The following is a 72089-nucleotide window of genomic DNA, read 5'->3' as shown; positions in this document are numbered from 1 at the left end:
GCTCTGTGGATCAGGACCTCCCTCCAGGCGCCTCCTATCCACACCCTCCAGAGTCCCCTAGACCATGAACTCCAATGAAGGCAGGGACCACATCTATTTTATTCATCCTTTGATACATAAAATCTGAGCCCAGATTCTGACAGTTGGAGATCCCAAGTAACTACATGCTGAGTAAATAAATAAGTGAATCCTATCCAGAAGCCAATGGAGAGCTGCTAAAGGAAGTTATTTAAAGTAGTGACATGATCGTTCCTTCCCTTACTACTCCATCTGGAAACATACTTCTGGTAGCAGTGGGGATGTGGCTCTAAGAAGGTGATATAGGAGGGTGTTACAATCGTTCAAGTAAGGAGCAATGAGAGGATGAAATAGGGTGATGCCAAGGATACTGGGCGAGGGGGGTAGCTTTGATAATTGACTGAATAATGGTGGTGGTGGTGAAGAAGTAAAATAAGTTGAAAATTATTTTCTGAGTTCTGGTTTTGTATTTTTCCAAATAAGGCACATGGGAAGAAGAGCAATTTCTAGAGGCAGACCATGGCTCAATTTTGGACATGTTGCACCAAATGTGACTGTGGGCAGTAAGACAGGGAGAGGCTCACTGGGCGTTTATCAGACTAGGTCTGGAGCTGATATTGCAGACATTGTTGTTAACTCCCCAGCCCCCATTCCACTCCTTTCTTAAAATGATTTAGGAAATTGACCTCATCTCAAAGGTAGAGCTGGTTGATCTAAAAGTGTTGATCCCAAAATGATCCTACTTGCCAGAAATTGGCTCAGCAATAGGCATATGATCTAATTCCCATCAGTGAGAACCAAGGAGATGTTTGCAGGAGGCTTCTGGGAAAGGCACAGGAAACCAGGCTTTCTCTCCCAGTGGATGTGGATGAGGAACCCTACAGCCCTGGTGCTCCTGACAGCTTTCCTGCAGCCACAAAGGTACCAAGCCGCAGGATGAGGCCAACACTGACGAATGCAGAGTAGAGAGAGAGAACTCATTTCCTGGACAACATTGTTGAATCTGTGTATCAGCCACCTTGGAAGCTTATTCTACTTCTGGATGGCCCCTCATGTGAGCACTTTCATATCTTTTATGAGAATCTTGCTAATGGCAGTTACAAGCACCCTAACTGAAACACTTGGTGGTCACCAGCCACTGACTGACAGCTAAAGCTGGGGATGTTAGAAGAGATTACCTGGGAGAAGCTGGCTGAGAATGGCGTTCTGGGCACTTTACAATTACGGTTGCATCCAATTCTGATTCTAACCTGTGACTCAAGATTTTTTTTAGTCAAACTCAATGTCCCAAGTCTGTCCGCCAGAAAGTAGCCCTGTGGCTCAGAACAGTCTACAAATCACTTAGCCTTTCTGTGTTTCAATGAGCTGAATGGTGAATTGGGGGAATGCAGTCACTCTACACACCTATATGAACAGGTTCAGGCTTTGTAGAGCTTGAAGCATATACAGTTTTGAGCTGCCCTCTTAAAAACTGGGTACAGAGTTGAAAGGAAGCAGAGTAGATGGGAGGCCCTAAAGCTTCAAGATACATCTTCATCTGCTTAACTTTTCAGGTTGTTGTGTGAAATGAGTGAGATAAAGCATCTGACATGCTTAGCACATGGTAACTGTTCAGTAAAGGCTGGCTGGCGTGATTAGGAATAATTTAACACATAATTTAGATCTAGACTATGGTGATGCACAAACATATGTATTTGTTTAATTATTATATTGCTAAGTTAAACTCTTCCCCTCACTTCTGAGCAGAGTGCTTCCTAACTCCCTCTCCCTCACCCTCTCTGTAGGGCACACTTTTCCATGAAGCACAGGGGAAAGGCACCTTGGGCCCATAATAATTTCAGGAACACACAGAAAGTTTTTATTTCTTTTAAAGTCAGAGGAGAAAAATGAACTTTAAAAGGTTAAAGAAAATATTTTAAGACACAATATAAATATATTCATCTTTATTCCAATGCTCTAGTAAAATCTAATTAAAACAAAATTTTCTTTTTAACGGAGAAAGAAGCCTGCAGAGGCAAAAGTTTCCAAGGCCCCCAAAAGTCAGAATGCAGCCTTGCTATCTGCTTCTCCCCCTTTGTCACCTTTTTTCTCTTTCCCATTATTTTCTACACCTTCACCTCTTCCTTGCTTCTCCCCACTTTTTACCATTTGAATTCTTACAATTCTTCTAGCATCTTCTGGCCTATATCCATATGACTCTCTTGTGCAAAATGAAAAAATAAAAGCAAGCATTTTCCTTGTGTTAGCTTTTCTTTACTGTCTCAGCCTTTTAAATTCCTTGGGTTATCGGCTCTCAGAATGAAGACACACAATCCCTTTTAGAATGAGGACTCAGAAGGTGTGGAGACACACCTTCTGAAACTGCAGCCTCTTGAGAGTCTGATTCCCGGCAAAGAGTGTTGCTTCTCTGCATTTCACACTGGAACGCAGTGCAGACGATGCACAGTACTCAGGATTACAGAGCCGTGGAGGCTTACCGCGCTGCGACAGCTCGCAAGAAAGAGAACGCCACGTCTTTTTCTGGATGCAATTCTGAGTGTCATGTATGTATTAATTCTTGGGCTCAAGCCAAGTTACCTTGGGGGTGAGATGCAATCTATTATTTTTAGGTCATATTGGGGAGGGATGTAGGCTATTATTTTAGGTTAGTAAGAAGATAGTTTGGGTTAATTTTAGATGATCAGGTTTCCTATTATGAACCGTCCTTCAAAAAACTAATTTTGGAATGTTATCATGTATAGTTCATGCTTATGGAGGACTTAATGTTGGAAGCATTCCTTAGTTCAAGGGGATTTCACGCCTGGGTAGTTTTCAAGTTTCATTGTTTTCCAGTTTACTTGCCTGACTTAGAATCCTTACTGCTTCTTAAATTTCACAAATAAATGAGTTCAAGAAAAAAGCATACACACCAAAAACAAACCAGTACTTAACTCCTTCTTCCAACAACCCCACTGTCCTGAGGGAGAGATACATAAAGTAAGAAGTAAAGTGGCGAGTTTCCTGTTTCATAAATGCCTTGAATTCTAATTATTCCTTGAAGACAGATTTAAAACAAAGGCTTTTATGAATAATGTACAGATCATTAAGATTGTAATCTCTAAACTCTGGCACATAAGTCTCGGATTTACCATATAAGTTCACACTGATTATGCAGAATGATTTCCAGATGTTTACTCTCTGCATATAATTAAATTTTGGTAAAAATTACAACTTACTCAGTTGCTTAAAAAAAAAAAGAAAAAGAACTGTCAACAGAAGCATGAAAGAAGTTTTCACTGAGATATTTTTCCCCTCACAGTAGTCACTCCTTTCATGACAGAAATCTTCTTAAAAAATCTCTGGCTCACTTCAACCCACTCCCAATTTTAACAGAGAAGAGAAAGTTGCTCTAGGAAATGTGATGGATTGATCACGTCAAGTCCATCATTTGGGATGAAAATGCCACAGAATTTGTATGACAAAATAGAAAATTGGCACAATTATTGAGTCTATATTCACAGACGTAAATGAGAATAGAAAAATATTACAATGGGCAGTAAAGTTAAATCTTTCGGGAAAATCAAAGTATTTTGGAAAAACAGGTTATGAGCATTGTTTTTGTATGCATTGGGAACTGAAATGATAAGTTGGGGAAAATCTGCCCAGTGTATCAGCTAGAATGGGGGTATCATGCACAACAGCAAACGAAGAGACAGATGCTGCGTGATGGAAAAGGAACAAAAGTCAGGCAAGAAAATAGTTCAAAGGTACATATCATGTAGAAATCATTTAAATATATTAAAAAGAAGGAGATGGTAAAATAATCAAATACAGAGTAATAAAGCAGAGGGGAAACACGGAGAGAAGACGAAGGAGGCAAAATAATTTGACAAGAGAGGAAGGATGAAGGAGTAGAATGAGAGCCAGCACCAGGCACTGGTTCTGTAATGACCTGTTTCTCATGAAAAATGCATTATCCTAGAAGGGAATGATTTTTCTCCTCCCTCACGCTACTCTGATTTGTGTGTCTACAACCCACCAAGCCCACTGGGATGCAGCCGATGGATTCAGAGCTTCCAGAATGATCAACAAGAGACTGCCATCCCTGACACCAAATGCAGTGTAAATAATTAAATATCAATGAAAGTCAACTAACATTTATGGAGTGTGTACCCCCAGGATGAAGCAGGCATCAACAATGTGATGGGTCTTGACAGAAATGCAAAAACCCAAATGAACTACAATGGTGATTCAGGGGGAGGGAGACTAAAAAAGGGTAAATGTAACTTAGCCCAGAAGTTCTTAACCTTTTTCCTTTTTTTTTTTTTTCAAATTTAGTGGAAGTACTGGGGATTGAACCCAGAACCTCATGCATGCTAAGCATGTGCTCTACCACTGAGCTATACTCACCCTCTTAATGTTTTTTGGAATAACACACTTTGCATATTTAATGAAAGCCTCAAGCTTTTACCCACAAAAATACACATTTTTGTGTACAAACAAAACTGTGCTTATGTCAGGAGGTTTATAGATCTCCTGAGGTCTGTGTTCCCTCTGGTTTAAGATCTTAGAGTTCTGAATTTAATAGAAATATAATTTTTAATAGGCCACTATTTACTTACTGATTCACTTCAGTTATAACCTTAGGAATGATTGTAATTACTGAATTTAACTAAAGAGTGAGGCACAGATTTTGTCCCTCTGTGAAATCTTTATTCAAACAATGACTTGCTTAGTCTTCTAGCAGAATTGAAACTTTTGGTTTGTTTATATATTTCTTATACCTTGCTGAATTCTAGAAAAAATTTTGACTTGTAAAGTGCATATAATACAAATAATAAAATAAGTACTTGGAGGAATCAGGGTGAAATAAAAACCTAGTTTAAAAAAAATATCCAAAATCCAGAGACAAAAATTAGCAGAGTATACAGTTTTGTGGTACACAAAAATGACAATTTTGTGACAAACCTAAGACAGAGACAGGCTTAACTACAAGACTTATAACAATCTATAAAACAAAAACTAATATGGTTGTTGGATATTGGTTAGGGTATATTAGGCTTCAAGTAACAGAATGCACAACTAATAATGCTTTACATGAATCTGTGGATTTTCTCTCACTTAATAAGAAATCCAGAGGTGGGCAGTTGTTCGGTCATGTTAACAGAGACTCGGGCCTTTTCTATCTGTCTTCTCTACTATGTTTAGGGTGTTGATTTTTTTACCATTCTTATTGCTTCATTGCCTCAAGTGAGCTGCTGCAACCCCAGACATCACATCCATGACCAAGGTAGGGAGAAGAGGTAAAGGATAGTCTAAGAGCTCTCCTCCCACATGTATTTTTCAGCAGGAAAGTAACTGCCATCCAAGAGGCTTCTTTGTAGACTTCTTTCTATGTTTGATAGCCACAACTGGATCATATGAATCCCTCCTCACTACAAGGCTGGGAAAGCGAGCATCTGCCTTGGCCTTTACAGGGACAGCAGGGCAGGCGAGAGCCTTGGGAATGGCTTTGGGTTAGTGTCTTCTCTACACAATATGAACTGTTTTTCCTGATCTTGAGGAACTTCACTTCTGGGTATCCTCAAAAGGAGTCACTGTGTGATTCCTTAGACTGTACCCAAAACATCAATGCCTGCTGTAAACACAGCAGCAAGCACCATCGTGTTCCATGGGACTGTCCCCATAGGCTGACGGCTTAGGCTAAGGCACACATTTGGAAAAGGGTGGTCTACAAGGAATCAAAACTCAAGTTCACAGCCCTGTTATGATCTCATTTAATCCTAGGGTAACAGTTAGCCTATCCAGGGTAATGTATGGACATCAATGCCCTTGAACCACTCCTTTGTAAATAGTATTTCCCACAACTGGACTTTGAATAAGAATGAGACCACAGGGAACTACAAGCTGTAATCTCCAGCGCAAACCTACCTGGAACATAAAAGCCTGCACTGCTGATAAGAGCAGATATAGGTGCTTTAACAACCGACTAGTGAGAGAGGAGGGTTAAGTGCTCCTTATACAAAGTCAGAAGCATAAGCAAGACGTATGCCTGATGGATGAATGTTCAGTGGCTGGTGGAGATGAGCCCCACAAGACGTAGCCTTTCTTTCCACTATATTCCCCTGGCACTGTGTCTCTGTCTCGATGATAGCATGTACAGCCCAGATTTATGCAGCTCTATTGCTGGTTATGAGCCTACTCATTTTGTAGCCCCAGACCATGTTATGTCTCATATAATAGACTTAGGTGTGTTCTTAGAAATATCTAGAAGAAGTATTTTTTTATTGAACAGTGGGTGGCAGTTGCTTAGGTAATATTTGGACGATCAACGTAGCACAAAGAAATCAATAGCAACTTTATGCTATTTTTAGTAGTAATTACTTGCAATAAGCATTATTTGAATTCTTCCTGCTTAAAGACTGGAATACTAAGTACAATGGGCTAGACACTAGACGATTAAGGCTTAAGAGAAGGAACATGTCCTTTTCCTTGAAAAAACTCTCAACTAGGTATAAGGAGGGGCACATATAACATGATCTGAGAAAGGAAACCAGAACATTTATAAACGCTGCTATTTTAATATAGGGTAAATTTTACATTGGGCAGAAAAACTTAACTGTAATGCTTTTGTGTCTAATTCCATGTTTAAGGACTTTGCTTGATAGAAAAGATTAGGGTCTATGACTTGCTTTACAATTGGAAGTGTTCCATAAATTAAAAAAGTTGAAGAGAGTTACCTGATATGGAATTTTAAAATATACCCGTGAAATATACTCTTCATCGTGTATAATCAAGCTGCATCTTTTGCATTAATTGTGGGTTTAGATTAGAAGCACAGAAACACCATCTGCTAATCGTTTTTTTTAATTGCCATAGACATTAAAGAGGCATTCCCATCTTATTTGGGGTCTAGGAACAAATGGAAAAAGACATATAAATTACACACTAAGTTGCAAGAGTAACAGGAAATGAAAGATGAAAAGCCATGTGGGGAGAATGAAAAAGCTTATTTATTATCACTGGAAGTTAAAGAATTAAGTGATCGGATGTCAGGGATGTCACTTAGCTGGGGAAAGAACTTCAGATTTCATATGCTACAAAGCAGAGAGTGAAGGTACTTAAAAATCTGACTACTGGATCATAAAATCTTGAGAGTAGTAACTGCCTTCCAGGTATACATTTATTCACTCAATAAACATTCTGGCATGGTGGCAGATCAAAAATAAATAAGAAATAATCCTTGTTCCTTGATGGCCCATAGTCTACTAGAGAAGAAATGATGTTTATACAAAAAGCCGTAATACAAGGTAGATTGTTTTAAATGTCATGGCAGGAATACAGGTCAAGTTCCAGGGATTTTGATTAGAAGGAGATCCAGCTGTACGGCATCAAGAATGGCTTCCTAGAGGAGGTGACATTTGAACTGGACGCTAAGAAATTAGCAGCACTTTGACATAGAGCGATGGGAAGAAAACATTCCAGGGAGGAAAAACAGTGTAGCTGAAGTGTTGGTGGCAGAAAAGAGAGGCATATGTATTGAGAATAGAAGGCAATCCAGTTTTTCTGGTCCATCAGAGCTCATTAAGTAGAAAAATGATAGATAGGGTTGAAAACAAGAGTAGAGGTCAGATTCTAGAGAGTCTATTAGATTTAAATGAAGGCACTTGGACTCTATTTGGTAGATAATGAGGAGCTAGCAATGGTTTTTGAGTATCCAACAGACACTGAACATATGCTTTGGAAGAGGCATCAGATAATAGGGACCAAGCTATCACTCTGTTCATGCTGAAGTGCCTAACACAGCGTTGGCATGTAATAAACATACGACAGTATTTTTAATTGTCTATTAGAGAAATATATGAGCAAGGAAGCCATCTAAGAAAGTTATTGAGAACGTCAGACATCTCCAGGGGAACCGACAAGGGATGGACTAGGCATGCTCTGTTGGCACTCAGTATTCGTATCCATCTCCTGTTGCAAACTCCCTGTATTGCTGGGGCTGGAAGGCTAACAGCGACATTTCTCAGGTTGCTGCCAAGGTTTAAGATGCCTCCTGTGAGATTTGGAAGGGGAAATGTAGGAGGTCATTTTTATTTCTGCAGCAGTGGCAAGTTCTGGCAGAAATGAGTTTTTGCTGTGGACAGACTTCTCATCCCCCTGTCTCGTGACCAGCTTCACAGATGTGGAGTAACTGAAACTACCAGCGGTTCCTTGACCTCTCAGTGCTGACAGTGATTTCCTGACCTCTGGTTCAGAGCTACAGGGTTATAACCTCAAAACCTAGCAGGGACATGAACTTCCCATCTAAAGGGATCTTCTCATATTTCAGCTCTTTCAATGATTCTGTAGCACTCAATTCCCTGGATTAAATTCCTTTCTACTTGAGGTTCCTAAAATGGTTTCTGTTTCCCCCGAACTCTGACAGGAACAGGAGATGAGGAGACTTGCACAGCAGAGAGAAATAGCCACTCAGGACAAGTCATTGTGGGATGGAAGAAAAGAAATTGAAGACGGAGGTCCTCTGGCACTACAAAGGGCATCAGTGCGACTTTCTGCCTCAGTGTGGGCCTTGTTCTCAGTCCTCTCTTCTTCTGCCTTAAAAACAAACACTCTTTCTCAATTATAAAAATAAAATAATATATATTCATTGTAGAAATCTTGGGAAATACAGAACACTATAAAGAAGGAAATAAAACTCAGCCATAACTGTACCAGAAATTACTCCTTGAATCAGTAAGGATGAGGTCTGAGATTCAGCTGTAAGTGACAGAAAACTCAATATGGCAGTAGCTTAAGTGAAGAAGACATATTTCTTCCTCTCTCATAAACAAAATTTCTGGGTATGCAATCCAGGGATGGTTAGGTGGCCCCACCAGGAACCCAGGCTCCTTCTCTCTTGTAGTTCTGCTATTTTTTACGCATGCTTCCATTTCATTGTCCAGCATCACCGCTCTGTCGTATCTGCATTCCGGCCAGTAGGAAGGGAGAAAGAAAAATAAGAGCTTGTCCCCTCTTTTTAGGGAAATCACGTGTGACATTTTGCTTATGTGTCTTTGCTCCCGATGGTGACATCTCTTTTAAGAGGAATGTGAGCAATGTAATCTTTATTCTGCACAGCTGTGTACTCAGCTAAAAATGGGGAGTTCCATTAAGGAAGGGGGCAAGGAAGGATGCGAGAGGACAGTTAGCACTCTCAGTCACATCACTGTGACCATCCACTCGTCCTTCATACGGAGGCTGGCAGTTTTCCTTGTCTTGGCCTCTCAGGTCCCAACACCACCCCCACCCAAGGTGATAAATGCTACTGCAGATGTCATTTTTTGTCACTTTATCTTCTCCTCTGTGACTGCAATATTTTGCTTCGAGTACTTCTTGTAGCATTACTTTATTTTAAAATACTTTCTCTATCAGCCTACCTACAACCACCTAAATTTCCCTTCATATGTCCACCTGAAAATGGATCACCCCACTGGACCCCTCAGGCCAAACTTCTATAATGCCTTCTTTTAAAGTCTCCTTGGCCAGGCATCTAGGTCCTTTTCCAAGAAGGGCTTCAGGTTGTATTGCCCTTCTCCTGACCCACCATGCTACTTATTCTTCTGAAAGTCCAGTAGTTCTTGAAACATCTTCCTCGAAGCTTTTCTGGACTAATTGCAGCCCTCTGTGCACCTCATATGAAGCTCCAACTAATGTCCCTTCTCCTCTCCCTTACCAGGGTGGAAAACTATTTTCTATAATGTAAACTGCATCTCTTCCAATTTTTAGCTAGTATTCTTTCAGAGTTCTTTTCAGTCTGAGTTTTCTCCAACCATATTTTTCCTTTTCCCCTTTTTTCCCAGTCTTAAAAGCTGCTCAGGGATTGAAGCCCTCTGACAGCAGAAATATATGAAAAGAGACATTTAACTCATGTATTCTGTTGATGAAGTTTCTCTCTTGGCTCTCGTTGAGCTAAGTGAGGCACAATGAACATCTTCCTTGTCTCCTGGGACCTATCATGGCTCCTATCTGCAACACCTTGAGCTTCCCAAGCTTAAGGCTGAGTTAGAGATGCAACCATAGACAATCGACTTGCAATGCCACCCCCTAGAGAAATTCTCTGGTTAGGAAAATGCCTATTACCTAAATAAAGTGAGGATGCTTTCCCAGGGGAGTTGAGGATCAGTTCAGTACAATTCAATATCTAATCCCCACGTGAAAGGACATGGAAAGGAGAGTCTTCTGGGCCTTCAGCAATTATAATAGTCCAGGTTATGTTGCTGTAACAAACAATCTTCATATATTAGTAACTTTAAGCCAAAAGGGTTGATTTCTTGCTCATGCTACTTGTCCCTTGTGGGCTGGCAGGGGACTCTGACATTATAGACATTTAAAGACTCAGGGTGATGGAGAAGCTACCATCTCAAATACTGGTCATTCCCATTCCACAGAGGAAAGAGAGCTCCAGAGAAGCTTTTTCTTTTTTTTTAATGGAGGTACTGGGAATTGAACCCAGGACCCCATGCATGCTAAGCATGCACCCCACCACTGAGCTATACCTACTCTCCCAGGGAGTTTTGCATCAGTAATTTAATACTCTGTCCAAGAAGAGACCCATGTCACTTTTATCATTGGTGAGAACTAGTCACATGGTCCTGTCCAACTACAAGGAGACCAAGAAGTGCAACTCACTTTGTGCTTGAAAGAGCAGAGAAATGGAAATATTTAGAGAACAGCACTGATGATAGCCATACAACCTAAGAAAAGCCCAGTCAGTTGTGATTATTAACTTTCACAAGTCACTGTTTGACCCAGAATAACACGGCAATTGCAATCCACATTTCTAAACCTCTTGGTATTTCAAGCAAAGGAAATCACTTGCAATATTTTGCTCCTAATTACTCTATACTCCTCTCAAATTGTTTCTACTTCAAGGTAAAATGTTTTGAGAGCTCTGGTATAAACTCCCAGGTCTGTCTCAGCTTCCTTGCTGACATACTCAGCACTTGGCCCCTCCTTGAGCATCCTCTGCACCCCTACCGCCAGCCCCAGCCTCCCCTCTGCATTGGCCCGTCACCCTGGGAGCTGTTTGCATGCATCACTGTTTCAGTGGATGGCAGCAATACACAAGGGCACCTCACTGTTGGAAAGGAACTGCCTTCTGCCTGCCAAGGACAAATGCAGATACACAAAGCAATATCAAGCAAGACTTCACATCAAAAGGAACCCTGCCTGGGTTTGCCAAGAGCAGGGCTGCCTCTGAGCCTCTTCCTTCAGCCTTCTCAGTGTTCTTTGGGCCCATGGGGCCCAGGGTGTTCCAGTCAGCCCCCCTCATTCACCTGGCACTCCTTTTCACTCTGACACCTGAGGTTCAGACCTTCCTGAATCTGGCCTTGACCACTTGAACAGAGCAGAATGCCAAGTGTTGAAAAATGCTGTGTGATTAGGAAGGAAAATCCATGAGAAATATTTACTCTGTGAACTCTGTTTGAGTAGGAGAACAGAATACTTTGCTCATCTGGTTCAGTACTGCAACACGTAGAGAGCTAAGATGCCCTGCCTAGAGCTGCAGAGGAAAAGCACAGAAGGGACTTACCTATCGAGGAAGAAAGGATGCTCTATGAGCAGAGGCTGAGGAACATCAGAACCAGCGCTGAGACAGAGACTGGCTGTCCTAGGCATTCAGAGCTGGTGGGGAGAAGTGGTTTCCCAAGAAACTCCCAGTTCCACTTCAGAGTCAACACGAGTCTGGTTCTGTTGCTTTAAGGAAAAGAAAAAGTCTCTGTTTTAGAAGAAGGATGAGGGAAAAATGGAAAAAGGGACTGACAGTGACAGATAAAGGGACAGAATTTTCTTTTAGAAAACAGGTAAGGCTTTCTGTTCTGCATGCTAAAGAACTCTTTTGGAAAGCTACATTAATCATCAAAATACAATGAAAGTTTTAAAGCCAAATATTGTAAGAGCTGGAAGGGGAACTTAGAGATTGTTTTTTCCAAATTATTTTTTTCCGCGTTAAGAAAATCTGAAGCTCAGGAGTGTCAAGGTGTTTTTTCACAGTCACACGCTGGTTAGTTACAAAGCCATAGCTAGAACCCTGAGCTCCTGGCTCCCAGGCTTGGTGGAGCAGTCTTAAACATGGCATGTGACCAGAGTGCAGGACTGCAACTTCGTCAAGTACAGTATTTTTAACACATGGCTTCAACCCTTTGACTAAGATCTTCCATTGTGGCCAACCCTACTGCCCTGTTCCAACAGCTTCCCAGAACGGTAGTAATTAGAGCAAAAAAAAAAAAAAAAATGGACAGGGCCCAGAGAAAATGTCACAGTTCTAGACGTGGGAGGAGGTAGAGATAATGCCTTTACATAATTTCCTACTTTCAGAACACTTCATGTGGCCATGGGGCCAGGGAGACAACGCAGGCATTCCATGATGGGGAAAAAAATAAATTACATCTTTTACTAACCTCCCATTGAAAGGCAGCATTTCCTTCATTATGAATGTAGGCAACAAATGAGGATGGTATTTGCAGAACTTGAACTTTCTCACTAACAGAAATGATAAATATTTTCATAGTTGGTAGATACCTTGGAATATCTTTATCTTTATTACTATTTTGCAATTATAGCAGTTGTTAGATCTGCCACCAGATCTTGTTATTTAGTGCTTAACAGCACATATATGGCTATGTTACAGATTTTTATAAATCTTTTGAAAGCAAAATTTCAATGTAATTAGATTTCTTTATAATTCTCTGTATTTCATTTTATGCAGTGGAAGGCATTATCCTGAGAAGGATCTGTAGACTTCATCTGACTGTCAAAGGGTCCTTGGCATAAAGATTGGGAACCTCTGACATATGAGGGGTGAATGAGTATCAGGTTGCTGATGGGTATCCACGTCACACAGTCCCACGTCCCTGTTCCATCATCCCGTGGGCTCAGAGTGACAGAGATGCTCACTTGTCATTCTGGATTGGAGAGCTGCCAGTGTCTCTTGCCAGACTGTGCTCGTAATTCAGGGTGTGCTAGGCTTTGAAAGCTGGTGTGACTATATTAACAAACGTGACAGGGAAGACCCCATTGTTTGGCATTATTATTAAAATGAAGGCTGATAGTGACTTTGTGACATTTATATTAAGAGAGTTATTTTCACATGTCCCATGGAAGTTTTTTCCCCAGGGAGTCAGCAGTCTTAAATCCACTCAAAAGGAAATCAGGTTTTTCAAAGATGGCAAAAGTTGGTTTGGCGTAACAAATACATGTTTAGAAAAAAAAAAGAAATTTTAAAATATCGAGGCACAATTTTCCACCTCTCAAAAAAGAAAAGAGTTTTAAAGATGATAATTCTCAGGAGTGGTGGGTGTACCGAAATGTGTGTTTTCATAAGTTGCCCACAAGACCAAGAGTTGGCATAACTTTTCTCGATGTAGCTTGGGCTCTATGTTTTAAATGCTTTTCACCCAGTAATTTCACTTCTAGGAATTTATCCCATGAGTAAAACATTACAAGATATTCTTTCAAGGATATTCATCAAAATATTATTTGTAACAGTAAAAACTGGAAACAACATGAATGCCAGCAACATGAGGTTGGTTAAATAAACTATGCTACATCTGTTGGACAAACTATTATGTAGCTAATTTTAAAGAATTACCATTCTGAGAATATTTAATTATATGGGCAATGTGTAAATATAATTTTAGGCTAAAAAATGCAAGACATAAAACTGCATGTGTAAAATAATCCTGTTTTGGGGTTTCAAAATATTCGTTGTACTAGTTTGCAATCTAACTTGTATGCATATGCATGTAGAATATATATGTGTTTAAAAAAACCCTGGGAAGAAATGTATCAAAGTGTTAATTAGTATTGGCAGTCTTGGGGTAGCTGTATTTTAATATCTTTATTGACTTCTTTTTACTTTGCTTGGTATATTCTGACATTAGTTAAAGCAGTAAGACATTGTGTTTTAAACGATGAGCTGGTGCCACATGGGCTGATCTCTGTTTGCAGTGCCTCCTTGTTGCTCCAGACAAAAGTTTGTTTTGCTGGTTGCTACTGAGTGTTATTTTTCTCCTAACCTTTGCTCTCTTTCCCCACCATTGGCTTCCAGATGTTCGATTTAACCAAGTTCAGGGCATTCGACTCGTATGCATTTTCCCCCTCCAGCTTGGACAGAAAATTTAGAAACTACATTAAGGCTGCTAATCTGAGAGAGTCAGCATCGGCATGAATGTCAACCAGAAACCTCTAGGCATAATGAGAACTAGTTCAATGGGGGAATCTGAAGCTTTTGTAAACAAAACTGAGCATGGAGCTTAAAATAGGGTGAGAATTTGAGGAGGCATCCAACCCTCTTCTCTTTTCACCTCTGATTGTTTCTGCCTAGCTGTGCTTTGTGCATGTCGAAAGCCAGGCCGGGAGACGAAAGAGAATTCTTCTAGGGCCACTTAACCTTTTGCTGATATTTGCTTGAAAGTGATACATTTTCAACTTTAAGTGATTATTTAGCAGGTAGTGTATAAATTGGCTGGAAAAAAAAAGTGTTTGGCTGGATGAAGACATTGTCTATTGATTTTACCTTGAAAGTGAGAATTATGAAGCAGTTTTCTGTCTGTGAATGCTTGTTTTAAGGTTCATTATTTGCAAAGCCATTTAGAATTTTGAAAACACTATATTCCCTTCCTCCTCTGTTTCTTAAACTTGGATCGATTTTTCTCCTGGGTGAAGTTTAAAATAATAAAAACCGAGAAACCATTTACTCAATGCCTCCTGTTGCATAGCAATCTAAACAAACAAGCCCCTTTCCTCTCTTAAGAACTTCCAATGAAACAAATCACAAAGGTTGTGTTTTAAAAAGATGATTTCCAAGCCTCCTTGTTTTTTGTTTTTTTAAAGAAGCTTCCTTAAAAAATATATATATATATATATATATATATATATATAGAGAGAGAGAGAGAGAGAGAGAGAGAGAGAGAGAGAGAGAGAGAGGCCAAAGATTGCAGGCAAAATACTCAATTGACTTTTTAGTGAGTCACTTCTCAGGCTACTGCAGGGATTTGAAAACTCTTTCGTTTGTGGTGAGGCCAGAGGGGCTGAGCTGGACACACGAATACCAAGCCAACCAAAACAGAAACAACAATAAGAAATAATAATAACCATCAAGTGTTCAGTATCCTCTGTGTGCCCGGCGCCATACCATGTAAATTACCTAGTCTCATAACAAACCTCTTGTGATGGATGTGTCCCAACCACGTCCAGGTCTGCGCTCTGCTCTTCTCCAACCTGTTCTCTGGAAGCTTGACCTGTAAGGACTGCGACAAAGGGCTCCCTTGCCCAAGGGCACTGGCAGGAGAGAGGAGGGAGGAGGCAAGGATGGGGTGTTTATTTTTCTGGCTCCTTTCCTGTTGGTTACGGCAGGTTGGCTGTGTCCCTCCGCCCAGAGTTCCCGCCTCGCGCCAGGCAGCCCTCCCTATACGACTCCCAAATCCAGGAATTGCTCCTCTCCCTCTGCCCCTTGCCTCCTAGTGGTAAGAGCTCCTTGCTGTGGCTAGATCTAGAGGATGACCCCTACTCCTGATGGTAGAGTCCAGCCCAACCGGACCTCTGCAAAAAGGCTCTTTGTTAACCCTCTTCGGTAACCCCATTTTGTGGGTGCCATCTGTTTCCTGCTTACCTGTTACCCCTGCCACCACCCTCAGTGGACACTGATAGTTCTTGCTAAGAGGACTGCAACAGCCCCTTAACTGACTCTGACTTTCCAGGTTATTTTATGTACTCTTGCAAAGCGAATCTTTCTAAAACACTGCTAAAACCCTCAATGTGCCCCCATCGCCCATAGGGAAGTATTCAAACATGCCATCTCTAGACTTTGAAGAGTTCTTAGCTTTGATCAACCAGTTGGTGCTCCATCTCTGGAGAGATGGTGCAGTTTTCTCCTTCTGTCTGATTGTTCACACGGTCAACAGGCCTTTGCTACCGGCTTCCAAATTGCACTCATCCCTCAAGATTCTCCTCCAGCCTCATGTTTTCCAGTTGGTCTTTCCTCCATGACGCTCTTGTTGGAATGTTTTTCTGTCCAAGTTATGGGGAGATCAGTGAGTTAACACCTTGCCATAGATACTCAAGTATTTTGGAAACATTATTTACATTTTAAATCATTTGGCTTTTCAAAATTATGGGCTTTGGCACTGGGTAGCTTTGGCCTTGACTGTGAGCTCTGTCAACATTGGAAACTTGCACAAGTTATTAACCTAGCAGAGCTTCCTTTGACTCAAAAATGAAGGGGTATTAGTAATACCTGCCTTACATGATATTGTGAGGATGTGTAAAACCCTTATAGGATACAGTGAAAAAATATTATTTTACTTCTCTTGTTTTCTCTTTCCTTTGACTAGGGCTCAAAGCTGCCTAACATGTATTAAATGCTTACCATGTGTCATGTACTATTCTAAGCATTTTGTCCACATTAATTTAATTACAGCAATCCTACTTACTATTACTTCCCCTATTTTACAGATGGAGAAACCGAGGTAGAGAAAGTTTAAGAAACTTGCCCAAGGTTTACCAGGTCTAAGGTGGGAGCATTAATTCACAAGTAGATTGTAGAGTTTTTGAGACAAAGATCCATCTTTATACCAGACTACTTTCTGTCTTTCACAGGGCCAAGTATGATGTCTTACATATAGCCGGCGTTCAATAAAGGTTGACTTCATTCCAAGAGGCAAAGGCAATTAAGCTAGTGTCGCAATAGGCAGGGGGCTGGAAATGCACATGGTCAAAAGCAGCAGCTGCTTCCAGGAACCATGTGCAGCTGAGAAAGAGCTGGGATGCAAGGTCCTGGCAACTGAGGAATGCGGCTGCTGCAGGAAGTCAGCGTGAAGCCAGCTGGGGGGAGGCAAGAAAGAGGAGACCTGAGCGGGGAGGCCAGCAATGGTGGAAAGCTGCACCAGTGGAGCCGGAACTCCTCTCCAGCAATCCTCTCGGGCCCCGAGGAGACAGTAAATCTCACTCCATCCCGTGGTTATACCGCTGAAGTGTCTTTAAAAACACTTAGCCCCAAACTGATGGGCCCTTTCCTGCTGCCTGTCTTACCTGAGCCAGCAACCTCAGAGCTTTCTGGGATTTCTGTTAAAAACACCCAGATCCCAGGATTCATTTCTCCACCAACACAACTGTCGCTCATGCCAAGCATGGGACATATGGCTGAGCATCTGGGAGGGGGCAGACCGGCCAGGAGTGCTGGCGGGCGGCACAGGCTTTCATTAGAATGGCTGTGTCACAGTAAATCATTTTGTGAATGTTCCCTCCCCTTCTCTCTGCATAGCGAAACATAAAGGAAGACGAATTATCCGAGGCTCCATAATGCTGTTGGAATATGCCAAAGCTTGTGCCTGAGACACTTCCTGACATTTCCTTAAATATCTTTTTAATATCTTGGCCAGGTCAGGCATACCAATGGCATTACAGAGCTTGCAAATCAATGCCCCAGCTGTTTTGGTTTTTTAATAAAACTGAATGTGATCTCTTTTAAATGATTGCCTCCCCTCCCCCACCCTGCCCCTAGTTTTCTACAGGGCTTTCAGAGAGTAGGACTGTGGGCAGCTCTGAAGTCAGGACTTGGCTCTGAAAGAATAGTTGTTCCTTTGGGGTGGGGGTGGGGTGGGGTAGAAATCAAACATTTGCGGGATTACTGTCATCATTTTTCCCCTAGTCTCTGGCCTCACAAATCTGGTGATCGACATAATTCACCAAACAAATTTGTGGTTTTCTGCTGTTTTAAAAAATGAATTTACCAAAATGTTGCCGAAGAATCTAATGGTTTCAGCTTCTAAAAATTACATGGGTTTCTCCATCTGGGATCAGTCCAAGTGATTTATTCATAATTTTATTAGAGATCTTTTTTCCCAGGGAAATTCTTTGTATCTGCTTATCAACATAATGAAAATTGAAAGAGCCCCCACCAAGAATTCAACCATATGCATGTGACTTTTGCCCCCTGAAAAAAATGGGATAAGTAAAACTGTCATCAACAGGGACCATCTTGGCTGCTGGACATCTGTGGTCCCCAGTTACAACAAGAATTCCTCATGCAAGTAGGGAGGTGGTCCTGTCAAATCTGGGGTCCCAGTAGGAGGAAACATCCAGTGTAAGTGCCTATAAATCAGAGTTTTATAATGACATTAGTTGACTGCTACTTTTGTGGGTCATAAATGTGACACAACCATAAACAGTCTGGTTGCTTTGAGGGTGTATTTGAAGGACTCTTTTATTGGTTTTGAGATAGTTTGGTACCTTCATCGGGAAGGTCTCATCTGCTTTTACAATTTATTGCCTTTATTTTCTATAGTTTGACCAAAATGTCTAAGCTTTTTTCCTTCCAACATTCTGCCTGGGTATTACATTAGTGGAAGTCTGTGTTTTCCCTGGGCCTTCGGAACCACAAGCCAAATTAAGACAAATGGGGAGTTGGAGCCTCAGCTGGGCCCCTGGAGAGGCCTCCTCCCACTGCCTTCCCGCCCCTGACTTCTCACAAACCAGCTTCGAAGCAACTAAAATTACCCCCCCCCCCCTTTATTTTTTCTGACCACAGGCAAAGTCCTGTCTCCTCGGTTCTCTGAAAGTTATCCATTCCTGAATTTTACCCTTAACCACACTGGAGGAAAGGGAATAACTGAGGTCAGGAAATATGGAAAGAATGTTAACAATTTACCACTAAAATATACATTAAGAATATTTCCAGCAAGTATAATCTCCACGTTGAACTTCTAAATCTGGAATTCGCCTGTCATGTGACCATCTTCACATTTACGTGTGTCCCCTTCGGCCTCAATTCAGCCCTTCCTGAATGAACTCTCTGTAAAAAGGGGGACTGATTAAAAATAGACAAGCCAGGTCGCCAAGTTTCCCTCCTTATTCAACATTTGGCTGCACTGATTGTAAATGCTAACGTGGTTAGGTTAAAATTCTTGTCTTTCTCATGAACTGGTGCAGGAATATCATCAGAGATTTGAACAGACATGAAAATAGAAGTAAAAATACACTCACAGGTAATGCCTTCAAGTTCTGTTACTAGAAATCTAAAGTCGTAAATTCTTTTGCTTTAAGATTGTCACAGAATGTTAGCATTAGAAAGGGACTTAGAGAGCCTTTTATTCAATCTCTTATTTTATACGGGACACCAGCTACAATAATTACCATTGCGAGTGTATAAATGTATCACCCTATTTAATCCTAACAGCCCTAGGGTGCGTCATCCCCCTTTGGCAGATGGGGAAACTGAGGCAGAGACAGGTGAAGTAGCTTGCTCAAGGGGAAGTCATAGAGGCTGGATTCAAACTCAGGTTCCTATTAATTCAAACCTCAGGTTAGAGAACCTCCAACAATTGGCCTCGTTAGCCTGCCCTGGGTCAAGTGGATGGCTGCTACCTGCCTGGCTTTATCCACTCCTTCCTTGTGACATGTCTCCCCCTCACACTGGTCTCAGGTTGTCCTGGAGTGGCTGTCGTGATCCAAGATGAATCTGCCTTGGTCCCAAAGGGCTGCAGCCAGGGCCTCCCCAGACATGCATGCTGGGCTGCATCTGTCGCTAATGGGATTTCCAGATTTCTGCCTCTTGATGAGGCCCCTACTTGGCAGCCTTACATATCTGTGAATCTAATGTATGTAGTCATGCTCCTCAGCTGTTCCAACCTGGTAAAAAAGCGATGATGTCTGTGGTCAGGTTAGCTCTGAGGGCAGACTCACTGTAGAAGAAATGTCCCGCTTAGCAAGGCTTGGCTTATCTGAGTCTGTCTTTGCAGGGCTGAAGCCACCTTGAGAATGCAGCATGTAATATGATAATAGTGCCTCTGGACACACCCAACTCTCATATTCCTTAGTTCCAAGCACTTCCTACATTATTTCTTCATACTTGAACTTCCTTAGGGGTATCTTTTCCCTTTTCCCCTCTTTTCTCTTAAGTGACATATAGTAACAGGTCACTGTCCTGTTCAACTTTGTTTTCTTTGTATGTTACCTAGCATAGGGCATTAAACTTTGAAAATCAACCAATAATTATCAAATGCAAATAGGAATAACCTGTACCAAAGCCCTTTTGTCTCCTCGGCCCATGTAGTGGACTTTGGCATTTCTCAGCTACCCACACCCATTCTGTATCCCAACACACCCACTTGCCCTTTTTGAGGATTCTCTCTCCCTCCTGGTGTGAGATCTTAGTAATCAATAAGTCCAAGCACCCACTTCCTCTGGGGGAAATCTCGATCTCACAGAGCTGTGGTGTGTATTTAATGAGTTAATTCAGAGTAGCATCTAAAACATGCAGTAACTGCCCAGCAAGTATTAGCACTTCCACCTGCTGTTATTGTTCTTCTTCGTCTCGTTCTTGTTTGCCTTCTCATTTTTTGTTGTTATTATTAGATTGCTATCCTCCCATGGCAGCCAGGATAAGGGCATTGGACCTGAACTTGGCCACTCAGACGCTTTCTCCTGGCATGTTGAATGCTGTATGGTTGACACAGGACAGAAGATAGAATTGTTTCTTTTTTTAAAATTGTGAAATACAACGACCCTTATGGAAGAGTAAATAAAACCACATGAAAGATTTACAAATAATGGAAAACGTGCCCATGTAGCACCACTGTCAAGATGATCAGCCTTCTATAGTCTCCTCTGTGTCCTTCACCAATTGAAACCCTCTCCTTCCCACAGGGATGGCTTCATGGGTATGTGACCTGTGCACAGGGCTCCATGCTCAGAGGTGTCCCATGCTTGGTTTAATGCTTCACGGTTGCCGTCTTGAAATCCCTTATAATCTCTGAACAAGCAGTCCTGCATTTTCCTTTTGCATTGGGTCCTGCAATGATGTAGCTGGTCCTATCTTCACTTCTTAGGTAACTATTAGCCTGAATTTTATGAAGATGATTTTTCTGCCTTTAAAAAAATAATTTCACCACGTACGTGTGCATCTGGAGCTCTTCATCTTCGTGGTATTCTCCGACATCCTTTTTCTACTAGAAAGCCTACCAATCCTGCAATTCCTGTTTCACAGCCTTCGGAGATGCCCTGTTTATTTCCTTTCAATATTCTCCCAATACATTTTATTTCGCTTAGGTTTGCCAGCTTTGATTTCTGTCGCTTGCAATCAAAGCAACATGATGGGCACAGTCTGCTACTAAAAGACTCTTGATAGAGAAAAAGACAGTGTTTAATAGATTTTTGTTTTGCTTCTTTCTGCACATACCCCAAAGTTTGATGGGCGTTCTACAGATCTGAGATTTATCTAAAAAAAAAAAAACCAACTAACATCTAACTTGACAAATTCTTGTTCTCTAGCAGAAGAAATTGAAACTTGAAGTTGTGAAAGCAGTTACATATATTTAGAAGAATTTCTTCAGGACAGGCCATGAAGCCCAAAGTACCTGCCAATGACACACCTTTTTTTTTTTTTTTTTTCTTTCCCCAAATGGTTGCTTTGAGTAGCTAATGGAGCACTATGCTTTGGAGAACTCCTCCCCTGACATGTGGTTGCATTAGGAACCCCCCACCACCACCACCACAACCCCAGCTGCGTGTGTATTCCTATCCTCCTAACCACAGTGAGTAGTGTAGGGATAGACATGTGACCCAGAAGGAACCTGTAATAATCCTCCCTAGGAGTTTTCTGCTTTAGCTATCGGGGGGAGGATTGCTGGTCCTTGGGGATCCTGGAGTGACACAGGCTAGGGCGGCCAAGGTGTGGGGAGAACTTTCCTACAGCAGTGGAGACTGGGGCCACCATATAAATGGTGGTAAGCAGGAGCCATGAGGCACGCAGGGTGTTGATAATTGATGGTGGCATAAAAGCAGAGGCAGAGAAATACTGGCTACCAGATTGTTTTGAGCCTCCTTGGTGGCTGTGGTGTCTTGAGGAACATTTCAGTGCTTCATGAAGCTTGCTTTTATCACTGTCAAGATGGTTCCCTCTGCTTCCTTGTTTCCCTGTGTGTCCTAAGACAAACTTCCAACACCTGTCTCAGCCTCTCCCATCAGAATTGGTGCCTATAATGAAACACATTTACAAATCCTGCACTTGGTAATTTGATCTGAGACCCTAAAAAGGAACCTTCTGCAGACTCACTGTGCTTAACCAACCATTATTCTTACTAACTGTGGAGTTTCTCTAAGTCTCAGTGCCTGCAGCACAGTGGTGAGTGAAGACAGCTCAAAGCCAGCATCAAAACGGTAACCCAAAGAAGGGGATCAGCAAGAACTGCCTGCAACATTGGAATACTGACCTGGGGAGTCTTGAAGTCTTTTTTCTTCATCTCCACTCTCCCTATTTATGTCAGGCTGCTAGACCCCTCAGCCTGAATTGAGGCTGGTCTCCCTGCTTGCAATCTTTGTTCCTCTCAACTCCATTCTTCACAGAGCAATGGAAACAAAAATTATAAAATTAATATTAAAGTGGCCATCCATTGCTCTCGGAATATGGCTGCAAATTCTTAGTGTGCATTTGAGATTGTTTACGACTGTGGCCCTTGTTTACTTCTCCAGCCTTGTTCTCACTACCTCTCCCCCACCTCCATCCCATTGCTTACACGCCCTGCTCCAGAGCCACACCTTCTCCCCTGAACTCACTCTTTTGCCTTCTCACTTTTTACATGAATTTCCTCACCCCTACCCCTTACTGTTTCCTACTCTTTCTTAAGGGTTTAGTTTTAATGTCTTTTCCTCCAAGAGATTTTCCCTGAGCCCCAAAGACTGTGGTTCACAATCATGCGCTGTAGATGCCTTTATTTTAAACTGTAGACTTCTTTAAGTTGAATGACTCTTTAATTTGTCTGTTTCTAACTTGGCTGTAAGTTTCTTGAGGGTGACTGGTACACGGTTGGTGCACAAATGAATGTAGATTAGAAGAAACAGTGGAACACATCTACTTCTGTAGCCAGAGCCCAAGGCTATGGTGTGGGTAAAGAGAGATCAGAAAATTGGACAAGAATCTGGGACAAAATGTGGGCCAGGGCCCCAACCACTAGTCTAACAAGACCACTAAGAACCATTAATTACTTGGTAAACTACCACCTTAATCCGACAAATCCACCCATTTTCTTTTCTTGCATATTTTAACTGCATTAGAAGAAATTAATAGTCCATCCCAGTCTGTCAATACTTACATGTCAGACAAATTGCCTGTTTCATCATTTCTTAAACAAACAAACAAAAATTAATCCAAATCACAGTCAAGCTTGGATGTCTGTTGAGTTGTATGAGATGTACTAGAATCTTGGCTTGGGATTCCATTAATTGAAATTGAACTGGTGGAAGAACAAAGTGCAAATAGTTAAGCAGATTCCTTAAATTCTGCTAAAACAGGAGTAAAAATAAAAAAATCAGAAACGTCACCTCCATCCTGGCCAACGTGGGAAGCACAAATAGGTAGATGACAGTATATTTTGAATTTATAAAAGAATGTTGGTTTGTTTTCTCTTTTCATTTGAAAAGACTTCCTTTCTTCAGGAAACCCTAACTCAATAAGGAGACCCTGATATAAGCAAGTGGAATGCGGTTGAAAGAGCATTGAACTGACAGTGGGATTCTGGGTAAGCCACTTGACCTCTTGAAGTCCCAGTTTCATCTGTGAAATGGGCATAATGATAAGAACTGAGCCTTCCCTGCCTACTGAGAGACACTACAGGAGAGAGTGTTTCAGAAACAGCTTTGCAAAAGCCAAAGCCTTCTGCAAATGCAAGGCAGCATTAACCCTACCTAGCATGACCTACAGAAAACAAAGCCAGGGAAACTGAGTCAGTAAGCATCAGATTTGGGAGAAGTGTTTCTGAGCAGAAATCATGAGGTCAAATTTATGATACTAATAAGCAGTAGGGAAGCACAGGAATCACGTTTTCTTTGATCAAATTAATTATTTTGAGTGAATTCCCCTTCATCAATTGTGCTGTAATGTTTTGGGGTATCTCAGGCAGTTTTGTACAATCTCGTGTTGTGTTTATTGCTCATCATTAAATTGTTCACCAATTAAATCAATAAATTAGTGATGTAGTTGCAGGAACTGAGGTTTCCCTTTCTCTTCAGCACAGAGAGGGGACACAGAAAGAATGTTCAAGAATGTTTCTGTCTAGGTCTCAAGTAAAGGTGGCCGTAGTTCCAGTTAGTGATGGACTCAAGAAAATCACGGGGCAGGCACGTAGCTACAACCCTTTACTGCAGCAGACATCAGCAATCCATCACAGCACCTTTCCCCTCAAGCCTGGAGATGGCCTCAGAACCCTTCCCAGTACAATGGTAACTTGATCAGATCGGGGTGAAATCCATTTGTCATGCCTGGTCTAGGCATTGATCAGAGATGTGACTCTTCAAAATTCAGCTGTTAAGCTGCTATTAGGTGATGCCCTAATGTCCTACGGAGAAAATAAACCAGCAACTTACGGGTTTGTGGCTTATCCTTTCATTTTCAGAACACTTCTTGGTTGTACTTAATTCAAAGCAAAGTGAACAGGGTAGCAGAGTTAAACCAACACGCCGGGTTGTAATCCCATAGAAGTTCCTCTCTCTTCTTCCAGGCACACAGGATATTTGATCCTTCTAATGCCATTAGCTGTTGGCTTCAAACAACTGTGAAGAAGAGGAGGAAACCTGACACTTTAGTTGGATGGTGTTTATACAGATGTAGCTTCTTCCTTAGCATATTTGGTTAAGAGGAGCCCTAGGAGCTGGGGGCTGAATCTCAGGAATGTGTAAATAAAGTGACATTGACACAGACCTTTAGGACCATTTGCAAGCCCCATTCTAACCCCACTTAGAGCAGAGGTTCTTAATCTTTATTGGGCATGGGCCCCTTTGGCAGTCTGCTGAAGTTTATGAACCTTGCTTAGAATATTGTCTTTAAAGGAAATATAAGAAAACATACTTGATTATAAAGCAATCTGATTATATTGAAATACAGTAACTGGAATTTTTTTTAAATCTGTGATATAGTAATTAATATATGTGCTTCTTTATTAAGCATGAAGTATCTAACTGCAGCTCAAATACCTACCATGATTTTGGAGTAAAGATGAGAGCAAATACTTTGAGATATCTGGGACAACTGTAATGTTCTATAGAATTATCAGTGATTCTTACCAGTGACAAAGTCCCAGGTATGGATTGAATATTACTACTGTGGTTTGTGAGCACATTTAAAACAGGAAAATTGCTAAGTTTCAGAAAGAGATTAGTAAAAATAAAGACAGAATTTTTTCCTGTATCCAGCTAGTCAGTTCATGAACCCTCTGAAATGGTGTCCTGGAATCCCAGTTACAAACCTTGGACTTAGACAAACTTGGACACAGGGAATCTCTGGCTATCGGGGCAACATCACTACCTCTAGCTTCTCATTTGGAGAATATCTTTCACAAAAAAAAAGGGGGGGGGAGTGGTCCTCTACAGATTGCTTTGCTTTGTTGTGAGACCACCATGCTCTTCTCTAGGGTCAGAGCTTTCCCTCGAGAGTGGCTCACAGCTTAAACACATTCTCCGGCATAGAAACTGTGCATCCATTGTAGATGTGAGGAAATGAGAGCCTAAGTAGGTTAAGTGACCTGAACTCCAGAGCCAGACAGAAGGAAAGGCCATCAAACACTGCAGCCTCTGATTTCTAGAGCTGGAAGAAAGTTCTGTTATTTATGGTCATTTTCTTTTCTTTGTTTGTTTGTTTGTTAAGTATAGTTGATTTACAGTGTTGTGTTAGTTTTAGGTGTGTGGCAAAGTGATTCAATTATACATATATGTATATATATTATATATATACTCTTTTTCAGATTCTTTTACATTATAGGTTATTACAAGATAGTGAATGTAATTCCCTGTGCTATAGAGTAGGTCCTTGTTGTTTATCTATTTTATGTATAATACTGTATTTATGTTAATCCCAAACTCCTAATTTAGCCCTCCCCCTTTCCCCTTTGGTAATCATAGTTTGTTTTCTATGTCTGTGAGTCTATTTCTGGTTTGTAAATAAGTTCATTTGTATCTTTTTTTTTTTTAGATTCCACATATAAGTGATATGATATTTGTTTTTCTCTGTCTGACTTACTTAACGTGATAATCTAGGTCCATCCATGTTGCTGCAAATGGCATGATTTCATTCTTCTTTATGGCTGAGTAATATTCCATTTTGTGTGTGTATGTGTGTATATATATATATATCTCACATCTTCTCTATCCAGTCATCTGTTGATGGACATTTAGGTTGCTTCCATGTCTTGGCTATTGTAAATAGTGCTGCTATGAACACTGAGGTGCATGTATCTTTTCAAATTAGAGTCTTCTCCAGATATATGGCCAGGAATAGGATTGCTGGATCTCATGGTAACTCTGTTTTCAGTTTTTTAAGGAATCTCCATACTGTAATTTTCTATCCCTGGCAAGTTGAAGGGTTAAGAAGGCTGGAAGCTCTCTCTAAATCTGACTTGAACCAGAGGTCCAGGAAAAGATTCTCAAGTATAATCAGGGACTCCTCACCAAGTGAGGTGGATGGGACAGAGCACCAAACCTAGAACTTTTCTATAGGGGAAACTCTAAAGAACTAGATGACACCCTAAGCTCATCTAGTATTGGTGTGACGTCTCTAACACGGTATCGCTGAAGCGCTGTTAGTGCTAGATATTTCTGTTTTGTGGTTGGTTTTGTGCTGGATCAAATGAAATCACAGATGTGTGGGTGGAGGTGGGAGCTGAGTAAGAGGAACTGTTTCATAAAACACTACCCTTGGGTACGAGCCTCTGACACAACATTATAATTTAAACTCACATTAGAATTGATATTATATTCTCTATGACAGCATTAAAGTTGATAAATGATTTATTTTAATGGCAATTTCAGTTATTTATTTGTAGGTAATCACAAAAGGGCTCCCCAGAATTACTTAATACTAGAAAAATAACCCTGGGAGAAAAGCAAATTAACCACTCTCTTCTAACAATGAGGGAGCCAGCAAACAAGCCTGGTACTCCTAGTCCACTGACTCACTTTGGCTTTTTCATTTTTGTGTTATTCATGGTGACAGTTGCAGGGTTGGGCTTCTGGGGCATCTTGGTTTCCCCTGGAGTTAGGTGAGTGTCCAGAATGCAGGAATGTGGGAATGAAGACTATGAACAAAGAGTTTAGAGCACCCCTCTGAAGAACTTTGTCTTTCTATTTGATTGCTTTCCCCTCTATTGGAAAAATAATTACCAAAGTACTACATGCTCAGGTAAAAATGTGAAAAAAAAAGTAAGTAAAAAATAAAGTGGGTTTAATAAGAAGTGAAAGTCCCTCTTCCTTTGCCATCTTCCCTCCCCCAGAAGTTGAATATCTTTCTAGAACTTTTTCTGTGTGTTTATGCATGTGTATGTATGTAAATACACAGAAAACACATAAAGACCCAATAATATATATTTCTTTACAAAAATGGGAACATATTATACATATTTTCCTATGACACTTTTTTACTTAACAAAATTGCTTAGGTATCTGTTTGCGCATATAGAGCTAGCTTATTCTTTTTAATGACTACATAATATTCCATAATATAGATGGATGTACCATATTTGTTTAACAATTTCCATCCTGCGCATGGATAGTCAGGTTGTTTGCAGGTTGAGTTTTTATTGGTTGGTTTTGTTGCTATCAAAGACAGTATTCCAATATTGTATCTTCTTTAAACTGCAGAAAAAATCCTACCCCAAGATTTTTTTTTCTTTCTCCCTGCAGAGATCAGAGTGCAGGTGAGTAGGAGAGGACAGGGAGAGGATGTAATCTTTTTTCTTTTGCATGATCACCTCCTTCCCATCTCCCACCTGAGTTCCCAACCACAGTCTACAAAAAGAGAGCGCCCTCTGCTGGGAGTGCTCTTCCCTTCCTCCCTTTCACCCTAGTAACTTCATTCTGCAAGTCACATCTCACATTTTATCTCCCCAAGGCCCCACCGTACTACCAAGGGAGGTGAAGGGACCTTCATCTGTGCTCCTATGACCCTCTCTGCATCTCCTATCATTTTAAAGTGACCTGTCTATACACCTGGCCCCTGAGGTGAGGGAAGGAACTCACTGTGTTCACCGTGTATTCTGAGCCCCTAGTACCATGATTAGCACATATCAGGGGCCCAGTGACACAACTGGAGCCCTGAACTGAAGGACCTCCAGGTGAGCAGCTCCTGACATAGTGCACACTTGGTCTGGTTACCTTGCAGTCAGTGTGGAAGTAGATTATGAATCACCTGGACAGCATCTGAGCATGGAACAAGATGTACGGACCTGAGTAGCATTGTGGAAAGGTTACAACAACACAAATCTCACCGCATTCACCAGCCCCTCCTCCTCAGAGCCTTCCCGCACACTCATCACATCCACGGAGATGGCTTTGATCTGGCGGTAGGCTCCAGTACACTGAAAAAAAAGCAAAGACCTGTTCTGCAGGTTCTATTTTTAATTTTTATTAAAACTGTTACCTGTGCCCTGCCCGAGAGCTCTCAGGCAGGTTGCTCTCATACCACTGGTGGAGTTCTGCCCTTTCCCCCGCCGCTGCCCTGCCCATCCCAACTCCTCTGCTAAGACTGGTGGGAGCTGACAGGCTTTCCGATGCCTCCACACTCCCTCCTATTTAAGACAGGGAGGGCCCCAGCAGGCCCCTGCTGGGACAGAAAAGGAGGGAAGATAAGGCGCACAGAAGGGCTAGACAGAGTCCATCTGAAGCAGCCAGTGGGTCAGGGTTGAGGCTGACATTTTGGATCCTGAAACTCTAGCCTGTAAGGTATCTCAGGGAATCAGCTAGATAGTATCGGAGACAGAGAGGGTGTGGGGAAATGGATCCCATCTTATGTAAAGCACAGCACACGCCAGTCCCACCCTTCACCAGATTGCTACCCCCTAACTTGATCTATATAGAAATTCTGGAGTAAACTGGGAATAGGCCACGATTTGTCACTTTGGCTCACACAGCTGACCAATAAACTCTGATACTGACACAGCTGGTCCCAACAGTGAGGGAGAAGGAAGAGGGGAGAGCAGAGGAGATGGAGAAGGGATGATGTGATCGCATCTTCTTCTTATTTGTCATGTTCCAGAGGAGCCAACTGATGCCCAAAAGGTGAAGGGTCAGGCTCAAGGCACTGTGCTGGAGAGCCAGCCTCTGAGGAGAGCTCAGATCTCTGCCATGCTGGTCTCGGCACTTTTCTGTGGGGCAGATAGAACAGGCATCTGCCTCGTCGCTGGTATAACCCATGTTTAGTGGAGGGAGGGGTGTACTCTGGCTGAAATGCCGCCTCATCCGACTTGCCAGTTCCCTGTTTATATCAGTTGTACTCTTTGACCTCAAGGTTGGTTCTTCTATAAACGCAAATACCCTGCAGAGAGACAACACAATCTCACTGGGAACAACTTCATTAAATCCCTTCTGTAAAGCAGATTGAGCAAAGTTTCAGGCTGATAAGGGCCCGGGGAAGTGTGTGATATGTGTGTGTGTGTGTGTGTGTGTGTGTGTTCAGGTTTCCAACTCTCCAGAGGGAATATGGTGCCAAAAAGGAAGAGATGGCTCTGGGTTTACTTTTTGCCTAGAGACCGGGATGACATCAGGGACTGTTCCTTTCAAAGTCTTCCTGGTCACTCTGGCCACAGAAGTGAGATATGGAGTCACCATAGTTCACATCCTGGGCTGGCGGCTCCTACAGCTGTAAACTCCCACTGACCCAGATTCTTCTTGGCAGCCCACAGGAAGATGAGTCTACGCTGATCAGCAGATTAGTTCTTTAAAGTGGAAAACTGCCAGGGAGATGTGTCAGCAGCTCTCTTTGGCAGTAGAAGGTAGCAGAGCCTGCCTGTCGGGCAAGGTGTATCCTGGGTCAATAGATCATTTCTGGGCTCCCAACGCCACTGCTGGCTCCCATGCATTAAGTAAGTTCCTCCCTTACAGGTGGGTCCCCAAGATCATTGTCTCACTCCAAAAGCAAGGGTGCCTCTAAACCCTGACAACTGGCCCCATTCCGGTGGCTCTACCTCTAGGTGTTATTCTAGGTTCCTTCTAAGCCTTGTCAAGTCTTCACGTTTCTCCTGGAATGGAGATGAGGGAGCACAGCGCTGCAGCAGCTGAGCATGCCGGGAGGACTGTCTGAAGCACTCTGACCGCCTCCTTCTCTTCGTGTCCCTTGTGAGGATGAATAAAAGAAAGCAATGCCTCTGAAGCTCTCTGAGCTCCTAGGGGAGAGGGGTTACGAATGCCCAGACTCTGTGGTTTATACAGGGCATTTAATAATACCACGAACAGTTAGACTTTCCCCTCCCTGACAGAATTTGATTACATGAATCTCCCAAAGGTCTTCTCTGACACAGAATTTTCTAAAAGTCAACAAAAGTGGAAAACAGTGCAGTCTTCCAACAATGACTGACCCCAGGCAAGGTTCTGCGAAACCTGGGGGAGGGGCTGCATGTCCTGTGGGACCAGCAGAATTCTTCCTCTCTGGAAAGTCTCAAAGACAGAGCGGTAATGGGAAACACAAGAGTGAGTTTGACTACTGAGATTTAATAAGGGCTGACATTTCTATGCCTAATCCTCATCTATATTCCATTATGTGATTTTTCAAGACAGATCACTAAAACAAGACCCTCTTATGTACATGAGAGGGGGGCAGAAAGCAAAGGGAGGAAGGAGTGACTATAATCATTATAATAATAAGAGCAATCACGAATAATCCCAGCAAAACTTCTGGAAAAACCAGCCCCTGGTTTCTACTTCTCAGGAAATGCTCTCTTTGAATTATCTGCTAGGCTCCAGGGAAATCCTAAACTAAGTTCTTTATGTGCTTAAAATATGAAATCTAATGTAGAAGTAAACGTTTTAGAAACAGATACACGAAATGACACTGTGGAAAGCTGGGAGAAAAAAGGTTTGGTAAGTCAGCTCTCTCTAAAATATTTCAGTCTGCCTGGATCTAGACAAGGAAGGAATTTAGAACCCAGCTGCCTGGCTTCTCTCTGTGGCTGCTCAGACCGTCTTCAGTGGCCCTGGTGATTAAAAAACAAAACAAAACTTATAACTTGCTTCAGAAAGACAAGCACCTCCCATTCATGACTTGTAGAACTCACTGAAAATCGAGGCTAAATTCCTAAGGGCCCAATCAGTGAGAGACTGCGTATTTCATGTAAAGGCTGCGGGACCATCCACCCTCCGATAGAATGAATAATTTTGTGCTATTTTTGGATGGTGTGGTTCTTTAAAACATAGTGATAAATTAAAGCGGCCTAAGTAACGCAACAAAAATGTTAAGCTGTTTTAAGGCGAATGGAAAATGTGGTCTTCGTGTACACAGAAAGAGTCAGCAAATGGAAAGGTTTGGAGTCAGCTCTTGACTGAGTTCAAATGAATTTCAGCCGATCAGTCAGTCTGGTATCGAACTTCGGAAACCACTGTGCCCAGTGTTGTATCTGGGCATGAAGAATTATTACACAGAGTTTTTTGTTTGTTTGTCTCTAATCCCCAGTTAATAGAGAATCTCTTGCTGTAAGAAGGCACATGGTTTGTTTTTCCATAACACGACCTTACTCGGCCAAGTTCACGTCCCACCTTCTGCAGTTCTCCCAGGCTACTCCAAATGGCCTATTTTGAGTCACCTCTCCCTAGTGCTCTCCAAGTCCAGGCCCTATTCCTCCACATTTCCCTTAATTAAATCCTACATCCCACACATCCTTCAAGGTCCAGCATGAACCTCCCCCCACCCCGTTGTTCCTTAATGACTTCAGCCTGTGCTGGTGGCTCCATTTCCTCCTCTCCTATTGCACTTGGGGTCGGACCACACAGATATGTTTAGTTGAGCAGCAGGGAGAAGGGAGACATCCCAGGAACTGCATGGGCAAAGGCAGATTGAGTGCACCCCAGTGGTGCTGGGGGAGGGGGAGAGTGGGAGAGAATGGGGGGAGCAGGGAGGAGGAAGATGGTGGGTCCATGTTCAAATCCAGGTCCCTCCACTCCTGAGCTCAGTGATAGTGGGCAAACCATGTCATGTCTGGAAGCCTCGGTTACTCTAGTCTCAAAGACCTCGCTCGAAAAGTTTTGGGAGTCACTGCCCGTAGTATCTGTAAAACGAATGAATTTGTGCTAAACCCATCTAACCTAAATCAGAGTTGATCACTGGGATGAGGAGGCAATGAGGAAAGGCAGTTTTGGGAAGGCCTTCTGAATTAGGTCTCCCCAGCCATCCCTCCCATGGTTCCAAGTTCTTTTTTGTTGTCCTTGCCCTATATCACTTTAAGCTTGGGGAGGTGTATGTATGTGCGGGTGTCTGGTTCCCTCACACACTGCGTGTTCCCATGACAGGGACATGGTCTTTTCATTTACTGTTGTGTCTCCAGGGCTGAGCCCAGTGCCTCTGTAAGTATGTGTGGGATAAATGAATGAGCTCACCCTCAATGCGCTGGTAGCATTTTCAAAAGTACTTAAGAAAGAGTGTTCTGGTAATGGTGTGCTGCATAGATTAGATGGGGTGAGGCTCAGAACCAGAGCTTCAGTCACATCTGAACTGGGGAAATTTCTGGGATTTGTGGTGGGCACATGTTCTGTTTTGCTGGTGAAGACAACCTTCTTCTCAACCCTAGCAATAGTTTCTACACAGAGGCTCTCCACCAAAGAGCTTCTGAGGAAGCCCTGCATGTAGCAGCAGCTAGCTTCAGCATGTTTGATTAGACATGATGTGTCTTAATGTCGAGATTTATTGAGTGCTTAGTATGTGCTAGACACTGTCTTAAGAAGGTGACGTGTATTAGTCAGAGTTGTCCAGAGAAACAGAAACAATAGGAGATATACATGCATATGTGTAAAGACATTTATTATAAGAGGTTGGAAGGTGTGATTACAGAGGCTCAGAAATCCTGAGACCTGCAGTCAGCCAGCTGGAGACCCAGGAGGACTGAGGGTGCAGTTCTAGTTCAAGTCCAAGTCTGGAGGCAGGAGAAGACAGCTGTCCTAGTTTGAAGACAGGCAGAGAGAGAGAGAGAGAGAAAGAGATAGAATTCTCCCTTACTCACCTTTTTTTGTACTGTTCAGGCTTTCAGTGAATTGGACTAGGCTCACCCACCTTGGGGAGGGTGAGTTGCTTACTCAGTGGGCCAATTCATAAGTTAATCTCATCAAGGGACACCTTCACAGACATGCCTAGAATAATGTTTCATCCAATGTCCCATGGCCCAGTCAAGTTGATACATAACGTTAAACATCAAACATGTGTCAATTTAATTAACTGTCACAACAATTCGGCAAGGAGGCAACACTATTATTCTTAATATTTGGGTGAGCCAGGATTTCAGCCAGTCTGACTTCAGAGCCAATAGGTCTAGCCAGTACACTGCTCCACCCTGCCTTGGAAAACCATCCCAGGGCTTCCCTTCGCATTTGCAAGTGATTTTTTACTTTCTTTTGCTGAATGAGATAACTTAGAAACATCAAATAAAATTTTAAAAAATAGCTTGTGTGTTACTTTCTGGTCCTTATTCATTTTTACTTATAACTTCACAAAGGGTCCTGGTCTGCTTCAATTTTATATGCAAACTTAGAAGTGATATTGATATAAGGAGTGTTACTGTCACCTGGTCCTGGTTGGTTGTTGAGTAACAATAATAATGGTAATAATCCTAACATGAAATTATTATTGCCAATTAATTTAATTAATTAATTATTATTTAATGAATTTTAATTGTATCACATTCTTCTGGGTTGTGGCTTACTCTCTTGAACATGACCAAAAAACCCAACCCCCCCCCCAAAAAAAAACCAAATCTACTACTTATTAAAGAAGACATTTACAGCAAATTTCTTTTATGACAAGGAAGTACAACAAGATGTCAAATGTTGGATCTGAGTGAGACTGATATAGGCAATTTTCTTTTGGTCTCTTTTTTCTGTCCTTTAAAATATATTGCAGCAGAAAAATATATAAATCACCTTTTTTTTTTTTTTTTAAAGTCTGTACAGTTGTAACACTAATTAAAACAAGACAAAACAGGGCCAACCTGCCCATAAGAAACACTTTCTGTGGCTACTGGGGCCTCGGGGCTGGTCCATATGCCACTCTGACGTCCAAAGACCCTTCAGCAGCCTTCCTGTCACACCTCAAACCGTAACAGACACCAGGACATCGTATTACCGAACGAACTCGGGTCTGCATGCCTGACGCACAGCAAAGCCAATCTACTGACACCAGCTTATGGTGAAGGAAAGTACTGAGTTTATTGCAGGGCACCAAGCAAGGAGAATGGGCAGCTCAGCTTGGGCTCAAAAAACCCAAACTCTCCCATGACTCTTGGGGAGGGGTTTTTAAAAGGTAATGTTAGGAGCGAAGGTCCCAGGGTGATCGGCTCATGGACATTTTTCTGATAGGTTGGTGGTGAGGTAGCAGGGTGATGGTTCAGGAAGCTTAATCATCAGCCTTTTGGTTCTAACCAGTCTGGGGGTCTCTGCACTTGTGGTCAGCGTGTAGTCACCATCCTCCTCCTGGTGGAGGTCTTCATTACTGCAGAACAACTCAAAGATGCATCAGATTGTTATGTATATCCCTTCAGGAGTAGCTAGGAGTCCATTATTCTAATCATTAACTGCTTCAGTTTGCTCTTCGGAGCTCAGGAAAGGTCAAACAAGATGTGGGGCTGGGGTGGGATACGGAGGGGATTGCACTTGGGAAGGTCTTGCAGGGTCCTGTTCAGTTTCAGTCCCCTTTTTCTTTGATACTCCTCAGTCCAGAGGGAAACAGGAGTGAGACAAGAAAGGGAATAAAGTTTTGGATGGGGAAGGTAATCATAAACTCAGTGTGGAAACTCAGTTTTAGGGGAACTCGGGTTCAGTAGGGATCCCAACCTGTTGTTGATTTCCTCCAGGATGATTAGTTATTTAGTGCCTGACTAAAGAACAGAAAGAACCCAGACTTCCTGATTCCCTGCTGTCTTATCCAAATGAGCCAGCTTCCTGAAATTTTCTAAGATTTCATCACATGCATTTTCACACTTTGTATCAGGCTCATGGGCTCGTGGCTGTAGGAACCTAAATGTACTGGGTACAGGTTTTTGAGTAACAAAAACATGGTGTACCCTTCCCCGTTCCAGCCTCCTCCTCAGCCATGACAGACATCATTAATGGATCAGAGAACGCTCTTCCCTGAGCTCAGCCTTAGTTCAGTTCCTTCCCAGCATGTTGCTCTGGCAGCTGCTACAAAGAGTTGGCTCTGAGGACGAACCTACTTGCTCTCCCTGAATGGAGTAATGATGTCAACATCAATCCTTCCGTTCCCTTCCTTAGTATCTGGCCTTGGTTCTATATGATTATGGCTCCAACATTTTACTTCTTTTTCCCTCTGCTTGAGAGAACATGGTCTGAAAATGGGTACTCAGGCTGGAAGCTACTTTCATTCCCAGTTTCCCAAAACACAAGACCTGGTGTAATCACACTGAACCTGTTTGTTTTGCATGCTTAGAAACCCCCGAGTGATTGGCTCAAGCTTACACAGCTGTGCTCGTGACGGAGCAGAGACCAGTCCCAGGCTCACTGACTCTTTGTCCAGTGCTCTTTTCACCACTCTGCCCATCTGTCTCTGGGCTTTATCAGTCAGGACAGAGAAAATGTTCCTGGGACCTGACATGTGTAAACACTCCTCCATCACCCTGGCCACGGCAGCTTGCCAAGACAGGAACGAGGCCAAACTTAGTGGGTCCTTCAGCCCGGTGACCCCGGTGGAAACAATCTCCTGATATAGAACAGAGAGAGCCAGAGAAAAATGTGCTGTCCTCCAAAGAACAAAGCCTGGGATGATTCATCCTCCTGGTCCTGGTGATTTATCGCTGGATGTGGTCACTCATACGTAGCTGTCAGCAACTTTGTGGGAATTCTAATCTGGATGCTCGACCCGAACACACAACTCCCTAGTTACTTCCTATGGTTCCGAACTGTTCAGAAGTTTCCTGGGCATGCTCTCCTGGCTGCCCCCCTTTGTATGCAAGAGACCCTTTAAAAATGCCTAATAGTCTGGGGGCTTTGGGTAACTCTAGCTTCTCTGGACCTCAGCTTTCTCATCCTTCAAAACAGGAATTGAACGAGCTGGTCTTGAAAATCCCTTCTGGTCCTAAAATCCTATGACAAGGCATATTTAGGAAGGCCTCTTAAATAGGAAAAATATATTTGATTTTCTATACCTTACAGATTGGCTGGTTGCCCACGCACTGATGGGACCAGGTGAGGAGGGTGGGGCAGGGCCTGGCAGAATGTGTAGCCTCTCAGGAGGGACCCATCAAGCTTCCAGTCCACTGTGGTTCATCCCCCACTGCACCACGGAGACTCCTCTCACTCAGGTCACTAATGATTTATTTGTTCCCAAATTCAGCAGATACTTATAAAGTAAAAGATAACTGTACAAGCACTATGAACGTAGTTTACAGAAAATCAACAAAGCAGAAGATGTATATATACGAAGTCATATGTACAGATGTAAATATTTATAAATATGCCATTTCTAAGGGGACTTATTCTAGCTGTATTTAGTTTTAGTTTTACAGAAATGGGATCAGATGGAACACATTCCTTTGTGACATGCTTTTTCTCACTTAGTATGTCCTAGAGCTCTTAACCGTATCAGACCATGTAGTCTTCCCCTTTTTTTTAAAAACTGCAGGTGGAGGGTTCCTATATCATGTTTTAACAACTTCTTTTTGTTAACCATTTCTCCATTGATGGACATTTGGTCTGCTTCTAGGATGTTGCTATTTCAAAAAGTACTGCAGTAATCTAATATTCTTGTCCAAGCATTTGACTATTTCTCTAAGACAGGCATATCTAGGAAAAAGCCATTTAGTTTACAGAAATGCACATTTTAAATTTTGAAGAATTTGGCCAACTGATCCTTCAATATGGTAGTACCAATGGGAATACCCGTTTCCCCATGTTCTCACTGAGCTTTCATTGCTTTTTTATCTTTGCCTTTTCTTCATTACTAGCAAATTTGAGCACATGTATGTATTTTTTTTTGCCATGTGTATTTCTTTCATAAATTGTCTATTTATACCCTTTGCTTATTTTTCAGGTAGGTTGCCCTTTTCCTTATCAATTTGCAGGAATGTTTAAAAAGTTTTTTGGATGAACTCATGTATGTATCATCTAGTTTTGATATTATCAGTTCATGGCCAATATATTCTCCCATCCCCATGGAAGGATTATATTGAGGCAAATCCCCAACATCATACCATTTCATTTGTTAATATTTTAGTTGGTAAATCTAAAAAAAAAATCAAAGCTCTTAAAAATATTCATATTATCATTGTCTCTAACAAGAAAAATAATTCCCTATATCGTCAAATATCCAGTGTTCATAGTTCCTCCATTAGCTCTTGTATCTTTAAAAATAATTACCACAATGTCATCAAATATCCAGTAAGTATTGAAATTTCCTCCAGTATCTCATAAATCTTTTTTTTTAAACGATCTGTTTAAATCCAGATCCAAAGAATATCTATGAATTTTAATTGGTTAATGCACCTTTTAATTCTCTTTTAATTTATAGGTTCTTTCCCTCATTTGTTGAAGAATCCTGGTTATTTTTCCCGCAGAGTTTCCCACAGCCTGGATTCTGCTGATTGCCTCTGATGGTATCTTTAACATGTTCCTGTGTCTTGTATATTTTTTGAATGCTTGTAGTCAGATCTAAGGCTTGATGAGACTGAGGTTTTGACAAGAATACTTACAGGTGTGTTGTGTAGTTCCAACAAGACAACGTAATTCTGGCCGTCTCTTTGTGAGGTTAGCAGCCATTCATGGCTGTGTTAGTCTTGGTCCACTCAGGAAACAGAAACCACACAGTAATGAAAATAAGGGGCATTTAATATAAAGAATTATTAAATATGATAGGAAAGTAACTATGAAGATGTAAAGACACCTCTACTGGGTATCCTATATCCAAGGGAGAATAGTCAGGGAGAGACCAGCTTGGCAAAGGGAGACGTCGCCAGCCTGGGGCTCAGACTCAGGGAGGAGGCCCGGCTGAGCACTAGATGACGGCGCTCAAGTTCCCTGGGCTGCTGGGTCAGAGTCACAGTCACCCGGCACGCAAGGAAGAATCCACGGGTGCCGGGGAGCTGAGGCTGGTGGGTACCGCCGTGGACAGAAGGCCCGGTGTGTGGCATTCACGGTGGGAGGGCGGTGGGCAATAGCATCTCGGGGTGCAGGCCAGCTGACACTGGAGCCCGGTGCACAGGGGGAGGTGGGGCTCCAGGGCAGCTGGAAGCCTGGAGAGCAGTGTCCCCGTCACAAGGGCTGAGGCAAGGTGGTCATGGGACGCAGGCGGGGGCTCTGAAGTCTCTTGGACTGCACATTCTAGGCATGTGGCTGGGGCGGGATAGACACTGGCGACAGACCGTGCAGCCAGTGCGAGGGGAAAAAACAAAAACAAAAACAAAACCACCTCAGTATACTGGGACCAAGAAGAAAACCCCCCTTTGACCTGCGATGTCCCTCTAGCGCCCCCTACTGATCCAGCTGGACATTGCGCTCATTGTGATAAAGTCCAATCCATTATCTCAGGGCACTGAAGGGTGGATTAGGGGTTGAGAAGCAATAAATTGATAACGGACACAATGCTCAGTGTCTAGGCGCATTATGTCATTAGGGGTTGTGAGTCTAGCTATATTCATACAGTAGCTGGAATGACCCCAGAGTGAGACCCTTCCCCCATCTCTTTGGCTGCCCTGAGACACAGAGGGTATCAGAACATGGCTCTTTCCCCACAGCCACGGTTTCCCCTCTTCTCACACAGTTGACGTCCTTAGGGTCACAGCACTTTTTGCTCATTCATCGGGTCTAATCTGAGCTCTCTCTACTTTTGGTGTCCTGACATCTCCTTTTCTCTTTGGTCCAAGAGCTAACTTCAGATCAAAGCTGCTTCTTACCACCTCCAGAATCTTGACTCTGCCCATAATCCCTGCACAGAATGTTTGGGAAGTGAAACGTTTCATTCACACCTCACATAATCCTCAACTTATGAAATGCATGTCATTGTCCTGGTTTAACAGATGGGGAACCTGAGGCTTAAGAGGTGTGAAGCAAGTACTTCCAGAAGCAAGTACCAACTGGTGATGGGCAGCACTGGGATTAGACACAGAGTCTGCTTAACTCTGCACCATGACAGCTTGCCAGCCCAGGAGCACTCACAGCCTTCTGCTGATTTCTCTTCTGGTAACTTCAAACTCACTTGTCCATGGCCTCTCACCAGCTCTGTTCTCTTCTGAATTTCCAGGTCATTAAAAATGTGCTTGAGAATCCTCATTGAAAAACTCTCTTCCGGGATCACCTCCTCCAATATCAATCCAGGTCTTTATTTTTTCACTGGGGTTTCTCCTCTAACAGTAGCTTAACATCTCATTGAATTCAGCTCCGTGCAATTTAATTTCGGTTTAGTTTCTCTGGTCTCAGGTGGATGAGACTGACACCTAAATCCTCTCTAGCTGTGAAGGTGATGTTTTAGCTCCTCCATCACCCACACCCCTCTAAACCCCCAACACACACAGAGAAGGGAATGAGGATAGAGGTGAGAATTTCTCTTCACAGAGGCAGCTATGCTACTCCCGGGATTGTAAAGCAGGAAATAAACAATCCCAAACCTGGCACTGACATTACAACTGGCCTCTTCAGCCGCCACTCTCAGGAAGCCAGGAGCCAGCTGTGAAGTCCTGGCCATTCCAGCTGTGTAGAGACTGCTGCAAATCATACTGAAACCTTCCTTTTCCTCCCTTCCTTCTCCAGTTCATCTTCCTCCTTCAACAAACCACCTGCCACTTTTCCTTTTCTCTTGAGTCATCTCCTCCACCCCACAGTTAATAGTTATCACTCCCACCTCCTGGTCTTCCTTAGTCCCCTCTCCCACATTTCTTCCTTTTGGTCCATGGCCCCCTCTCTTCCTCCTTCCTTCCTCCTACCCAAGCTTTACTGGCAAAATCTAACAAAATAACAAAAGAATGGGGAATAAGTAAACAGCTGCCTGCCCTCACGTGGAAGGCCCTGGAAGCGGCTTCCTTCACCTTCATTGATAGAGTGTCTCTGTGTTTCAAAGTGTTTGGCCCTTGTTCAAGGCCATTCCCAATGGCCATGGAGTCATTGTGTTGGGATGAAGGTGAATCTAGGCAGTTTCTATATTTAGATGCAATTGTGTTTCTGGAAGAGGCTGCACATCACATAATAGGAAATCCTGAGAGTGTGAAGACTGTTTCCTGCCAGTTGAAGCATTATTGTCTTTGGCTGTTCTGACAAGAACAGAAGCCTTCGAGGAAGTGGACAAAGGTGGAGGGGTGGGGGCAGGGAGGATCCTGGCTGCACCGGGTAGATGAGAAGCAGGGAAGTGTGGAGTCAGGGAAAGGAGATTGCTGGGGAAGGTGATTTAAAACTATAAGTGAAAGCAAACAAATTACAGAACCTCGCCAGAGGATGAAATAAAACCTCACCCTGATTACTTTGTAAAAATATCTGTGGAAATGAGGTCAGCTGGGGCAAGCCATTGTCTGCTCAGTATATGCTTCTATAAAGATGGCCCTTGATCAAGTGGAGAGGTAATAGACACTGCTCAGTGGTTCTAATGGCAGTCAGTGATGATGACATTGATGGGGAGGGTGATGGTGGTGTTGCAGAAAAGTCACAGGCTGTTTTATTCAGGCTTAAGGAACTGAAGACTTTCTGCCGGGAGTCTCTGGATAGTTGTGAAGCAGTGCTTCTCATCTTTAAATGAACCCAGGAATCACCTGGCATCTCATTCGGGTGCAGATTCTGATTCAGTGAGTCTGGGACAAGCCTGAGCTTCAGCATTTCTAGTAAACTCCCAGGTGTGTTCCACCAGCTGACCAGTATATCCATCCAGCTTACACATGGGGAGGGATGGGAGAATGTATTTGAGAAAAGATCTTTAGAGTGTCAAGTCGGGGTTGGGGGACAGAAAACAAGGCAGAGTTTTTTCTTTTCTTTTTTTTTTTTAAACTGGAGTGTAGTTGGGTTATAATATAGTGTCAGATTCTGGTATATAACAAAGTGATTCAGTTATATATGTGTGTATATCTATATATACACATATATCTATTCTTTTTCAGATTCTTTTCCATTATAGGTTATTACAAGATATTGAATATAATTCCCTGTGCTCTACTGTAGGTTCTTGTTGTTTATCTATTTTATATATAGTACTGTGTATCTGTTAATCCCAAACTTCGAATTTATCCCCCCTCCCAGAGTTTATTGGTATGGGGAACTCTCTCATGACTCCAGATTCACATCCTGGTGAGGGCACAGAAGACACTCTCTTTCCTAAATAAGGAACCCATTAGTTAGGAATGGGCTGAGAAGCACACAGTAACTGTCTTCTGCAGGCCAAGGTTGGCTGTAGGAGGTGGTGCAGTAGACTTGGGCTCCATGGTCAGCGAGCATGGTTCTATTCTGGAATGCCAAAGGCCAAGGGGAGTCACTCAACTACCAGAGGCCAGCTGGAAGTCTTGGCCATGATGAGAAATGAGGCGGAAGGACAATGCAGGGGCTTTGACCGCAAGGGCCTCTGGTAATGACTGGTAGACCCCGGTGTGCCCAGGGATGAGGTCACAGGCAGCCCATGGGGGTGCTGCTTGACTTCCACAACCAGAAAGGTCAAGTGCAAATGAGCTGAAGGCTGGTGTCAGATGCCACAGTGAAAAATCACAATCCGTCTTCCCGTTTTTAGATGTGAATCAATTCTCAGACCCAGAGTACATTATTGAAGGGGAGGCCAGGTCCTTTTGAGGGAGGACCCTGTGACATATCCCATCAAATATGCTTGGTAGCGCTTCCCCTCAATCCCATAGCCACTTACCCCAGTAATTCTGCGCTGGGGAAAGGAGAGTCCCTAGCTCTTTCAAGGATCTGCATTGGTCCTGATAACAGGGGACCCAAAACACTAGCGTGGCTGCCTCTTAGAGTGGAGTACATAGAACCTTGTGAAAAATGGCCCAGGTTAGTCACAAAATGGGTCCAAAATGGGTCCTTGGACCACAGTGCGGTCTTTCTCCATTCTGATGGTATGTGGGTAAACCAGCTCCCCACAGAGAAGGAGGAGGAGGAAGGAGAGGGAGAGGAGGATGAGAAAAGAAAAAAAGCCCTCATCTGGACCTGCGGCATGTGCTGATTTTTATGTTGTGCATGCTCCCGCCACGGCTAGTTTCCAGCCACCAACATGAAGTCACTGAACACAAACTTGGGGAAAGATGCCTCAGTCCCTCTGTGTAGAAATGGGATGGATGTATGCAACAGCTGGCAGAGCCCCCTGGGAGGCCCTCTGCACTCAGGCCCGGTCCTGTGGTTGTTTCCTCCTACAGCAGGAACGCTACTCACCACCCACGCCTTACTGAGCCTTGGCCGTAATTGTTGATCTAGCAGCGACGAGGAGACACAGGAGCGGGTCTTCAGGACAGGAGACACTGTCTAGCAAGGTGTCTGCCTCAGGGGAGACCTCAGTCTAACCTCCAGGTGAGGGGAGGCTGCCCGCCTCTAGCCAGTGGGAGGGGCCACTTCTGCCAGCCCAGAGCTTCTGGGGAACCTTCGGTTTCACTGCTCTCAGGTGCATCTCCCCAGGTGTCCCATCTCATGTTCCAGGTCCTCTCCTTTCTTCTCGGAGCCCTGACTTCCCCACAGGAGACGTGCCAAGGCTGTGCTCCAACCTCCTCTGTTACTGCAACACTCCGACAATCAGGTCCTAGACCTGGTTTTCTTCCTGGCCAGCCCCCCATCTGCAGGAGAGGAGGGTTTTAAGAAACGCCACCGTGGAAGCCCCCTGACTTTCCCACTAGGCTCTGAGTGGGTGGTTGGCTGAACTGAGCCTGTCATTTTCTCCTTTCGGGGTTTCAGTTGTAGTTAATAACTACTCGCCAAGTCTGCATTCTCTGCCGCCTTATCTCTGACATGTGGAGCTATTGCGTGAGCTGATGTGTCTCTGCCCAGAAGGCTCTGTCTCAGTTCACTGCAGATGAGAATCTCAGGGGCCACATCCACAAGCTGAGTGAGATGAGAATCTTCTAGAATCTTCCAGAGTGCCACTTCACACCGACAGTGGGGTCTTGTGACCATCGGGCTGGTGAGTGAGCTGATTCTATCCTGAGTGTCTGCCTTCAGAACAACTTCCAACACCAACTGTCCTAGGCTGGGGTCTCCCACATCAGACCCGGATCCAAGGATTTGAGTGTAAGTAGCTGATTTTCCAGAGGATCCCAGGAGAGATCAGCAAGGGCAGGTAGCCAATTAAGGGTGTGTTACCCAGTAGGCACCCTCTGGGGAATATGGGGGTTTTATGGCACTGGGAAATACTCTGGAACATTCTTCAGAGTTCCCCACTGCCTGAGGGATGAGGAAGTTGGTGTTCATCCACCCACGCATCAGCTGTCATTGCTTGAGGGCTGTGTTGGCAGGAGGAGGGGGGTTAACTCCCTGGCAGCTCAAAACAGCCCTCAGCAGAGAAAAATGAGGTGTTCATGAAAGTAGCCATTGGTATTTACAGCTAGTGCTGGGGAGATAAGGGCTGGGCACATCAGCCTCTGCTACAACCTTGTGTCATAGAGCCGAGTGAAGGGTCATCCACCATGGCAGCAGCAATGCCCTCCAAAATCCAGAATAGACTCAGTCCAGATGGGGAGGTCTTGGATACTTGGAGAAAGAGAGACAGGGTAGAGGTGGAGTGATCTTGGTCCTGGAGCAAGTTGTCACTGGGTGACAACAATGGTCAGGAGCACAGTTCCAGCTGAAGACTGGACACTGCTCTGCCCTGTGGGGTGTCACCAGGCCAGGTCCCATGAGACTCTCCCCTGGGGCACTGGGAGGAGTGGTCCACGGATGGGTTAATCTGATAAATGTGCAGCTGCCAATTAACACCATGCCCTCAGGTAACAACACATTCTCCCAGTGAAAAACATCCCCCTGAAACAGTGACTTTCTGGGTAACAATTTCAGGCACAGGCTGTAGGAAAGGGATGTTAAGATACACAGGTTTTTTGTATGGCCCCTTATATTGTATTGAAAATACTAACAGCATCTGCTCACACTTGTGTGGGGTTCTCAGAGCACTTTCACAGATTCTTGCAATCAACCCTCATAATGACCCAGTGAAGACGAATGAGGGGGATGTTTGTCCTCATTTTAGAGATGAGCGCTCTGAGACTCAGTGGGGTTAAGTGACTGGCTGGAAGGTCCCAGCGCTGGGTGGTGGTGGTGGAGAGTCCCAGCCTCGCATCTTCTCATTCTGCGTCATTCACTGCTTGTTCCTAGACCAGCATTTCCCGTAAGCTGTCTCTTCCATTAGCTCTAAAAGAGCACTTTGGTAGCAGCCACATATCTGGCATCCCCAGTGCTCACAAATTCTGAGTGCTTAATATCTGTATGTTAAGCAAATGAATTTTAAAGTCTCCGCAGAAGACTTGTAAAATGATATAGCAGTTTGTCAACCCCCCTTTCTTTGTCTCTCCTCCCAGCTACACCTGCACACCACACACACCACACACACCACACACACACACACACACAAACACACACACACACGCTTCAACCTTGCAGGCTATTCTTCCCCCCCCCCCCCCAGCTTTATTGTAAGATACAGTTGACATATAAAACTAAAATATTTCAAGTGTACATCATGATGATTTGCTATACATGTACATGATGAACGTATTCTCCTATTTAGTTTTTCCCCCCTATTTAATTAACACATCCATGACCTCACTTTGTATTGATTGATTGACTGAGAACTTTTAAGTTCTACTCTTTTAGCAGATTTCAATTAAACAGTACAATGTTTGCACTATGCTCTTCTTGGAAAGCCTCGGAGAACCTGAGAAACCTAAAAATCGAGAGGGAATCAGAGGTGACCTCACCTTTATTAGAAGACCCCAACTGCTCCCTTGGAATAGCTTTAGCATTAGAAGGTAGAATCTTGGCTGAGTCGACAGTGTCCAGAACTGTTCAGGGTTCCCTTCAGTGGTATGCAGTGCCCTCATATGGCCACAAGAGGGAGCCAGCGATGCGGAGAGCCCACCTTAAAAGAGCCGCCTGCAGCAGAAATGATTCCCCCAAGAAGTTGAACTGAACCCGCAAAAGGAATCCCTACCGAGCTCCAAAGTGGGAGGGGGCCTTGGGGAGCGGGAAGCAGGACAGAGAGAACGTGAGAAAAACCAGAACTGTAGAGTAAAACAGATGGGGAGGGAGTCAAAATTGTAACTAATCATATTTTATATAAAAAAATAAATGGGTAGGGGACTTTCATCCTGTACCTTGCACTGTTCTGATTTTTTCCCCCGGAACAAGCATACATTATTTTCATAATTAACAGCGAATAAATAGACGTATATTTTAAACAAATGGGAACAATAAAACAAACAGCAAAAGGATGGAAAAATCTCGTAGTTGCTCTGGAACTCTGGGAAAAATCAATGTAGGTCCTGGTTTTTTGCCTTGTTACCAGGCACTGCCCCCACACCTCACATCCGCACTCACATCCATTGTCTCCTTTTACTTCACTCTTTCTCTTATGAATTTTGTCTTCTAAACACACTACCTTTAGTCTGAAATAAATATGAGTAAATTAATAGCAGCTAGTGTCAATGTTTTGCAATGATTCTTAACTGAAGCTGTTTCATTTCTACTTCTTTATGAAGATGAACCCCCAAATAATTCATCCCATTAATGAACTACAAATTCAATTGTTAAAACTTCATTAGAAACAATAGCAAAACTATTTTAGTTTCCTCTTGGAAGCCTCTATTTAGAGAATTTGTTTTGTGTATCTTGAGAGGCATACCTATAAAGAGATGAGAATGATTTTAATTAAGCGTCTTAGACCTCATGTATCTAATTGACACTTTTCCTGCGAACTGCAGGAACCAATATGATTATTACAGGCATCAGAGCATTTGTCTTAGGAAATTGCCCTCTGAGTCCATTTAGGAGACATAAACAAACGAAAAAAATCAATTTCTGTCATGCCTCTTTGGGACTCCAAATGTTATTAGCCATCTTAAAATATGTTTTATTCATTTGAATTTAGCCACAGGTGACTCAAAGCTTTTCTGGAAATTAATCCACCTTTAGAGGATGAGGACTCACCACTTCCATTAGAGGCTAGAGTATCAGGAGAGGGAGGGAGGAATGAACAGAAGCTGTCCTTGGCATCGGGGCCGGAGACCCCTGCTTGATGGGTGAGGAGGCTGGATGCTCCGGTTGTCTTTGGAGAAAGCCCTCTTTGCCTCCCCCTGGTACCCACACAGCTGAGAGGCGCCTAGGGCGCAGCCTCTGCTCACTCGCCACACCTCAGAAGGCGGGTCTGCATGGGGGTGGGCCCTGGGGGAGTGGGGCTTATTCTGTCCCAAATCTTCCCAATCATTTGCAGATCACAGATACACAGAACGGGCTAATGCCAGAACTAAGAACTAGAACTGGAGGGTATCTGGGGGCCTCTATATGAGGGTGGGTGAAAAACTCGTTACATTTTTCTTATATTATGTAATAGTAAGTATTGAAGTTAGATCAAACTTCTAAATAAAATCTTTTAACATTTCTAATAAGCAGCTTGAGTTTGCTTCCATCTACATAATTTTCTAAAATCAGATTTATGCTTAAAATGGCTCCTTGCAACAATTCCTCAAAACTTTTTAATAATAGCCTCTTCAGTCACCATCGATGACTTTGTTTGCAAGAGAAAGAGATGACAATTTTAAGACCAGTTTTACAGCCATTCAGAAGTTTACAACATTTCAACTTACAACAACAGAGAACCCAAATGTTCTTCTTCTTTCAAGACAGAGGGAATGATGGCATTTCCTGTAATAAGAGGACTAGATTTTGATTTCAATGAAATGTTTTCAGATCAAGTATTTTAAAATAAGGGGCTCCAATTAGCAGAGGGCACGTACATGCATGGTTAGAGTGCGTACCTTGCAGCAACCAGCCAGAAGTAGATACAAAGACAGAGATCAGGGAGCTGTGAAGTCCAGGAGCCCCTTGCTTCTTGGGTCCCTGGGGCTAGACTCTTCTGGCAGCTGCATAGTTCCCTCACCCAGACAGGCACTGCCACCCTCTACAGGGGTGTAGCTGCCCAGGTGGGAAGGCGCCTCCTTCACTGCCCTCAGCTCGCCCCTGCAGAGCAACCAACAAGATGGCCACAGTGATGCCCTAGGCTCTCCAACCTGGAGGCCTCAGGAAATCAGGGTCTTGGGGCTCACTAGTAATCTACTCAGAGCACCCCACTACAAGCCACTGTGGGAAAGCTCTCTTCTCCTTTGGACCCAAGGAGTCTCTTCCACTCACATCCTGCTCAGCCAACTCCTCAGGGAGAAGAACAGAAGGGGATCTCAGGCCACAGCCCACAGGTATCAGAATGCCCTAGGCTGACTTTGCACCTGGGGTCAAGTTCTCTTGGCGCTCACCAGAGTTAGCACAGCCATGGGAAGATGTTTTAGGGTTCCTGCCCATCTTAGGGTATCTGTTACCACTGAGAGGTGATCAAAAACCTCTTTGCTGTTCATGGTGGAATATCTAAGAATTGTTCCAGATGTGGCTGGAACAATGTCATGGCTGGAATGAGTGTCCACTCACCCCAGGTGACTGCTGTTGAAGGAACAGCATTCATTTGGATATTACATTTCTCTTATTGGAATAACCTGTGTCTTCCTAGCCTTACATTTAGTCTTCTTTTATCCATAGGTCAAGAATTCTGCTGCATTTCGGAAGCACTAGATTAATGCTCAGGTGAGTCAGCATATAATTAGCTTTGTGAGTGGGCTTCATTTAATTTTAGTTAGTTGTAGCTTTGTACCTCTCATTTGTTTGTAGCCTCTCACTAACAAATTTCTCTTTAAACTTAGCAGCTTAAAATAACACACATTTATTATCTCATAGTTTCTGTGGGGCAGGAATCAAGTGGGACTCAGCTGGGTGCCTCTGGCTGAAGATCCCCCATGTGGCTGCAGTCAAGCTGTCAGCTGGGGGCTGTGGTCTCATCGGAAGACTCGACTGGGGGAGAATCAGCTTCTAAGCTCACTAACATGACTGTTGGAGGGATTTAGTTCCTTGGGGGCTGTTGGACTGAGGACCTCAGTTCCTGGCTGCCTCTTGGCTGGAGCTGCCCCTCAGTTCCTTACCCCATGAATCCTTGCATGGGGCGGCCTATACAACATGGCAGCTGGCTTCCATCAGAGTGAGCAAACGAGAGAGAGAAAATGCCTCCAAGGTAGAAGCCGCTAGATTTGAAACTGAGCAAGATTCTGTGATGCCTTCTCGGTGACAGACTTCTCTGTGTCCCCACTTACTGTTGCTTGGGAAAAGAGCTATGGACATATACTGTGACATCCTAGGATCTCCATGGAGAACAAAAATCAGACCCTAGCAGTTTGGGGAGGTAAAGAATGCAGAAACAAAGACAGGGCAGTCAGGCAGGAGAGCAGCCTGTTAACTGCTGCAGTCACAAAGACTCCCAGTTCTGTTTCAAAGGTAAAGAGAAGTCTGACACACATTCCTAAGTTGTTTTGCAAATACTAAATCCCCCACCAGGTGGAAGAAGTTAACTGCATGCTGACTACCAGCACGTAGCCCCTAGATTGGTTGGAGCCAGAAAACTGATCACTGAGATGCCCAAAACATCACCCCGTTACCTCACCATTGACCAGTCAGAGAATTGAGCACAAGCTGATCACACACCCTGAGACTCTCTCCTTCACTTTGTCTTTAAACACCGTTCCCTGAAAGCCATCAGGGAGTTCAGTCCTTTGAGCATGAGCTGCCCATTCTCCTTGCTGGCACCTGCAATAAACATCATACTTTCCTTCACCACAACCCAGTGTCAGTAGATTGGCTTTGCTGCACATCAGGCTAATAGACCCAAGTTTGGGTCAGTAAGAGATTTGTAACCTAACCTTGGGAGGGGTATCCCGTTGCTTCAGCCATAAACTGTTTCTTAGAAACAGGTCAATAATTCCAGTCCTCACTCAGGGGGAGGAGATTACACAAGCGTGAGTAACAGGTCAGTGCCGATCATCATAGAAGCTACCCACTGCCTTCTGCCAAACATCCGCACTTAACTCTCTTTCTCTGAGGCTCGCTCTGAAGGATGTGCTGGTTTCCTCATCCTCTGAGGATAGGAGCCCTGCTCGATTCTTCATACCCATTTACTCACTCCTTCATTCAACAAGCATGCATTGATGCTTACTATATGCCAGATTCCATGCTGCAGTCCTTTCAGAGGGGCCAGCTGGCGTCCTGATGACCCACATGGATGGCTCGGGTCAGAGACACTGTGCCACCTGCCTGCTGACCGGGCTCCTTCTGGTGCTGCCTCCCTCCAGGGCACCACGCTCCACCTCCAGCCAGGTCAACCTCCTCCCTTCCCAGCAGCCAGACTTGGTCTCTCCATCCTGAGCCTTCCCAGGTCAGCTCATCCTGGTGCTTTCTGAGGGGTAGGACCCCTTTGTGCCTCTCTACTCCTGGGTTAATGACCTGTAGAGTAAACTGAGATAATACAGGCAAGAACCTAGAACAGAGACTGGCAACAGTAAACACTTAAGCTTAGCCTTCCTGGTGGTATTATTCTGCATACCTGTTCAGGCAGCCACAAAATTAGTCACACTGCCCGAGTCGTACCCACAAGGGTGTGCGACTGGGAACAGCGATAAAAAGGTTATGCTCGTGTCCTCTGATTTAATCATTTTGAAGCTCTTTTCTTACAAGCACATCTGATATCATCATGGAAACCTGAACTTTCTCACCAACACTGCTTCTTTTCTCAGAGGATACTGTGTTGCCTCCATCCTACCCCCCGCCCTGCCCTCCACCTCAGTGCAAATGCTGTTGGATGACTGACGGTGGTCCCCTCTGTCCCACTCTCACACCTCCTGGCTGGAGCCATCTTCGTCCCCTATCCTGGCAACCCAGTGGACACAGGCAGGAGGATTTGGGTTGAGATTTCATTTGCCAGCCCACGAGGGCAGCCTGGCTAGATCCGCCGCGTGGTAAATTGTACACCAGCTGTTTGGAATAGATCACACAGAAGCCGGGGACTGTGTTGAAGTTGGGGTCCCCTCCTCGAGTTGTGAGTGAGTTTTAGGGCAGGTAGAGGTCCCTGGAAGGAACTGTTGAGCTCCGCCCCGCCCCCACCTCCAGGTTCTCGGAGTCCTGGCAAGCATAGCGCAGCTAAACTTAGATCCCTCCCCGCTTCTGTCAGCATCGCTTCTGACACCAGGCAGGTGTTGCTGGGATGTAGTGAAACTTGCTTTCTCTCTGCATTGCTATCCCAGCCCTGGCCCTGGCTGCAGAGAAGTAGGGGCCGTGGCCCAGCTCACTTCTTGTGGTGGAATTAAGTGTTTGCATGCTCATCTTAGCCCCCCATCTGTGGCCTGATGAACAAACAGTTAAGGAACCCTGTGCTTATTGCTCACTGAACGCTAAGATTACCACGAGCTGGAGAGAAGGGGAGTATGAGATGGCCCCAGGGTGAATATAGGCGTGTCCTCACTGAAACATAGAGGTCTGCAGCCTCATTAGTGGGTGGGCTTCCGGCAAGCCTTTCTCCCCTGATCTGGCTACAACTGCCTGCCCCTTTGTGACATTTGCCCCTCATCCTTTCATGATTTTCCTTTTTATCCTCTCCCCCTGCTGTCATTTCGCCCATAAGCTTACCTCCTCCTCCAACGTTTCAGCCTTGGATCTTGCCTCCAAGAGAGGAAATCCCTCCCACATGGCAGGTGCTCGGGTCTTCCTTCTCACACCCACACACCCCTCCTTCCTCCAGCCCCTCCCCCTCTGCTGCAGCTGTGCTGGGGATTGGGGGTCCCCCATCCTTGTGCTGGGCAGGTTGACAGAGCTTCTGTGGCTGAGAGTAACAAGTACTGAGAAACGGAATCCACAGGTTTTCCTTAATGGCGGTGGGTGGCTCGGTTTAGAGCAGGGTAGGTGGTTACGGAGTGTAGATGATGCTTCAGTCCCTTCCTCATCTCCCACTCTCTTCTGTTTCCAGCTCATGTCTCTTATTAAAGACATCTTGTCTCCACCTGGATCTCTGAGACTTTCTGACAGGTGACTGGTTGAGGATTAGCAATTATCAGTCAAGCAATCTCCAGAATATGTACAGAACTGCATCTCAACAACAAAAAGGCAAACAACCCAATCAAAAATGTGGAAAGGACTTGAATAGCCATTTCTTCAAAGAATACATACAAGTGGCCAATAGGCACGGAGAAAGATGCTCAACATCATTAGTCATTAAGGAGATACAAATCCAAACTACAAAGCGCTACCACTTCACTTCTACCAGGGTGGCTATAATTTAAAAAAAAAGAAAAGGAAAAATAAGAAGTATGGGCAAGGATGTGGAGAAAACAGAATCCTGGTACAGTGCTAGAGGGGTTACAAAATTGTACAGATGCTATAGAAAACGGTTTGGCAGCTTATCAAAGTCTAAACATACAATTACCATGTGGTCTAACAATGCCACTCCTAAGTGTATACCCCGAAGAATCAAAAACAGGGGATCACACAGTTCCTTGTCTACCAGTGTTCATAGTAGCATTATTCTCAAGAGCCAAAAGTTAGAAACAGTCTAAGTGTCCATCAACAGATCAACGGGTAAATAAAATATGGTATACCCATGTAATGGAATACTACTGAACCTTAAAAAGGAATGAAGTTCTGATTGATGCTACAACATGGATGAGCCTTGAAAGCAAGCTACGTGAAACAAATCGGTCACAAAAGGACACATATTATATTTTTGTATTCGTGTTTATCATACACGTATGACTCTATGTACGTGAAATATCTCAAATAGGCAAATTCGTAGCGACAGAAAGTAGATTAGAGGTTACCAGGAGCTGAGGGAGGTGGGGAGTCATTGCTTAACAGGTACAGTGTTTCTGCTGAGGTTGGTAAAAAACGTTTTGGAAATGGATACTGGTAATGGTTGTGCAAACTGTGAATGTGATTAATGTTGCTGAATTATACACTGAAAAATGGTTAAAATGGCACATTTGTGTTATATATATTTTACCACAATAAAAAAAAAAATCAAATCCAAATGGAAAGAAAGAGAACTCCGAAGGGCAGGTATGAGAACACAGGCTCTGTAGCTGAATGTTGAAATCTGTGGGCCCTTTACTAAGAGAGTGACTGTGGGCAGTGCGTGACACCTTGGACAAATCTTCCTGGAGTCCCGGTTTTCTCCCCTAGCAGGCAGCGGAGCGAAGCACGCAAGAGCACAGACTCTGACTCCAACTGCCTGGGTCCAGTGCCCATTTTCACATCCGTGTGACCTTGGATGAGTTCCTGAGCCCCCCTTGCTCCAGTTTTCCCACTTGTAAAATGAAGACCATACAACTTACCTCATTGGGAGTTTTGCTAGTATTGGATGAGTTAATTGTATAAAGTTTTCAAAAATAGTGCCTGGCACGTAAGAAGTGCTTAATGAATATTAGCTGTAAAATGAAGGAGGGGCTTATAATTATTTAGAGGTTGTAGGCAATGAATTTTTTAAAATTAAAAATAAAAAATGTAAAATACTAAAACAGAAAATTTTAACACATGCTCCCATGATAATAGCTTTATGCCCTCTAGATTTTCAGATTTTGCAAAGTCTAGATAAGTTTATTGAAGCTTAAATTTTCCTTCTCTTTCTTTTTTGATCCTGCTGTGATGATGCCCTAAGCAATTTTTAAGCAGGCTAAGCAGTATTTCACCCTTGGCTGTGGGGAGAGTAGCCAGAAAAATATCTACCTCCAGAGGTAGTTTTGAGTGGTAAGTAAGATAAATTGTATGTGAAAATCTCCCTTTCGTGGTATGCAGTATTCCTCAGTCCTATGATACCCAATGCCTTCTTTTTATAACAGATACTTGTTTACAGTCTGTGGCAAGCAGAATTCTAAGATTTCTACCCTCTGAGATACATACCTTGCATAATCTCCTACCCGAGAGTAGGGGCTGGACCAGTGAATATAATGGGATATCACACCCATGATAAGGTTACCAATCAATGGACTGTGAGTTAATAAAAAAGGAGATTGTCTCCAGTGGGTTTGACCTTTAGAAGAAGGTGAAATAAGAAGATGCTCTCAAATAAACTGGCACATTGTTAGAGGGTCTGCAGAAGGACCCACCTGGCAAGGATCTGAGGGCAGCTTCTAGATGCAAGAAGCAACCCTGGTGGATGGCCAGGGAGCCAGTCCTACAACCACAGGGAAATGAATTTTGCTGGCAACCCAAGTGAGTATAGAACAGATCTTGTCCTAGTTGACTCTCCAGGTGAGAACACAGTCAGTGAACACTTTCCTTTATTTCAGCCTTGGGAGGTCCTGAGCTGGGGACCCAGCTGAAGCTGTGCTGGACCCCTGCCCATGGAAACTGGAGAGAATAAATTTGTGTGGCTTTAAGCCACTAAATTTTTGTTATTTTGTTACACTGCAATAGAAAACTAATACTTACCCCCTTTTCCAACTTGAAATAAAATTCATAGATAATGTAGTCTACTTATACACATAATTTAAAGTTTCAATGTAAGGTCCTAACTATATTATTAGAAGTAAAAGACTGATAATTTCTAAGAAGAAAATTATATATAGATTTGAACAAGTGAGAGCCCAGACAGAATCACACTAGAAGACATGATAGAGCCAGATGTTTGCACCTGTACATACACCACACAGAATATCGCAGGTACAAATGCAGACTGATCCAGTGATCAAACATTGCATGCAATTTTTTCCAAATTAGTAAACAATCCTGGTGAAATTCTGTACAAAACAAAGTACATCCTTCTATCCGTTTGTAGGCTAGTTACATTCCCCAAAACCTCAGTGTATATTAAAACCTTGCAACAAATGCTGCGTGATCAATTTAGGCTGAATGTACCCACAACATGAACAGATCTTTCATTCACAGGACTGTCCAGCGGGACATTCACAAGTCATCCAGGATGCAGAACAATTCTTGTTCGGAACAGGAGCCCATCCACTAAAAACGCCAGGGGTCCCCTTCCTGGCCATGGTAAGATCCAAAACTTCTTTGCAAATTTCCAAATCCACCCTGAGGGGTGGTGCTGTAGCAGGCTGCAGCGCAGCATTCAAGGGCTATTATTACTTTGTGGTGCTCCCACCTCACGCTCTCTGGGATTTGTTTTGGGGTTGTCATGCTGAGAAAAAGCGATATTGTTAAACGTTTGAGACACTTCGGGTAGAGGCGTTTTGGCTTGTGTGGCAAAAATGACAAAATTAAAATTTAAAATACATCCCCCCTCAAGGGGCGATGGCCAAGAAACAAGCGTCTGCAGTGGCCGCTGGCGTCGCGCGTGGGCGGCAGACACGTGCGCGGAGGCACAGCCGCGAGCCCGCGTGGGGAAGCGCCGGGAAGCGAACGCACCGCCGGCCCACGGATTTCTGTAGCTGCCGGCGCTGTTGGCAACAGGGTCGCTCTAGCTGGCTCACAAGACGCCGGGCTTGGCTCGCAGGGGTCACCGATGCTCATTCCTGCTGCCCCTAAGGGTGAAATGGTGAAATGCAAGGTGCTTCGCAGCCAAAAAAGCAAAAGGCACTGGGAGAGAGCGCCACCACCCAAAAGGAGGATCTGAGAAGGTGACTGCCCCGACTCGCTGCAGGCGGGGCCCTTCCTCACCCCAAGCAGGGGCCAGAGGACCCCAAGGAGGGGAAAGCAGGGCCCTTGGCTCTGCCAAGGCGCCGCCGAGCAGCACCACTGTATCCTTCCGTTGTGAGAGAGACTCTGGAAGGAGAAATGCTCAGACACCTGCTTCGGAGCCTTCAGCCCGGCGGCCGCAGCGCAGGCGCAGAGAGTTCCCTCCCGGGAATCGCAGCTGCCTAGGGCCTCTGCGGGGAGACTGAGAATAGAAAACCCAGGGGCTCCCTTGGCGCCTCCGGGCCTCAGCTTCCTGAGCTGGTTTTTAACAAGGTGTTAGAGGAAAACAGCGAAGGACACCTCACTGCTTCCGCAGTACCACCTCAACTTCCGCACTTTTGACACATTGGGCCAGGTAATTCTTCGTGGTGGGGGCTGTCCTGTGCATCGGAGGAAGATCAGCAGCACCCCCGTCCTCTACCTTCTAGATGCCCATAGCAACCACACACCCTCCCCAAGCCCTGACCATCAAAAATGTCTCCAGACGTGGCCGAATGTCCCCTGAGAGGCAAGAGCACTCTCAGTTGAGAACCACTGATATACAGTGTTACATTCAATTTTTGGATTCACAATTTAAGAGGGTAACAGCCAAGCTAGAAAAATATTCCCTGAGGAGGGTAATGATTACTTTAAAGCATTTATCAAAAATGCACAACATACAGAGCACATGTTGATAGGGAGCTTTTATGAGTAAAGTCCTTGGGCCTTGAGAGTCCTTTAAATGCTCCTCATTCAATGTGGGATCCTTAATAATCAATTATTTGAAGAGCTCTTAATTGACCAAGGCTGTAGGCGTGGGGGTTACAGGAAGGTAGATTTCCGGATACAATGAAAGTTTTTCTTTTAGTTGCTCTTTTTTGAAAAATTAGGTATTATACTAGTGTACAAAGTGAAATGTTGGAGCTTCTCCCCTTTACCCCAATTCACTCCTTAGTGGTAACTACGTGTAATGGTTTGGGGAGAGTTTCCGAACCTCCCGCAGGTAAAATGGACTAATGTCAGAATGGTCACAGATGTCCTCCGTCTCCTGGCTTCTTAGAGTATCTGGAACGGCCACGTCAAACACTCCCCTCCTGCATCTCCTCCTCCTTCCTCCCTCTTTATGGAGAGTCTTTCTGTTGCATTGGTCCAAGACTTAAGATTTTTTTTTGACTGGGAAAATTTTCTAATCTCCACAAAAGAAGAGAGAATCATTAAAAACAAACAAACCAAACAAAAAACCAAAAACCATGTACCCATCAACCAAATTTAACAGGTGTTTGTTTGTTTGTTTGTTTGTTTTGCCATATTTATTTCCTTTATCCTTTTTTCTTTTCTGAAGAATTTAAAACAGATCTCAAACATCATGTTATTTCACTCCCACATACTTCAGTGTGTTTCTCAAAAATATATATAATTCTAAAACTTTTATGCTGTAGAATCGGAGGATGGACAGGGAAGGATGGAGCTGGGGAAAAGGACAAAACAAAACCAGGAGGAGGAGGGAAAGAAGTGGAAGAGGGGTGGGGAGAGGAAGAGATGGAAAGAATTTGTCAAAATCAACATAGCAAGAACTGCTGGGTTGGGATGAGGAGGAGGGGTTTGGGGGAGCTAGCTGAGAGGCTGGGAGAGTCTGAGGTTCATCAAAAAGATGAAGAAGAGACAAGGGGGTAGTAAAAAGATTGTTAAGGATTATATTTGATCACTCTTTCCTTCAAAAGATTCAAATATAGACTGAATTTTTAAAACTTAATTGTTTTCATATTTAAATGTTAAAAATATGACTCTGTTCTCAGTTTGAATCATGTGGGATTTGGCTCCACCAAGGCACATTTAATGTGTTAGTTTATCTTATTTAGAAAATGGAACACATGATTTTCACTCAATGTAGTAGACATTTTGGAAAGACTAAAGGTTCTGAAGTTTCCCTCACAACGGGCCAGGCTCTCGTGTGAACCTTCTTGTTTAAATTCACGCACAATAACTTTGAGATATAAGGGTTATAATTATTCCCATGTTACAGAAGGGGGCTGAAATGCCTTGTCCAAGGTCGCTGCTTTTGGTGACCCAAGTCCATCTCATTCCAAAGTGTGGTTCTCAGCTGCTCCTCCACACTGACTGCAGGAGGCTGTGACCCCCAGCCCTGGTGGGGGAGGCACCCATCTGATAGGCATGGAGAGTTGCATGGCTCCGTGCTGTTGGAAATCCCACCCCTACAAGCATGCATTACTTTCTCAGAGTCCCACAGGAGTTCCTGTATTTATAATTTCCTGTAAAAATGCAAACTCTTCTTGGAAAAGCAGACCCAGTAAGATGAATTCCTTGCTCGTGAAATATGATGAACTGGAAGGGAATTGTCTTAGTCTGTTCAGGTTGCTATAACAAACTGTCATACACTGGGTGGCTAAATAAACAACAGAAATTTCTTCCTCACTATTCTGGAGGCTGAAAGTCCGAGATCAGGGTGCCAGCACGGCGGGGTTCCGGTGAGAGCCCTCTTCCCGCTGGGGACCGCCTGCTCCTTGTGTCTTCACATGGTGAAGAGAGAGCAAGCTAGCACTGTGGGACCTCTTTTATAAGGACACTAATTTCACTCCTGGGGCTCCACCCTCATGACTTAACCCCCTTAACTCCTAACACCATCATAGTGTGGGTTAAGATTTCCACATATGAATTTGGCTGTGGGGTGGGGCAAGGGGGAGACACAAACATTCAGTCCAGAGCAGGAATGAGGTGATCAGGGGCAGGAACTCTGGGCTCAGACAAAGCTGGCCTCAAATCCTGCCCCTACCCTTACAAGCTCTGGGACCCTGGGCAATTTGCTTAACTTCTCTAGGCCTCAGCTTTCTCCTTCATAAAGTAGCAGCTAGGACATGATTACAAGGGACAGAGGCAGGCAGAGGATGAGGGCAGAATACTAAGAGGGGAAATAATACGGAAAGGCAACAGTGTCAAAAATAAATGTCACCAGTTGGGCTGGTGTTGGCCTTTTGTTCTGCCTATATTGGAGGATTTCAGTCTATGCCCAACAAAGCCTATGTCGCAGTTTCTGAACAGTGTCCCTACCATCGATGTCAGCCCTTTGCACTAGACTTTGTGGGTGGAAGACACCTGCTGACGTGAAGAGGTGTGGAATGGCGCCTGGAGCCAGAACCATCTATTGACAGAACACCACGTTAATGCAGGCTTGTAAAGAGTCAAGGACAGCACAGCCCACCTCATCATTGTTTAATATTATAAAACACAGCCAGGCTGTCTGCGTTGCAGAAGACCAACCGCAGAGGTGGGACTTTTGGTGCTAAAACTGGGACCACCCAGGACAAAGCAGGGTGAACTGGTCATCCTCCTTGCACGTCTCCGGGTGATCTTCACAAAGCTGTTTTTATGAACGATGCCCCTTGTGCAAGGCAGAGTTTGCATAACTACATACCAGTCCTGAAGAGGGTTATTTTTAAAAAATCTTTCTGCTTAACATTAAAATTTTTGTGGACAGTTTGCGTTCTCAATGGTTAACTACAGATGCCTCCACAAATGAGAAAAGGCTAGAGAAACAAATAACAACGTTATTTGGGGCTCTGTTTGGAGAAAAGGTCAGTCTTTTTTGGCTCTAAAAATAAATAAAATTACTTGGTCTCTAGTCGAACAATGAGGCCAGTTTTCCCGGCCTCAACCACTTTTTTCCCTCAACATTTTCACACATATGGAAAAAGTGAACTAGTTAAAAAACAGCCATCTACACTCCACGTAGTTTTTAGCAATTGTTAACATATTGTCATATTTGTGTTCTCTCTCTCTCAATATATAACCACTCTCTCCTCTCTGTCTCTCTCTGTAGGTATGTAATTGTACCATATTTGAGTTCTTTCTTTCTATATGTGTGTGCATGAAAATACTTTAATATATTTTTATTCTTATTGATTTGAAGATAAGTTGCAGATATCATGACATTTCACCCCTAAACACTTCATCTCACATCTCCAAATGCCATTATTGCACTTAAGAAAATTAACAATTCCATAAAATTATTTAATATTAATGTTTTCCAGTTGTACCCAAATTGATACTTTTTATAGAAAATTGTATTATTGTCATTCATTAATGGATTTAATTTTTCCTTCTTCTCTTTAAGTCTTTTATCTTGCCAAATGCTATTCCCCATAGCATCACTGGAACTAAGTGTCGATAAGACAAAGTTGAGTTAATTGCTTGCTGTGGTAAGGGAGAATGGTACCTTGACAGAGCCCAGCCGTATCTCAGAGGAGGAAGGGCATTTGGGATGTTCACTGAGACTTTGAAGTCTAATTTAAGGTGAGTCTTTTCATGGGAGGTGGGGGATCAGAAGTTGGGGGCATGGGGAGAATTGAGTAGAGATCAAGATAGAATAGCTCCAGAACATCTCCAAGGTCTAACACTCTGTGAATCATGCCATATTTTCTTACTCAAAAACACAAAGCAGGGCCAGCCCTGCATCAGAGGAGGCTGAAAAGCTTACTGATCCCCTGATCCTACCCCCAAATCTGCAGCGGCTTGGGGGTTTTACTAGGGGATGGGGGTTAGCTCTGAACGCCTGACTTCTAAGTGTAAGATGACTTCACTTACTGGCTGGGGATATTGAATGTGTTCAGGCTCTTTCTTCAGCCCGTAAAACTTCGATTTCAGCTTGGAGGAGGCAGCAGGGCAGCAGCCAGTGACTGAGGGACTGCCACTCCGGGACCGGTGCAGGAAAAGGAGGAAAGGGATCACCCTGCAAGTCCCACACCCAGGGTCAGAGTTTCAACACTTGAAAAGGAATTTGTAATGAAATCAATATAAAATCAACTATATTTCTATACACTAGCAATGAACAATCTGAAAATGAAATTAGGAAAACAATTCTATTATAACAAAAAAGAAGCAGACTCACAGATATAGAGAACATACTAGTGGTTACCAGTCGGGAGAGGGAAGCAGGGAGGGGCAAGATGGGGTAGGGGAATAAGAGGTACAAGTTATTGAGTGCAAGATAAGCTACAAGGATATATTGTACAACACAGGGAATATAGCCAACATTTTATAAAAACTACAAATGGAGTATAACCTTTAAAACTTTTGAATCACTGTATCATACACCTATAACTTATATAATATTATACAGCAACTGTACTTCATTATTTTTACATACTGCATTTTTTTTTAAACAAGAGAAAACAATTCTATTAACAATAGGGTCAAAAAGAATAAAAGAAAATGGAATGGCTGTTCTTCAAAATAATTAAATATAAAATTACCATATCAACCAGCAATTCCATTTCTAGGAATATACCCAAAAGAATTGAAAGCAGAAACTCTAACATGTATATGTACACCCATGTTCACAGCAGCATTACTCACCATAGCCAAAACATGGAAGCAAATCCAAGTGTCCACCGATGGATGTGTAGATAAACGGAATATGGTATATACTTGCAATGGAATATTATTTGGCAAATGAAGTACTGATACATGCAACAACATGGGTGAACCTTGAAAACACTATGCTAAGTGAAAGAAGCCAGGCTCAAAAGGCCATATATTGTATAATTCCTTTTATACAAGATCTGGAGAACTGGCAAATTCATAGAACTGAGAATGGACTAATGGTTGCAAGAGTCTCAGAGGAAAGAGTAGTGGGGAGTGAGTACTAATGGCATGGGGCTTCTTTGTCTGGTATGGACTGTTCTAGAATTAGATAATGGAGATTTCATAGTTCTGTGTATATGCTGAAATCCACTGAATCATACACTTTAAAGTGGTGACTTTTATGGTATATGACTCATATCTCAATTTTTTGAAAAAAGGACACTTGGAACAATCATGTGGCTTCTGTTGTCCAAATGATTAGTGGATTGACGGGAACTGATGTAAGCTCTCTGGATTTCTCCTACTTGAACACAGCCTTCATATCTGTAGAGAAGACGTCCAAAGAATCATCCTTAAAATTGTTGTCTCTGGATTGGGATTGGCTACAGAAAAAAGCCATCACACTGAAGCTGTGGTTTCTTTCTTTCTTTCTTTTTAATTGAAATTTAGTTGATTTGCAATGTTGTATTAGTTTCTGGTGTACAGCATAGTGGTTCAGTTTTACATATATATATATTATATATATATATTTATATATATATTCCTTTTTATGTTCTTTTTATTATAGGCTATTACAATCTATTGAATATAGTTCTTTGTGCTATACAGTAGGACCTTGTTGTTTATCTATTTTATATATAGTAGTTTGTATCTGCCAATCCCAGACTCCTAATTTATCCCTCCCTCCTTCCCCTTTTGTTAACCATAAGTTTGTTTTCCATGTCTATAAATCTGTTTCTGTTTTGTAAATAAGCTCATTTGTATCATTTTTTTTAAGATTCTGCATATAAGTGATATCATATGATATTTGTCTTTCTCTGTCTGACTTACTTCACTTAGTATGATCATCTCTAGGTCCATCCATGTTGTTGCAGATGGCACTATTCTTTTTTTTTTTTTAACATTTTTTATTGATTTATAATCATTATACAATGTTGTGTCAAATTCCAGCATAGAGCACTATTTTTCAGTTATACATGAACATATATATATTCATTGTCAGATTTTTTTCTCTGTGAGCTACCGTAAGATCTTGTGTGTATTCCCCTGTGCTATACAGTATAATCTTGTTTATCTATTCTACAATTTTGAAATCCCACCTATCCCTTCCCATCTCCTGCCCCCTTGGCAACAGATGGCATTATTCTATTATTTTTATGGCTGAGTAGTATTCCATACTATACATATACCACAACATCTTTATCTATTCATCTGTCAATGGACATTTAGGTTGCTTCCATGTCTTGGGGATTGTAAATAGTACAAAGCAGTGATTTCTTAGTATAAACTTAAAATGGAAGTTAAAAGAGGGACTTGATTGGGGCAGCTTGGATTAGGTATGCAAACCCTGAGCCAGACACACAATTGAGGGGCATGGGTGGTTGGAGCAGAAGGCGGAACTGCCACTGCCACACCCCTGGGCCAGTGAGCTATGGCCAGAGCAGGGGTCCCCAGGCACAGTTATGGTTGTCCTGACTGCATGTATGTAGACAGGGGTGGACGAGGAGAGGGGGTCAGGCACAAGGTCGGGGGTGCTGGGAGACAGGGTAGTACCTGTGTGCCACATAAGCAAAGTTAGTTTGTAATCTCTAAGTCCTCTACAGCTTATTATAGAAGCTTTGGGCTAATCAATGGAGATAACTCAAGGGGTTAATCGAGGCCTGGCCCACCACAAGCCATTTGGATTTGCTGTCCCTCCTTCCAGAGTGAAAGACAACTCTGTCCAGGGCAGGAGAGAGAAGAGGAGGACTAACCCCTTCATGAGCCTCCTGGATCCCATCCACCAACAATGAACTAAGAGGAATTGTGGGCTTTTTAGTTGCTCTGAATGAAACTGGTTTCAGTTAGTGAGGAAGAAAGGAAGAATGAAGATTGGAGAAGAAACTGATAGCCTCTGCCAAACCATTCAAATCAGCTATGTCATAATGGAAGGATCTGGGGGAGCCCCGAGGAGTTGGAGGGCAGGAAGCATGGTCAGGCCTCCTAGGGGTGCGGGCAGTAACCAAGGACTATAGCTTATTGGGAACCCAGGCAGCCGCTCTGAGGGTCTCTTTCTGGGGCTACCATTCTTCACTCTGCATAATTACCTCCTACTTTTTCTTTCTCTCCCATCTGGCTCTTTGTGTCTCAGTGCACAAAGCAGAAGATGGTCTCTCCTTAGATTCCCAAGTTCCTATGTCCTTTGCTCAAGGAGACTGTTGGAGACCACAGGGCTTTCTCTGAATATTCACCTCCAACTTCCCAGAAAAGAGAATCTGATTATCCTGCTTTGGTTGGGGGTTACTCCTGGTCCGTTTATCTGGGGTCACAGGGCCACAGTTCAGACATGTCTGCTAGATCCGTGTGTGTGTGTGTGTGTGTGTGTGTGTGTGTGTGTGTTTATGTACGTGTATATACATGTGTGTGTGTTTTGGGGTTAGGAGAGTAATTCTTATAGGAGCACTTAGCCAGAATGAGGGCTGTCTCCTGTGAGTAACCATAATATAGTAAAATGAACTTCTGTTTATAAAAATACAGATAATTGGAAAGTTCATATTACAAAAAGATCTACCTGATCCTGTGAAACCACTGAGGCCCTGCCAGGCCCTGAAATGCCATCTGAATCACCACATCAAGAGAAGGGTAGGTGGGATCCTATTTCGTTCTTCAGGGCTTTCTGCATCACCCTGGAGTCATTACAAAAACCTGTCATTTATTTCTGAGCTAGGTGGGGATGCCCAGCTAACCAGAATATCCCGTTCTCCGGCTTGCCAAATAAATAGGGGTTTTCTGTCTTCCCTGGAGTCTGGAATGGTTTCAGTCAAATAGGCTCCACATTTCCATGAGTTTTAAGATGCTGAACATCGGCCAGCTCCACCCCACCAAGTGTAATTGTTGACAGCTGTGTCTTGAAAAGGGTTTCTTTTGTTGCCCGTCCAGCTGAGTGAGCCGAATTGCTTCATTAACATTTAGGCCATGTTACACATTCAAGTGCTTATAAGGTATTTGGATTTCAGATGAGGTTTTTTTTTTTTAGTTCTTATTTCAAACATGACAGGCCTCCATTTTTGTAATGAGTTTTTGTGTGTGTGTGGGTGCTATTGAAAGCGGATTTGCATCTTTGGTTATTTGTCATGCAAAGATGTACAGAAATGATTGTTATGGGTTGACTCCGTTATTAGGGCCTTTTATATTTGGGAAGAGCAAATTTCAAATCATTCCTTAGAGCAGCAATGGCTGTTGGGGTTTCGCCACCCAAGAAGATAACGTCAGTTCCAAAGGGTGCTTGGCAGGGGGAGGGGAGACGCTCCCCTACAAAACTCACAGACTTCCCTAAGCCATCCCAAATGAATGTACAGATGAATTTAAGAAACAAACAAAAACAAAACCCCCCAAAACCCAGTGAACTTGCTATGAAAGTTCAGCTTCAAGATAAGTACCCTCACTACTCTTCTAAGGAAATGTATGCTGTGAACCACTTCTCTGTAGGAATTCAGGAGCTGTAGTAGCACACAGCACCTCCTCAGCTTGCGGCCCCAGGACAGGAGGAATTCCTTGTGGCATACACTAATTGCTTATCCAATATCCATTCTTCCTTGCTAACCTCAGTCATCACAAGGGTGACAATGTGCTGCGCTAAAAGTGCTTGCTCCCCAGACTCCCTTGCAGCTACAGCTGGCTCATGTGACCCAAATCTTGCCAATGAAATGTAAGGGAAAGTCGTTGGATGAAAATTCCAGAACAGCTTCTCAAAACAAGCAGATTTGCCTGGCACCCTCATGGGCCTTTTGCTACTGTCTTGAACACTGCTGTGATGGCTGGAGAGGCAGTGGTCATCCTGTGTGGAGTGGGAAGTTAGGAGCCCAGGTCCCTGCCGGCAGCCTGGAGAAGCTGTGCCTTTCCAGGATGCCCAGCTCTGCACCTCTGTTTTCCATTTAAGCTGCTAGACAGGGTTTTCTGTTATTTACAGTCAAATATATTCTTGAGTAAACTCTCCACAGGGCACAGAAAAGGATTTGTTTCCTGGGTGAGGCCTATTCTGATTATGTATTCCTGTGTAACAAATTACTCCAAAACATATGGCTTAAAGCAACAAATTTTATTATCTCAGGCAGCGTTAGTTGGCCAATGTTTCTGCTCCATAAAGCATCGACTGAGGTCACTGGGTCATACTCAGCTGGTGAATGTGCTGGTCTGGAGGGTCCAAGACAACTTCATCCACATATCTGGTGGCTTCGGCAGGGAAGCCGGTAGAGCAGGGCTTGGTGGTTTCTCTCATTTGAAGCACTTACACATCGCTTCTCCATCATGATGATCTTAGGCTGATCAAGATATTCTGTGGTGGTTCAGGGCACCCAGAGAGATAAATTTCCAAATAGAAGTTTCTAGTTTCTCAAACCTGGGCCTGGCAATAGTCACTGCATCACTTCTAATGTATCCTATTGGTCAAAGTAGTGACAGAACTCAACTCGATTCTGGACCAAGGGGACTTAGACCTACCTCCTGACTGGAATGTTGTCAAAAAACGTGTGGTCCATTGTCCACCAAAGGACAATGAGCTACGAGATTACTTTGACAAAGTCTGGTCCACACGCCTAGAATAGGCAGGTTTGCCTCTGAGAATAGGCCATCACTCTCTGATGTCCGCCAGGTGTACAGATTGTCCACTAGGTGTCAGAAACTAGTCCAGTCCCCGGATGTAGTGGGTAAACACAACTGAGGTTCTTACTGAACATACAAGAAGAGATACAGGACATATTTAAAAATGTGTGGTTACTGTGATGGTTGATTTTATGTGTCAGCTTGATTGGGCTAAGGGATACTCGGAGAGCTGACAGGACGTTCTTCCTGGTGGTGTTTGTGAGGATGTCTCTGGAAGACATCTGCACTGAGTCAGCAGACTGAGTAAAGAAGATCGCCTTCATAAGTGAGGGTGGGCACGTGCAATCCAGCGAGGGCCTGGATGGAGCAAAAAGGATGGAGGAAGGGTGAATTTGCCCTGCCTGCTTGGGCTGAGGCCTCACTCTTCTTCTGACCTTGGATGTGCTCCTGGTTCTAGGGCTCTCAGACTCGGACTGGGACTTACACTATTGGCTCCCCTGGTTCTTAAGCCCTCAGATTTGAACTGGAACTACACTCCCAGACTTCCTGGGCCTCCAGCTGTGCACAGCAGATCGTGAGATTCTCCTTCTCCAATCACATAAGCCAATCCCTCATAATAATTTTTTTTTTTCCGTATAACTGTATATGTCCTATTGGTTCTGTTCCTCTAGACAACCCTGACTAGCCCAGTGACCTAAATGGCTGCTCTTTATATAAAGCTCCTCGCGCACAGATGAAGAGTTCAGGGTTTCCACATTCAGCTTGGTGCTAAGGGTCTGTGTGACCATGAAAAAGTCCCAGCCACACCTTTAGACTTCAGTTTCATCATCATTAAAATGATAAGACTGGGTTTCCTAATGCCTGAGGTCTCCCGCTCCCGGTAAATGTTATGGGTTTAGGCAATCACTGTTTATGATTATGAAAAGAGCTGGAGTCATGATTCCTTTCCTTAATTTTTAAAAATAACATGCCTTTTCTGTCATCAAATTCCACTGCACTTTTCTTCCACAGACTTAGTTCATTTATGGCTCAGACCTCAGAGACAGCTCAGGGTAAAGGCAATATTTTTGTGAAAATTAAATCTTCCCAGCTAATTTGATTTCCCTGACTTTCCCTGAGAACCTGGTCTTTCCAAACTTTCCCTGCTGTTCTCTTTTTAAAATTATAATATAAACTGTTTCCATTGTCATTGGAACATGACAGCAGACTCAGGATGGCCAAATGTTCCAGGGTTTACTGGGTTCCTGAACCACAAGGGAATCTGAGAAGTCATAATAACAAAGGGAATGAACAAGAGCCTGAGAGGGAGTAATTTGGGGTTTCAGTTAAGAAGAGGGGACCATTCCTGATTGACAGATGAATGCCTAGAAGTGTAGCATTGAACTTGGTGGTGGGAGAACAACTATAGTTACTTCCTTCAGGGAATTTCTTTCTTTTTTCCACCTCAAAGATGTGTAGTAGTAATATGAATTTGATCCCACAGATATTGGGGCATATCTAATGAATCTGTGGAACACCTACATGACTCAGAGCACCACGGTGAGTCTTGAGGATTTGAGAGTGTCAGAAAAACCAGAGCTGGACAGTAGTTAAAGTAGTAAAAACCAGCTTATTCACGGCTATTACAATAGGGGGAGAAAAGGGCTCAGTATAGAACTGTTCTCAATTCTGTATACAGCACGGGCGAGCAGGAAGTTAGAGCCAAGGAGCAGAGTGGGAGTCAATGGATGAAAAATCACTTAGAAGAAACATCAGGGGTAAAGGGAATTCTGGAGAAACTGACTTAACAGGATTGTTGCTGAAGACAAGCCAGCGTGATCGGACATCATCTGAGGGTGGGTGGAGGCTGAGGAACCTCAGTAGATACTCAGAGTGGCCAGACCTGAAACATGGGAGTTCTCGGGAAAATGGCTTGGCAGGGTTCTTGCTAAAGTTGGATTTTATAAGGAAGTGCACAGATGGGACTAGGAGAAGGTTCAGGAACCTGACTAAAGTTTGGTCAAGCAAAGAATCTTTGTCAAGAGGTAGAAAAACCTGAATGTGTTTCTGAGGGACAAAAATGTGTATGACTTTGCTTTGACAGTATTTAGGGGAAATCTACTAATTCTAATTATGTTATGTGTATGTTATGTGGGTTTCTAGAAGAAAAATATCTGTACTATATGATTTCTACTATTGTATTAATACAATGTACTACTATGTAAGGTCTGCAATTGTTTTGGGAAATAAATGCTGTAAGACCTCCCTGTAACTCTATCTTTGGGATCCATTCAAGGAGAAAGCCTTATAAAATAAGACTATTTTGTATGGAGGTCTTTGTGATTGATGAGTAACTATTCTCCTTTGAATTAGCAAGAGAGATTCAATGCACACAAAATGGCACTTCGTAGTGAATGGTTTTATACTGAAGACTCACTCAATAATAACAATGTAATAATCAGGATATTTATCAATAGCCGTATACAAACAGTGTGCCAGACACTGTCCTAGAAGCCTCTCCAAACATTGCTTATAATCCTCACACCTGCCCTGGAAGTTCTCCATCTGGAAAGACTGAGGTTCAGGGAGCTTGAGTTTTCACACTGGTTGAGTGGTGGGGCTGGAATTCTAACCCAGCGATGTCTGTTGCCAAAGCCCAAGCTTTTTCCTCTTTTGTCTTTATCCAATTATCCCTTTGAGGGTAATGCAAATATTTTTAGAACACGCTAGAACAATCGCAAACAAACAATTTGTATTTTGCTCTCTTGGTAACAAAAGACAAGACAATCAGGCAGCAATTACATTGTTGAAGCAGGATATTTTCCCTTTAAGATTTATATGGTAAATATACATTGTCAAATATTTCTGGATTCCATGGAGCTCTTTTTCACTTCAACAAATGCTATTCAGAGGTTCATGGAAACCACAACAGAGAGTCGCTCTGTCTGTCTGGTATGTACGAAGTTAAAATGCCCCATATCAAGTACTGCCCCTTTGGATCATTTTTAGCTTTGAATTTATAGCATACTCCACTCACCTTGTCTTTTGAGTGAATTCTTTTTTAAATCTCTTTGTTACCCTCACTCTTCTTTATTGCCCCCAGGGGCTCCCCTCCTGCCCTTTCATTTGCAGATACCCCCTCTCTAAGGCTGCCTTGCCCTGACTCCTATTTACCCAAGATCATTAAAAAATAAACACCCTGAGAAAAAACAGCTTTTTCAGGAATGAGTGCAGGTACTGCTTCCCTGTCCTAGCCTAAATTCTTGATTTTCCCCCTTTCCTCTGCTGGGTAGCTTTGCAGATATTTCATTCCAGTTCAGGGTATCTGTTATCAGATTGTGAAGAATAAACAGCACAAACAGAAATCATCCCAATTGGCCACTTGTTGACATCCTCTGTAAAGATTTTGAAGAAAGCGAAGTAAATTCAGTACAAAAAAAGTAGTTTTTTTTAATGATGAGTTAAATTGGAGTTTCTTATTTATGTATATATGTATGTATTTATTTATTATTGAAGTATAGTCAGTTACAATGTGTCAATTTCTGGTGTACAGCATAATGCTTCAGTCATACATATACATACATGTATTTATTTTCATATTATTTTTCATGATAGGTTACTACAAGTTATTGAATACAGTTCCCTGTGCTATATACAGAAGAAATTTACTTTTTACTTATTTTATGTATAGTAGTTAATATTTACAAATCTCAAATTCCCAATTTATCCCTTCCCACCTCCTCTCCCTGTAGTAACCATAACAAAAAAGTAGTTTAAGAAGAAGTCTCTTCATTCTGGAATCATTATAGATTCACAGGAAGTTATAAAAGTAGTACAGAGGTCCTGGGGACCTGTCACCCAGTGTCCCCCAGTGATAACAGCTAACATAACTATAGCACAATATCAAAACTAGGAGATGGACATTGGTGCAGTCCACAGACCTATTCAGAGTGCACCAGGTTTATATGCATTATTTGTGTGTGTGTGTGTGCTCACGCACACGCTCACTCACACACTCTATGCAATTTTATCACATGTGTAGATTCATATACCCATTACCACGATCAAGGTACAGAACTGTTTCATTACCACAAAGTCTCCTCCTGCTACCCTTTTATAGCCACACCCACCCTCCTCTCCCATCACCTCCTAACGCTTGGCAATCTGTTCTCTAAAATTTTCACATTTTGAGACACTTGTATACATAGAGTTAGACAGTACTTTTTAAGATTGGCATAATTCCATTGAGATTCTTTTTGGTGAAATGTCTGTTCATGTCTTTTGCCAATTTTCTAATTGAATTCTTATAAATTTTTTTGCTGTTGAGGCAAATATAATACATATTATAGATATATATATTCTAGATATAAGTCTTTTGTTGGATATGTGGTGTTTTCTTCCATCCTGTATCTAGTGCATCTGTTTTCTTGGCAGGGTCCTTTACAGAGCAAAGTTCTTAACATTCATAAAGTCCAATTGGTCAATTTTTTTAGGGGGGGGTGGATCATGCTTTGGTATCACATCTAAGAGCTCTTCATTTAGCCTTAAATCCTGATGGTGTTCTCCTCCGTTTTCTTCTAAAAGTTTTATGGTTTAATGTTTTAAAATATGATATGTTTTGAGATAATTTTTATACAAAGTATGAGGTTTAGGTTAAGGTTGTTTTTGCCTATACATATTCAATTGCTCTAGCATCATTTATTGAAAAGAATATCTTTCCTCCTTTGAGTTTCTTTTGCACCTTTGTCAGAAATCAGCCGGCCAAACTTGTGTGCAGGGTCTATTTCTGAATTATCTGTTTTGTCCCATTGATCTTTGTGTGTATCACTTTGCCAGTTCTACACTGATTGCTGTAGCTAAATTCTAAATCTAAAAGTCAGGTAGAGAAATTCAGTCCACTTTATTCTTCTTTTCCAAAATTGTTTTAGCTATTCCACTTTCTTTGCTTCTCCGTATAAATTTTAAAATAAGTTGCCCATATCTACAAAAATTTTTGTGGGGTTTTGATAGGAATTAGACTACAACTGTAGTTCAATTTGTGGAAAACTGACATCTTCACTATGTTGAAGATGAACATGGTATGTTCCTCCATTCTTTTAAGCTCTTTAATTTCTTTCACCAGTATTTTTGCATTTTCATCATGTAAGTCCAGCACATGGCTTATTAGATTTGCCTATGTATTTCACAGTTTAGTAAGTATAAATGGCATTATGTTTTTAATTTTGATTTCCATGTCTTCCTTGGAGTATGTAAAAATACAATTGATTTTTGCATGTTGATCTTATATCATCTATGATATAGTCATCTATGTAGAAAATCAGAAAAACACGTAACTATACAACTCCTAAAGATAATACAGGAAATCTAGATGACCTTAGGTTGGTTGGTGACTTTTTAGATACACCACCAAATGCAAAATCTATGAAAGAAATAACTGATAACCTGGGCTTCATTAAAATTAAAATATTTTACTCTGCTAAAGACACCGTCAAGAGAATGAGAAGATAAGTCACAGACTAAGAGAAAATATTTGCAAAAGACACATTGGTTATTATTTAAAATATACAAAGAACTCTTAAAAGTCAACAGTGAGAAAATGAACAATCTGAAAATGCACAAAAGATCTGAACAGACACCTCCCCAAAAAAGATACACAGATGGCAAATAAGCCTATGAAAAGATGCTCAATGTCACATATCATCAGGCAATTGCAAATTAAACAACGAGATATCACCATACACTTATTATAATGGCCAAAATCTGGAACACTGACAACACCAAATGCTGTCAAAGATGTGGAGCAACAGGAACTCTCATTCATTGCTGGTGTGAGTGGAAAATGGTACAATTGCTTTGGAAGACACCTTGGCAGTTTCTTAACAAAACTAAACATGTTCTTACCATGGGATTCAGCAATTGCACTCTTGTTATTTACCCAAAGAAGCTGAAAAGTTATGCTTACACAAAAACCTGCGCACATATGTTTATAGCAGCTTTATTCAAAATTGCCAAAACTTGGAAGCAACTAAAATGTTTTTCAGTAGGTGAGTGGATAAATCATCTGTGGTAGGTACAGCCAGACAATAAAATATTATTCAGAGCTAAAAGAAAGTGAGTTATCAAGCCATGAAAAGATTTAGAGGAACTTCAAATGCATATTATTAAGTGAAAGAAGCTGATCTGAAAAGGGTACTTGTGGTGTGATTCCAACTTATTGGCATACTGCAAAAGGCAGAACTATGGAGACAGTAAAGGAGTCAGTGGTTACCAGGGGTTAGGATGGAGGGAGGGATGAATAGGTGGAGCACAGAGGAATTTTAAGTCAGTGAAACTACATTGTGTGATATTGTAATGGTGGAAATGTAACTACATACATTTGTCAAAACCCAAAGAACTGTACAATACTAAGAGGGAACCCTAATGCAAATTATGGACTTTAGTTAATAGTTATGTATCAATATTGGTTTGTAATACTAATGCAAGATGTTAATAAAAGGGGAAACTGGGAGTGGGAGGGGAGAGGCGGGAATATTGGAACTCTCTGTACTTTCTGCTCAATTTTACTGTGAAGCTAAACAAATAAAGCTCTAACAAATAAAATCTATTTTTTTTTTAAAAAAAGAGAACATTTACAGAAGGAAAAAAAAATCAAACACCTAGAAGTAAATCTAACAAAAAATGTCTAAGGTTTCTATGTGGAGAATTAAAAAGTATTATTGAGAGAAATTTTAAAAGACCTATAAAAGCCATATTGATTGATTCTGTATTTAATGTTATAAAAAAAAATGTCAGTTCGCCAGTATCCTACAGCCTTAATGCAGTCTTGTGATGCTAAATTTTATGTGGAAATACAAAGTTTTAATAATGGCCAAGACATTTGAAGATTTGGTGAGAGGACTAGCTCTTCAAGACATGAAGACATATGTCCAGTGATTAGGTCAGTTTGATATTGGGGCAAGGTAGAACAAGGGAACAGAATAGATCATTCTAAAATGTACAAACAAATGAACAGTTGATTTCTGACAATGGTGGTGCTGCAGAAGAGTGGGATGAGGATAGCCTTTCCAATGAATAGACCTAAGACAACTGGAAATCCACACAGAAGGAAAACATGAGTGCTGCCTCCTACTGACAAAATTTCAGTTTCAGGAGATTGCAGTCTTAAACACAAAAGGCAAAACAATAAATCTCTTGAACGATAACTTAAGACAGTATCTTCTTGTCTTCTTGTCATCAGGGTAGGGAAGTCTTTTAAAAAGAGGACACAGAAAAAAAAACATTTACGGAAAGAT

Source organism: Camelus dromedarius, chromosome 2, assembly GCF_036321535.1.
Source record: "Camelus dromedarius isolate mCamDro1 chromosome 2, mCamDro1.pat, whole genome shotgun sequence".
In the NCBI taxonomy this organism is placed as follows: Eukaryota; Metazoa; Chordata; class Mammalia; order Artiodactyla; family Camelidae; genus Camelus; species Camelus dromedarius.
The sequence above is the reverse complement of the archived record's forward strand: the minus strand, read 5'-3'. Positions refer to the sequence as shown.